Raw genomic sequence first — 58,998 nt, forward strand, 5'->3', positions numbered from 1 at the left:
CTTTCTGCCAAATATTTTTCTTTGTTTGATGTTCAAACAAAATCATTGTTTGACTTCATAGAGACTTAAAATTTGCTGCAGATTCCCAGCCTGCAGGGAACAATGTCAGACTTCAGAGGAGTCAGTGTTTAATCTTCGAAGGGATGCATTCAGCAGAAGAGTATTAGGGATTTTCTCATTCTTCATTAGAAAATGGTAAATTCTGGTAAATTGTTGATTGGACACATCAAGAAATTGGATTAGATATACAGACTCTTTGTTTCTTGTTGCTGCTTCAGCCATGCAAGGCATAACAAATTCATTGCCTTTTGACAGCTACATGGTGTCCTATACTTAACTGCTTTTCTGACCTGTCAGTGGTCTTTAGCTTTGCCTAGTCTATGGTTGAAATTAGTTGGCAAGTAACATGTGATGAACAAGCCGATACTGTGCCTTCCCTGTCAAACCGAACACCAATAGTGGCAACTTCCAGTGACTGTAACAGACATTTGCTGATGACCACTAACATTTGTATGCTTGCCTATATGGATATTCTTTAGTGTTGGTGCCCTAAACCAGAACAAAGGAAAAAGCATACTTTCTACCCATGGTAAGAAAGAACATGGCCTATTGTTTCTAAAATTGATGAAATGAGAGGGGAAGCCCTTCATTTTAAAACAGTTTTTTACAGACATGTTGTTAGTGCTAAAGATTGAATCAGAGTGCTGTTGGAATATGGAAGTATTGATTTGGTTTTTTCTTTGCAGCTTTGAACAGGCAAAATGGGTAATAAATGAATAAAATGAAGTTTAAATGCACCAGCAAATTCAATATAGCAAATCAAGTAACTCAATCCATACTGCATACTTGGAGAATTGCATTACAGCTATTGTTTCACTTTTGGACCACAGTGAAATAGTTTTTGAAAGATTCCCATTGTTTGTTAGGAGTTGCATTGTGCCCAGTTATGAGCTAAGAAATACTTAACTTCCTTTTTTCTTCAGATACCCCCACCCCAATTCTGTTGCCATAATCATTAAGAACTTCATTTGAATGAAGATTTCAATGGATCACTCTTATTAAAATCAATCCCAGAGATTATGCCTCCTTTGCAATGCTCCATGTATTTATTAATTCTACAACCAATACAGTTTTCTGTCCGTGTATGCAGGCTTTACTGGAAGTAGTGAATGACCTCTTTGAGGAACAGACTGACTTGGAGAAAATTGTCAAGAAAATTATGCATCGGGCCCAGACTCTGCTGAAGTGTGAACGGTGCTCAGTATTACTTCTGGAAGATATCGAATCACCAGTAAGTATGGCTGCACATTCTGTAGAAAGGCTAATATCTGAGTGATGGAGAAGCTGCTTTTATTGTGGTGAAACTGTTTCATATCATATGTAAGTACTGGACAGCAAGTATTCTTCCAGCACGTCATTCTTGCATTTAAGTTAGGTACAGGTTGAATCTTTGTCAACACCAGTGTTGTGGTTTAACTCCAGTAGGCAACTAAGCCCTTCACAGACACTCACTCATTTCCCTACCCCAGTGGGATGGCGAAGGGAATTGGAAGGGTAGAAGTGTGAAAACTCATGGGTTGAGATAAAGACAGTTCAGGGGTTGAGATAAAGACAGTTTAATGGGGAAAGCAAAAGCTGTGTACACAAGCAAAGCAAAATAAAGAATCCATATGCTACCTCCAATTGACAGGCAGGTGTTCTGTCACTTCCAGGAAAATGAGCCTTCGTCATATGTAACGATTACTTGGGAAGACAAATGCCGTTACTCTGAAAGTGCTCCCATTTCTCCTCCTTCCCCCAGCTTTTATTGCTGAGCATGATGTCATATGGTATGGGATATCCCTTTGGTCAGCTGGGATCAGCTGTCCCAGCTGTGTCCCTTCCCAATCTATTGTGTACTGCTCAATCTACTCACTGGGGTGACAGAGTGAGAAACAGAGAAGGCCTTGACACATCCCAGTGTTACCAACACTGTTTTCATCACAAATCTGAAACATGTTATCATACAAGCTACTATGAAGAAAATTAACTCTATCTCAGCCAAAAGCAGTATAGCTACTTTTTCAAATGGAAACTGAAAGGTACGTTTGTGATTCCTTCTGGTCATTTGAAGGCATTTAATGGGATTTCTGTAAGTTGCTGATCTAACTGATCTAACTATTGGTAGTGTGATACAGCTGATACACTGTGATTCTCAGTTGTCTGTGTGATGGACTTAGTGCCTACTACAGAGAGGCTAGGGCAACTTAACTGAGAAGCAAGGTGCTGTTATGGGAAAAATGACCTGATTTGTTATGAAATATTTATTTGCTCAGTTAATTTCTTTCATGGTATAGCCACTAGAAGGAAAGAAAATTCCTGTCTTGTAGCTTCCTTTACATTTACCTGGAATTTATGACCTTGCTAACATTTTCAGGCTAATGACTTATCAGATGAGTGGTGCTTGCAAGCAGTTTCAGAACCAGAAACAGTTGCATCATCAACCAAATCTTCAATGCTCGTTTTTAGAACTAACCTTTCCTGCATACATTCCAGTAAATAATTATCAGATGTCTTAGTTGGTATTTCTACAGTGTCCACACTTTTCCATCTGTTATTGTTGTTTAACTGTAGCAAACTGAAATACTTATGTAGTTTCTATTCTAGTATGTAACATGTTACGTCTTAGTCAAACTACTCATCTCTCAGAAATAACAGATAAGAATAAACTCATCGAGACTTTGCTAACTGATGATCCTGTGTATTCAGCAGCTCAGTGGGCTTTACAGCAATCTGATCAATGTCTTCACAGTAGTCAGCTTCTGAACCTGTCTCACAAATGGTTTTTTGTGAAATTCAGTGTTTTAATGTGGAAGAACAGCAAGCCAGTAAGGCCTGAACCTTTACTACTATACTTTAATACAAGTAACTCTTTAATACTTTGCAAAATAAATAATGAGAACCATCCTCAGTTCCTAAATAATGAAAATGCTGTGGAAAGATAAGTCCTCTTGTTATTTTGACCTAGTAATTTCTCCCTGAGGTAACAGGAAATCCATTGGAAAAGAGACATTTGCATACAAATGTCTAGACAGTCATGTACCTCTTCTTGTGACAGGAAGAAGCTTTTGCATTGAGCAGGTGAAGTGAAAATACGACTTTCAGCATTACTGCAGTATGTTTGGTTTTTGCAACTGCTGTCCACTTGACCAAGGAATAATTATTTCATTGCAGAGCTCTGTCAAGTTGAACAGATGGATGGAAGCTATATGAAAGTATTTGTCAAGAGTTGGATTTCACGCACAGTTTTGATATGAGCTTTCACTGGGACTTTGTAGTACTGCCATTCGTAGGGTATGACAGCCCCTTTAAAAATGTTTAACATTTTAATGACTATTGTTATTAGTAGTAAGATAAGTGACTGCTTTTATGTTGGTAGCTCCCTTCAGTGTTTCCAGGCTATTCAACACGAACTATCCTCCTTTCTACTGATTTGAGAAGCAGTTGAAAAATAAAAATGTTCCTTGTTATATCATTCTTTTTTCTATCCAAGTGTCTTTGGACTCACTGACTGTGTAATTGATTATTTGTTGCTGGGCTGCGACTTGTCTAAATGATTATCAGAGACAGAATCATAATTTTGTGTGTATGGCAGAAAAAAAACCATTATTTTCTTTTCTGGAGGAAAGACGATTCTCATTTCATTTAAACTATAGAAATTAAGTTCACTTAGTGGAGTATGCTGTGAATTACACTAACTTTCATAAAAACAGGATCAAGGTTTGTATTTAGTTTTAAATTCTATAACATAGAATATATATGTTTCTAGTTTATTTTCTCTTTCTAGACCCCCCACACTGATTTTAAAATTACAAGATACAGTTCTACTGCATTCTTATGAAATGCCACTGTGTTTCCAAGTATAATGTAATTTTTTTTTTTCACAGAACAGTACATTGTGTGTGTGGGCTGTGGGTGGTATTGTTCACTTCCTTTTTCTGCTATTGATACTATTTCTACCTTTGAGCACGGAGGGTTTTTTTTCTAAACCACAGGCAATGAGTTCTCATTCCTCTAGACCAAATTCTGAAATGTGGACAGCTAAGGTATTCAGTTAAGCTGGAACTTTTTCTAAACAGTCATAAATCTTAGGTTAATTTGGAGTAGGAGAATAACATCTTGCCACCCACTTGGTCATTTTTACAAGTGGCAAAACAGTTATTTCCTCAATTTCCCCCTGTTTTGGAGGGTTAACCTATGTCAAAATAGATCTCCATAGAGTAACTCAGTGTTAAGCCATGTCTAAAATATTGTCATTTGTACATTGCCTCAAAAGCTTTTACAATACAGAACCGAAGTGGAAGATGGGGACCCATACTAGCATTCAAAAATATTACCTGTGTTCTATGTCACATTAGCTGCTCTCAAAATGTTTCACTTGTGTGCTGCTGGCACATATGTTCAAGGAAAATTGGTTGCAATTAGTAGTGAAAATGGGTCTTTCTGTTTGTTTTCCTATATTAAAAAAGGTGCAATTTCGGTAAAGCTCCACAATTCATGTTCCAAAGCCCTTTGAAGGGAAGCATATACTGTTTCATAAAATAGTTGCATGAAAGAATCTAAAGATATAATTTGATTAGATATTGTTTGTTAGTGAACTGTTCATGGTGTGTATTTTGGACATGAATTCTCCATTGGGGGGAATACAGATTGAATTTTTATTCTAAGACCATTGGATAAAACCACAGTTTAAATATAGGAACATTACGTTACTAGTTTTTTACATATTCATCTTAATAACAATTTTAAGTTACTTTTTTTCGTGACAGGTTGTGAAATTTACAAAATCCTTCGAGTTGTTATCTCCAAAATGCAGTGCTGATACTGACAACAGGTTAGTGCTTATGTTTTCACATAGTTTTAAATTTGCTTGATCATAGTTTTATTTTCTTATGGAAACTTGGGTAGATTTGATGGAAGAGTGTGAGCCTACAATTTTTACTCAGACAAGACTCCTTGCTTCAAATGGAGACTTCCTTGTATAAATATACATCCTTATTTTTTTATATATATATATGTGTGTGTATATATATGTGATAACATTGTAGCAGTGTCTCAGAGAAGACACCAGAAAATAACTGATGACTTCTTATTTTTGAACTCATGGAGAACACACAAATGTTGTTTTCCATAGTTAATACTGAAGTAAAAATGACAAAATTATTTTAGATTGTTGATCTCTTACAAAATGCCTCCTTGCAGTTGTGTTGAAAGATTTCCAGTAAAAATTTATTTCTGCTCTTGTTGTCAAGTTGGAAAGCCTAAAAACCTCAGAGAACATGTATTTCTTAGAAATTGTGATCCTGTGAATAAATCTTGTTTGGGAGCTCAGTCAAAATATAAGTATATGTTTTGCTTAGTAGGATCTGTATTTAAACATTGATAAAGGGCTAATTGCAAGTAGTAATAGAAAGAACTTTTCGTCCATGTGGGGTTACTGCATGAATTCCTATAAGGTAATGCAACTGGTAACAGTCCACATAAAATGTCCTACATACCAAACGAGTGGATGAACATTCAGGGCTATTGTGAGAAACTTTCTCCTATCTGTCAGGCCCCAGCCTCAGTGATTATCATACACGTTTTATGCAAATCAATTTATACTGATTCTGAATTAGAATTTTCCATATCAAATGGCTGCCATAACAATAAACCTAGCCTTCTGTCCAGCTTGCTATCCATAGCTTAGCAAACTTGAAGATTACTTTGTGCTTTGCTATATTGAAGCCCTTTAGGCAGCTTTTAAAAGCATTTTTGGGTAATTTGCCTTCTTTCGTGCTTTATTTCTTCACCTCCAGTGTGGTAAGAAGCTACCACTTCATTAAGGTGAATGTACACACTGTACTCCAGATTATGACAGGTCATAATTCTTAATGCTTTTCATGGATTGATCTCACAGCATTACAAAAATAAGTAGTGTTATTTTTAAGATGTGCAAGCTGACAGCAGAGTCCAGGGCCACACAGAAAGATGGGTAGAAGCTAGATCTCTTCCATGTTCTACCCACTAGTTGAGAGGTGGGAATGGTGAGAGAAATGGAAAAGGAAAACAAGTGATAAAAAATAGGAAGGTTTAAATATGAATAAATAATCTGTTGATTCATCTGGGAATCACAAGTAACTGCATTTGACAGAGCTTCAGAGTAGCAGTTGGTCTTTCCTAGGTCAATTAAATGGGTGAAAATACATTCCTTTTGTTCAGGGACAGGAGTGTGAATCAAGGGATGTGGTGTTGCTTCCTGTTTTTCTCAAACTTGATCTGTAGCCAGATTAGTCAGAACAATTGAGTTGTGTCAAGATAACCAAGCTGGCTCATTTCTTGTTACCATAGTTATATTAGCATGTTATCAAAAAACAATTTGTAGTAGCCTGCTCTGCAGGTAGCCAAGTGAAAATTATTTCAACTTTAATCTGAGATATCAATAAACACATGCAACTTGGTAACTAGTCTTTATAAGATTGATAAAGATATACTTCTGTGCATATTTATATTAAGATTTATGGCTTTCTCTTTCATTTTTCATTGAGTGGAGAGTGAAAGTTGGTTTTACTAAGACCAAGGTTAGACTGGCAGGTATGATGTCACATTTGGATCTAGCACAGGCACAGCTTGAGTTACTGCCACTACAGTGGGAAAATAAAGGTTATTTAGGATACAGAACAATGCTGTGAGCCCTTGACATTTGAGCATTTTTCTAGTGTGTTTTGCCCTTTGCATTCTACATTCTGCAGCCATAACTGATGTAAAGTCATGAGACCTTTCATGTGGAAAAAAATGGCAGGATGAGTTTCTTCGTCATTACACCAATGAAGATAAATATTATTTCTTTGAAATTTTAGTGGAAATCCAAAGAGATTATAAACTGAGAACAGTTCTAGTTATAAGTTTTATCTGAAAGAGAGAGAAGCTCCAAGGACAATATAACTTTTCATGTCCTAGCATACTTTCTTACACAGTTCTAGAAGAAATTGTCTTTTGCCCTTCTTGCATCCAGCTAGTAGCAGCTCACCTGTTCAGTCTCTAAATATTATAATGAATACTGGTATCTTTTTTCTTTGCTGTTGGTTGTAGAGAAGTGTCTTGCAACACTTGCGTTTATCTGTTCAGTTTGCTATTTTCCAGCACATAGTATGATCAAGTTTGTTTATTATCCATAATGGCACATGGATGCTCTTGTTTTTGCCAGTTGTTTTGTTCTTGAAGTACAGGTTTGCCAGGTCTCCTCAATTTTCTCTCCCTTTGAAAAAAGATTACATAAATCTTAGAAGCCTTGTGGTTTCAGTTCTGATGTATTCTAGATGAAGATGAGCCCAAGGGAAGGTGCTGTGAGCTCTCTTTCCTGTACATAAGTCATCACCTTGGCAGGTTATGTAGCTGAAGTTACAGTTCTCTAACCTGAGTATCAGTGGCAGTGGAAAGGTCAGCTGCCTGAGCCCCAGAGTGTGGGTTGCATGGGAGAAAATACCTGTGCTCCTTCCCAGCTGGGCTGGTAAAAAGAAAGTGCTGAAATCCCTGCTACCACTCTTACACCACCACTGTTCCTGGGATGAGGTACACTTGCATATCACCCCATTCCCTGCAGTATTTTTATGCTTCTTAAGACATCTTTCTGCTCTTCTAGTCCTAGGAGCTGGAAGGGTTCATGTCACTGTTTAGAGAAGATTGAAGGTACCTGTGATTTTGGCTGTACCACTTTCCTACTATACTTTCTGCCATTCCTGTCAGAGGCTTTGGGGAAGATAGCAAGGCAAGCGGCTGCAGAAGGGGAGCCTGCAGCACTGCTCAGTGCTCTCAAGCTGGGTTTACTCTCCTGCCTGGCACGCAGAGCTTCTGCTAGTGCATGGGCAAGAAGGGAGACGGTGGCATGCAGCTGCCTGCATCAGTCCAGTAGGACTCGCTCATGGCTTTCCACAGTTTGGAGAAAATCATTGCTTGTGATTTTTAGAAAAGCTTCTGAGTGCTTGTTCTGAGCTGCTGAGGGTAGAGAGAGAGCCAGCTGACTGTGATTTGCGTGAGAATTAATCATTGATATTTATTCCTAGTGAAAGTTGAGTGCCTCTCTTCCAGAGTGTAGTTTTAAAGCACTTGCTAGGAATTGAGACAACATAGTAAAACATACTTTCAAAACTTCTTCCTAAATTATATCTTGTTTCTTTTACTTGAATTCATTTGCTGCTTAAAATGCTTGACAACCCTAATGCTGTCCTGATTTAAAGTGTCTTATGTTATAATGATAATATCCAGATTTTTAAGGTATGAACTGGGAGCTATGTATTTGATATTAGATCTTATCCTTAAAGATATTTTTGCTTCTCAAGTATTGATGTTCTGAAATAAATTTTAAATTATAAATGTGAGGGTTTTACTTAGCTCAAAAAAACATTATATTTATGTAAAGGTTCCTGTCAAAGTATACACATAACATTTATTACTGTCACTCAAAATTCTTATCCCAATTGGAAGTTGATACTTAGATTTATTTGTGTAAATCATTATTATTATTTTCTTTATCGTCTTTTAAGAATATTGAGTTTTCTTTTAAATGAGTGACTTAGTTGAATTAGACTCCAGAAAATCAATGCAGCCAACAAAAATCAATCCTTTCACTTTGAGTCTTTCAAGCATTTTACTGTGCATCCTTCTTTCATTCATGTGCATTACTTTGAAGCTTCAAGCTATTGTTGTCTTCTCTGTGGCTGCTCAGAGTCAGTTTTTTCTAAGTAATATTTCTCAGGTGTTGAAAATTGATCAATTTTCTTCTCAAAACTAAGACAACATGCATTCATTTATTCACACATGAATAGCTACACCTTGCCAATGTCAAAAACCTGTCTGCAATAAGTCAGTAAGAACTTTCGTGCTGATTAGATGAGGAATAAGGCAAGGACTTTAAGGTCTGTGTAGATATTGAGTTTTCTGGAGAAGCTGTGCTGGAGCATGGTGAGTTGAGCCCATAATTCTAGTGTCTTATGCTTATTTACTGACAGCTCTTTAGCCCCTCAGTAGTTGTGCCCCTTCAGCAGAAGCTCAGCCAGAAAAAAAAAAGGAAACCTTCCTGTATGTTTACTTGGATCCACCTACTGCCACACACTTATATTATTGATTTTAAGACTTATTTCATGATTTCTTCTTCAGCCATTCAGGTCTGGTATTTCAGACAAAAATTTAAAAAATGACATTTCCTGTGACAGGAAAATTATTGGAAGTATTAATTAAAAATACCCCAAATAATTAGACTAATATGAAAAATTAAAATCTTATAATTATTATACTTTCAGGTAGCTCTACATAAAATATTATTTAGAACTGGTTGCTTTTGATGAGCAGGCCTGTATCCCACAAACTTGGAACATAATCCCACTCTTGATTCATATGTAAATGCATTTCGTTATTAAATGCTGTATTTACTTTACTTGGGAGACCAATGCTATTTTCAATAGAAAGAATTGTGTAAAGGAGAGAATTTTTGATGTACCATTTCAATAAATACTGAATTATTTTTCCATAGATAATGCTTAGTAACCATTAATAACTGTGAATGGTTCTGCTGTTCCTGTGAATATACCTGTAAGACACTGGACTTGCAAGCAACATTGACTGTATTCTTTTCTTCCCTTACTATGCCTTTTGATAGTTTCAAAGACAGCATGGAGAAATCATCATCTTATTCCGACTGGCTAATAAATAATAGCATTGCTGAACTCGTAGCTTCCACAGGTCTCCCAGTGAATATCAGTGATGCCTATCAGGATCCTCGCTTTGATGCTGAAGTAAGAGATTTTTAGAAATGTAAATACACATCACATTTTTGGCATTGCAACTAATATAACACAATTTTATTGTTATATCCAAGTGGCTGTAAAACATGTGAATATTTATTTTGAATTATTTTTTCTATCCAGTATGTCCTTCTCCTGGTTTGCTAGTTTTGACATGGCTTTATACAGTAAACATGGGTCACTGAATTAGCGTATGACTTTAGGCAGTTACTTAATCTGTCCATGATTCTTTTTTTTTTCCATTTATAAATGATACCTTCCTCTATCAAGGGCTTTGATACTTATGGAAACTGATTTTTATTGCTGAATATCCCACTGTTGGTGTTCAGTGTTAGCAGCGCTATCATTGTTAGCTGTTGGGGTGACTGGGACTGTACACATATAGAGTGTAAACAGAATTGGTATCTAGACAGACAAATGTTGTTTGTGATCTAACTTAGCCAACTAACCTTTTAATTTGCACAAATGGAATATACACACTGGTTTAGTTATTTCTCCAAGATGCATGTCATTCCTCGTAAGTTGTTTGTGTGTCCTAAGGTATTCATTCCAGCTTCAGTTAGGAAGGTATAGATACAGATAAAAACATATACTTAACAGCTAAATAAATGTTGAGGCATACGGAAGGACAAATTCTTCACTGAATTCTATCCTGTGAAACAGTACTACTATAGGTGACTTGGCCAACAGTTGGGTGGCACGTTAATCAGTGGACAGCCTTGGTCAGCAAGCTTGCTAAAATATATTACTGCAATAAGCGTCCTTGGAACTGTTTCATGTTGAGAGTTCACTTGATTCCAGTTTTGTTCCTTTATCATCAGGGATTATCTCTCAAACCAGCAAAACTTTTCAAAACAAGAAAAATAAAGGGAGCCTGCTGCAAAAGTGTACAAGAAAACTGTGTTGATGCTAATTTGTTCAGAATTTTTTAAAGTACAATTGATGCCTGGGGTCTGTTTCTTGCCAAAGAGATATGCTAAAATAAAGTATGACAATCCTTGATATGTTTGCAGTTGTACTTTTAATATACCACATCCTGAATAATTCAGGAATCTCTTACTTGTTTCACACTTAGTCCTTTAAAGTTAGAGGCACTGCCCAATTTATATAGAGGAAAAGAAAACACTTAATACAAAGGGCAGTAATTATTTTCTGTTGGTGGGTTCCTATGAAAATTAAATTCTTAAATTCAGTTGTTACAATTAATTATTTCTACAGACAGTCAAGTGTAGTAAGAGGAACATATTATCCCTTATGACTTAGATAAAATCAAACTTACATTTGTAGTTATGAACAGATATTCTGTTCTCCGCTTCTATTAAAAACACTCTCTTTTTTCTCCTAGAACACTAATTGTCATTTTCAAATGTTGATGTTCAACTTTCAACTCATTCACAGAGAATTTAATGCCCAAATATTTTCATTGAGTTCATTTTAAGACACACATCTGAGGCTGTTGTTCCCCCACTTCCATGGATTTTAGGTGGCACTCCAGGCTGGTTTCAGTGATGAGTTCTGAGTATGTACAAATAAGCAGTACTCTAGTTAAAACCTGAGTTATCTTTTGCTAGCTAGGAGATCATAGTGATTCCATCCTGCCTCCAGTATGTGAATTATTGCTGGTCTTTTACTTCTATTACAGATTGCCTGTAGCATTGGCAGTTTTAGTAAGAGAACATCTCTGGGTCTCCTGTGAGTGGGCTCATTCCACTCCCTTACTGTAATCTCTTTCGGAAAAATATTTTCTTTTCTTCAGATTTTGCAGCAATGACCCTAAAGAATAAAGCTTATTAACTGTAAAAAAAGAATGAATCGGTGTCACTTATAATAAATTGCAAAGTTTTATACTATATTAGATAGAAAACAATAAATGACACAGAAACTTATCTTCAGAACTACAGGATCAATTAAACCTACATAGAAAATCTCGAATCTTGGTTTTGACCTCATCCTTCCGTTTCTTCCTAGCTTCCACTTCTGCACAATTCCCTACTTATTCTTGCCTTTCTTCTGAAAATGTGTATTTCCTGTAAGCCTCCTTTTATAGCTGCTTTGCTAAATCTAATTTCAATTTGACAATTGGGAAGAGTATTTCTAAGGCACACTTGTTCAATGGAGGTTGTCTCTACTGATCCACCAGTGTAAGTAATACAGGAATTATCTGGGCATTGCCTCAATTGCAGTTTGTTTTTAATTCCAAATCAAAGTCAAATATCTAAGTTTTCTGTGGCAAAGATGGTGACGTTTGTGTTTTCTTTGGCAAGTTTTAGAATAACCCTTATGACTTTTGGTTGATCTTGCTGTGAATGAGCTTTCAGAAGAATCTTTTTCTGAGTGAGAGCTGATCCATATGGAATGACACTTGCTAAATGTAGATATATTCCTTGATATTTCTATTACTAGAATGTAAAAGGCTGCAAATGGTGCCTACTGCTAATGGAGGCTCTCCTTTCTATATTTTAGGCTGACCAAATTTCTGGCTTTCACATAAGGTCTGTTCTGTGTGTTCCTATATGGAATAGCAACCACCAAATAATTGGTAAGGCCTTCCTCATAGCTGCAGCATTTTTGTGCTAATGTAAATTTAGTTCTGTCTTTTTAATTCTATGTTCCATTTTCTTCTTTTTCCCAGCTGAATATTGTTAAGAAGTCACAGTACCTAGGATGCATGCTAAGTATCCAAGAAGGGATGTTTTGACTTGGATACTGTATGGACTTTTTCAGTTTTCCCATTGTGTCATTGTTAAGTTATGTGTTGTATTGAAACTTGAAGACTAATGAGACGAAAATGGAAATTCTAATAATGTTAGTGAAAAATGTTTGATATACTTTGATACTTTTCTTGGGTCTCCCTTTTTTGTACACAACTCAGGCAACTGTTTCTGCAGTCAAGGAAAGTGGTCATTTCCCTCTTTAATGATAAGCCTTCCCCAACTGCGTAGTTTATCAGAGAGGCTGTGGCAGCTGTCAGAGCTGCCTGTGGCAGTGGTGTGTGGTGGATCAGGACGTGAGAGGGTTTTATTGTTTATTTGATAGGATGCTTCCCAGCTATGATACACCTGCAGTTGGCCCCATGTTACTACCTGCTTTTGGCACAAAAAAGGAGTGCCATTTGTAAATAACAGTGCCAGATTACTCTGTTAACTTTCCACGGAAGAATTCAAGTCAAAATGACAGCAATTTAAACTGGCAGGGCAAGACTTACATCCCTGTGCCTTGTGGCTGTCAGTGAGAGCTGAGATCAGTAGCGCATTGCTGAAGGCACTCAGTGCTATGCAGGATCAGGATCTTTGAGCTTATTCAGCAAAGATGATGTGGGAATTGAGTTTTTAAAAATATGACTCATTGTTTGTTGTGAGGTGCGTATTACCTTAAAGTAGGAAGAAACTGAACCCTTGACTGCTGATAGCTCTTACAGTATTTTTCTAAGGACATACTGTAGCTAAATGAAATAGAAATTATTTGTTGCAGTAGAACTCACTATTAGTTCAGCTAGAGCCAAAAGCTTTGAACACTTTTTCAAGTGGTTTAAGGAAATTAATTTTTTTTCACTGCTTCAGTAAATTCATGGACTAGTCATGAGGAAAAGAAGGACTTACATACCTAGGTGATCTTAAACCAACTAAGATTTTAGGAATGAAGGTACTGATTTAGCAAATACATCAGTAACTCCAAATTGCTAGGACAACTTACATGATTGCTGTTAGCAAAGTGTTCAAGTTCTTTCCCAAAGCGGTCTTTAACCTTTTGTGAAAAGCATTGTGAGTAACTTTTTAGATTTGCAGAGTAAAGAATAACAGTTGATAATAATAAACTGAATCCTGGTATGAAAACAATCAGACTTTCACATGTCTATGTCTGTTCAATAATTTTCACAATAAATATTTGCAGTTTTGCTTTTCAGTTTGAAAGATGTATTTTAAATGTTACCAATGAATAAAATATTCTGCATTATGAATTAATGAAGATTATAATTCATATTAACTCTTTCTAAAGGGGTAGCTCAAGTGTTGAACAGGCTTGATGGGAAACCCTTTGACGATGCTGATCAGCGACTATTTGAAGTAAGAGGCATTCAATTTTATAGAAATAACATACTTTTTCAATAGGATTTGGTATTTCTGGGTAATGCTGTTTCAGGCTACTCTAGAGACAGAGGAAAAGTACGTTGTCTGTCTCTGTGGTTTGACATTAATTCTCAGAACTCCTCACTTAATAAGGTTGCATCCAAATTAAAACAACTTTCTTGCATCTGATCTTTCTCATGTTGTTGAGGCCAGTGACTTAGCTGCATTCTCAAGATAACCTGTCTAGGCATGGTTATTCCCAGTATTTTCATGCAATTCCTTTTCATGATTAAGCCAGTATTCGTCTTTGTTTTGTATTATAACTGACTTTCTTGTCTTTTTTCTGTTTTTAATTTTAGGCTTTTGTTATTTTCTGTGGCCTGGGCATCAACAACACAATTATGTACGATCAAGTGAAGAAATCCTGGGCAAAACAGTCTGTGGCTCTTGACGTATGTGTACATCTTAATGAAACCTTTTCTTGCTCATAAGTGTCACATGTGAAGAAACTTACTGCTTCTGAATTTATTGTAGTTACCATCATTTTCTATATCTGCCTTTCTGCACCCGAGTGTTGTCGTGTTAAGGTAATGCTGAAGGGAAACTTTCTTGGGGTATGCTTAGCTGTGGAGCTTGTGCACAGCTGACGTAATTTTGAACCTGGATATCTCATTTGATGCCTATGTTTTTTACGTTAGAAGGGGGGACAGTGATGATGGAGAATCTAGTTTCTTACAAGTGTAGGAGTTAATCTAGGCATTTTATATATTTTCTTATCCATCAGTGGCTGAAAATTCCTTAGAATTTGTTATTTTATTTAGCTTGTTTTTTCTAGTGTTGTAAAGTGTAAGTAAAACATACTGTGAACAGGGCAAAATTTGAAAAAAGTGATCATGGTCATAGGGTTTTTTGGTATCAAAAGCAACATCTGCTGAATCCTTGTCAGATATAAGCCTTGTTAGAATCAAGTCAAAGCAGGATGGCTGGCAGCTTAGTAAGAGCTCTGCTGTGGGTCAAGACCAATACATAATGCAAGGTCCTGGCATTCCAACACATCTCATATCTTTCTATAAAATACATATAGAGCAGCTAAATGGATGGAGAGCTTTCTCTTTTTTTGCCCATTGCCTTTGTAGGAATTTATCTTCCTGTTCTCCCCCAACCCCTTCATGAAGAATGAAATCTACCAGCTCCTGTAAAACAAACTCTAAAATGCAGAACATTTGAAAAAATTACGATTATTGAAACTTCTATAAGCTGATTCAACAATAATGCACTATTCTCTATTATATTCTGGAGATTTTAAACATAATCATATTAAAAATAATCTTGGTGAGAACAAAGCTTAGAGTTTTGAGGATAGCTTTACAAATGTACATTATTCCTACTAAAACAATAAAGAATGGTTTGAATGAAATTTAAGATCTTTTAAGAAGCATTATGCAAGACAGATTAATCTTAAAACATTCCTCTGATGAAAGGATAATGTTGCTAAGATTTCAGTGTTGGTTTAAATTTCACATGTGATAAGAGAAGAAAATGATCTAGCTGTCCCTGATGTGTGCACCCTTTAACTGTGTAACTCCTTTGAGTTTATACAATACCCAGTTAAAATAAGAACCACAAAAATAGTGTTGGCCTGATTGAGATATGAATTTCTCTCTATTAAAACAAAAATCAAACCAAACTGGATTGCTATGAAGATGACATCTTTTTTTTTCTTTGCTTTAGGGCTGGAGATATTTATCTGTGTACTGGGGATCTATCTTGTAAAGCACATAGACATGTTAAGGCTTTTTGAAGTCAATAGGACTGTGTTAGAAAACATTCTAAGCATAAGTGGGTTTTTTTATTATTCCTGTATACATATTCACTTAGGAGGAAAAGTTAAAAACTTTCCTTTTCAGGCCTCCTGCAAGATTCCTTATTCTTTACATATCATAGTCATGAATTAATATAAGCCCTCGTATGCCCCAGATATTTGTGCCATACGAAACCTTAGAATGAATACTTCTTCTGGCAAGAAAAACAAGCAGTGCACAATATCAGACTCAGATACACAGGGATGAAAGTTAACTTAGAAGTTTATTATTTACCAGTGAAATCAAGGAAATTTAAATTTCTTGGTTTAAAATACAGCTTCTTTCTTTGATCTAAAAAAGACTAATAGCCATACAGATTGAATGTAGATTATAGGTTTGATAAATGGCCACTCTGCTTCAGTGAAAAGTAGTTCTTTCTGTAAATGAGCAACAACTCGTGATAGTGTTTGTGTAAAGTGATTGAAGATACAGCAAAGTACTGAACAAAAGAATGGTATATGCTGAAGGACTGTGAATCCATTTTTCAGTAATAGAATACTTTATTAGTATTTATATATGTGGCTAGATGGCAATGAATGGCATTTGAAAATGACATTGATATCAGATATAAAATAAATCAATTTGATATATACTATAATAAGAGTCTTATCTAGATATACAGATACTGGTTTTCATACAGAATTCTCATAAGATTGACTAATAAACAGAAGACCAAAATGTAAACAAATAATGGGGAAAGATTGACAGTAGGATGCCATATGGTTCAAAACTAGGCTAAATACCATTTTATATATTAAGGATGCAAAATTTGCAAATTATTAAAAGATGAGAATAATTAACATTAAGGAAGACTGTAAAAATCTAGAGGGATATAATGAATGCAGATAAAGAAGAACCTCAATGAGAATTTTGGCATTGTGTAATCTGCCATTGCAGAAGACATAATTTTACTAATTTTAGATTTCTGAGAGAATCTACAATGTAGTTGGACAGAAAAATGGGTACTATTTGAGGAAGGACATAATGTATAGTTACAGAAAGTAAAACGTGGAACAGAACAAGTGAATTGGTGTTTGTTATTTATTCTTTTACAGTGCAGGAATGATTTCCTGTTACTGTAAAAGATGACACCCCTAAAACTGATATGCGTAAATACATCTTTGGACTTAGTGCCACAAGGTATTGCAAGCCAAGGGCATTTGAGGTAGAGTTTAGGTATTTGTATGAGTAAGAGACATTCATAGATAAAAACAATTTCAAAATGAGAAATCTATATCAAAGCTTTAGCACATAAGCAGACCAGGCGTTGCTGTGTGGTGAGGAGGATCTCTCCTTGCTAGGAGTGCTCTGACTCTGCGAGCTCCCTCATGGACCAGCACCTCGTCCCATGCACAGTCAGACCTTGGTGGGTCCAGCATACAGGATGGCTTTTGCACCTTCTGGAGTGCTTGTTCAATGTTAGTATTGTCACATGAGAATATAAAGTATTCCATGTAAATGTATGCATACATATAGGTAATAAGAGGACGTGTGCAGTACTTTGTGTATTTTATTTGATGCGTTCATCTCCAGAATGGTATTGAAGAAAATGTCAGGAATAGCATAGAGGTGCTAATTTGCATGCAGTGATGTGCCACTAGCAAGGGCATTAAAACTTTACAGTATAGCAAAAGGCATTATTCAAAGTCTATAAATCTACTGTTATTTTTACATTAAATTCTGTCTCTTAATTGTAGAACTCCAGGAGAACAATGTAGGAATTCTTATAATCTTAAATTACTTACTGTCCATGTTTCCCTGTAAAATTCCCTGCAACATAAATGCCAAATGTTTACCTGATAACCTGCAATTAATTGTTATATGCTGACATTCAGAACTGAATTACCATCCATAAATATTAATTAAATGGTTTAAATATCATTGATTAGACTGCAGTACGGTGCCCTATTATTTCTACTTGTCAAATGTTTTTTAATCTTTTGTTCTGGGACAGGTGTTATCTTATCACGCAACATGTTCGAAGGCAGAAGTTGATAAATTTAAGGTAAGGATTTAAGTTTTTAGTTATTACTGAAAATATAACAGTAAACTAAAACGGGTGTAGATTATCTGAGAGAAAAGGTTTACATCAAACCAGGGAATCATAATTAACAATGGTTTATGAAGGATGTATTACATGTTAGGCTGTTAGGCAGGGAAAGTGAAAAAAACCTTTCAAAGGAAAAAGAGCTGCAGTGATGGGTGCACAGTGGCAAAATACCGTTGTCCCAGCACCAGCTGCTGGAACTGCCGGTCAGCATGGGTTTGGTGGCCTCCTCAGTAAGAACCACCATAGGGAAGTCGTACCACAGTGGTGACTGAGGAAGAGACTAGAGAAAATGAGAAGAACTTGAGACTTTACATGCTTATAGTGTGGAAACTGTCCTGTATTTACTAAAAAACCAAAGCATTCAGTATCAAGATCGTGCATAGGCTCAGAAGAGTGGATGCAAAGATAAGAAATCCTCTTCTAACTTCTGTAAGTGACCTGGGCAGAACTGTGAAGCAATGTGTGCTGAACATACCATTGCTAGGGACCAATAATTATGTGTTCCCACTGCATCCTGCCTTGCCAAGGGATAGAGAGTAGGGGAAACTGTGACCTTTCTCTTATACCACTGTCAACACTCCAGCTTTTGTGATAGGCTTTGTTTGTCCTTTTCTGCTTGAGGAGACACTAGGGAAACTTGGTAGCACTGCACTTGGCTATGAGGAGACAGTGTTGTAGAGCGTTCCTCAAAGGTGTTTGGAAGGCGCTCATGGTGGGTATCAGTGTTGATCTCCTGTACACAAAGTACATCAGAGATTGGCAAGGTCTGGGAAGGAGATCTGGACTTTTGTGACCCTGTACTGCTGGTGTTCCCTGCTTTGGCTCCTTGGCACCCGTCTGGCTGAAAAATGGCTGTTTGGTTATTTTGACACTTGGCTGACTGGCTGCCTGCAACCTGATCGTTGCACCATAGGTATGGTTGTGGTGGAATGGGGAAGCCATGGGTGACTTAGCAGAACTGATACTAATGAGTTATGTGGGCTGAGGAACAGCAGCTATTGCTAGTTAGTTAATTAGTTTGTTCATTATTGTCCAAATGATGGCTATGCCTTAGAACTCTTGATACCTGGTGATAAGAGTGTAATATTCTCCCTCCATTGTAGTTATTGGTGCAGTTGCCCACTCTTTTGTAAGCTGAAGATTAGATTACTGAGCTGTTGCTGGAATGAAACATGCTTGAAGATCATTCCTACACTGCAGTCAGCAGAAAATACTTGTGTGCTTAATAAGTTGTATTTTATGTTTGGCAAAAAGAACGTTGACACTGTGAGAGAGAGGGGAAAGAAAGGGATAAAGGACCATAATTTTTTTGTGTGTCTATTTTAGTTTACCTTAGAATAAGCACCTGTAATATAGCTTCCATGACTGTCAGGATTCAACCGATATCTTTCTATGGACCGGAGGGCCATACTTCTTGGTTGCTGTCAGCCATTGAAAGAGAATTCTCCATCATGGTCTGTGTAATTGAAATAAAAGCCTGCTATGTTACTCTTTGGACTTGGATACTAGTATGATAAGGAGCTATTCTACTTGTTTTCCCAGGTGTTTTCATTAATAGATTTGCCAGTCTCCAAGTAAGGAATGTCTTGTTATTCATTTACCTTGAAGGCATGTAACTAGCCATTTAATGATTAATGATAAGGTAAAGGGAAATGAAAAGCATTTATTCATTAATAACCCCGATAGGTACATTTTTATAAAGAACATAGATGACAAAATGAGGAATATAACCAAGCTATGCTTAAACTAAGCTGAGATATTTTTTCAGAAAAATTTTCCCTTTCCTATATCCAATTGTCTTGTGTTCAATTCCTGACAAAATGAGTGCCAGGTGGTCCTTATTAATGCTTTACACCACTGGTTGTAAACAAAACAACAAAAACCCGGAGACGACCAGTGTGTCTTGTGGGCCTTCGACAGAGAGCTCATCCCCAGAGAGGGCCATCCAACTGTGGGATGAAATTGCTCCCGTCTCCCCCATTGCAGAGCTCTGGCAGCCGCTCTCCCTGCCGAGGACTCCTGGGGCATCCTACCCTGAAATCATTGCTCTTTTCTCTGTTTGTTATATTGTTATATTTTGTATAAGCCTTTTGTTATATATTAGGGTCATCTTCTAGACTTGACTGGCTAATAAACAATTCCTTCCTCTGGGGGTGTTTGGGGCTAAAACTGTCCCGTGTCCCTTTGGTGATTTATTGGCAGATGTCAGAAGAAATGTCTGTTAGAATTTACCTGATGTTCTGGTTCAGTCAGAACAGTAACAAACACACATGACAGAAACATCTAAATGAGAGTAATGCCAGTAGTTGCTACTGGCTCTTGACTGACACAGGACCTAACAGTAATTAATGACTTTGGAGTGACAATACATTTGAGTTGACTTTCCAACATATTATCCCAAACATACTGTAACTGGACCCCCGCAGCTTGGAAATAATTACATATTCTTCCTCCTAATTCAAGCTGTTTATTTCCATCTTTGTCATCTTATTTCTTTATAGTCTTAATAAAATGCTTTTCCATTAATTTTTATTTGCCTAAGATTTCAATAATATTCTGATACAAAGTGAAAAATTGCAAGTGTACTTGAAGTTTATTTTTCCTCTGGCTTTTAACAGTGAATTAATTTTATTGGATTACAGAAAGCCTAGCAAGACTAGTTAAAGTTTATTTTTTACTTGAAATTCTGTCAATAATTTTACCATTATTGGATGAATTCATAAATATACAAATTCACAAATATACCTGGTATCTTCCTCAGAGTTAAACATGATCACTATGAGCAGGTTCTGTAAAATAAATAATATTTCTATTGCTACAAATCCTGTCTAAGAATTAATGAAACAACAACAAAAAAAACCCTCCTTAATGAGAAACCCTTAAGAAATAAAATACCTTTCTCCAGATGCTAGGATGGGAAAAAGTGCAGAGCACCACTGGTTGTGGAACTGGAAAATACAGAGGGAATTTCACAGTATGGAACAATGAAATGTGAGAGTATGATAATGGTGCATTTCATGCAATTGCTCTATTCCATACCCGATTTCTACAATTGTCTAAAAACAAAGCAGCAACATAGATTCACATTGAATGGGTTTTTTTGCACATTTTTTGAAGGTATTCCACTTCTACTGTTACTAGAATATAGCTTTCACTCATAACAATGAGAAAGCCAAGTTTAAAAATGCTTATATGATTAGAAATTATTCTATTAATAAATGGATGGGTTTTTTTCTCAGAAGAGAATCCAATTACGTGATTCATCACTATAAAAATTCGTGTCAGCAGTCCTTTTCATTTATTTGCATTAAAGCTTTTGGGATTCATTAGCACTTACACTAGCAGGCAGATGTTTCTCAGGAGGCCAGTGCCAGCAGGACTGGGGTGTGAGGCTCAGACACAGTGTAGGCTGGTGCAGCTCTGCTGACCTGGATGGAGCCCTCCAGGTAGACAAAAGTGGAACTGCAGAGATCTAGATTCAGAGCCTGAGCAAATCCCTTCGTCTCTGTAGGTGATAATCTGGCCCAAGGGAAGGCAATGGGAGGTTTGCCATCGATTTCAGCAGATGCTGTTTTCAGCTTTGTTTGGCATTTGTAAAATTGCATAGTAATGCTCCCTCTGCCACCTTCCATCTATTTATTCATGGCAGTCAGTCTTTTGTATTGCATTTTCTGATAGAACAAGATCTCTGAAAAAAGTTAAGATTTAAGGCCCAGTCCTCTCTTTATGCCATTTTAAAATGTAGGTTAAGTGAAAACTTGAGTTCTCATGCAGTGTAAAATGGGTCCTTTTTCCTGAAAACAAGTAGGTTTTTAAATGAGGAAAAACATACGGAAGCTTACTTGATAGAGTTTCAATAACAGGCAACTGAGTCAGAATTAATTATTAATCAGAATTAATTGTGGGGTATCTACCATTACTGCTGGATTTGGGATATGCACTGTACTGCCAGGCTCTAAGAAAGAGGATGTGAGTTTTGTGAATGATTTATAGGATTAAAACAAGAGCAACAAAAACATAATTTATAGTAAGTATTGCACATAGACTCTCTGTTGCCAGCTTATTTTACATTTATTCACTACTAAATGTTTTTCAACTTTGATTTTTTTTTCAGATTTAGATTATGATGGCTTCCCCCCAAAAAAAGTCATTTAAATCTGATACACTGCTAAGTTCATATAAACTGCATAATATTTTTTAGGTTTTCTGACTTGTGCCTAATTCCTGCGATAGGTAGATTTCTGATACCATTGCTCTAGATATAGGGGGGAAAATTAAACTTTAATTGTCCTGGGCATTTGCAAGTAAAACAAAAAAAATTCACCTTGAGTACAAACATTTCTTGCACATCTGAGAATGTCTGTCTGCAGTCTTGAGCCTGATTTCTCACAATGCTTTTCCTCACTTGCATCTGTGTAACTACACTAAATTCAAACCTAATTTTGGCAGGATAAACTAAAGTAATGCATCAACAGATCATATCCGTATCAACATTAATTTTCTTTTTTTTAATAAGTTAGAAATAGGTATGACTAAAAACTGTGGCAACTCAGTTCTCTCTTGTACTTTAGACTTAAAAGACAATTCCTTTATTTCCATTGTGTACTAGCACTAGTGTTTAGCTATAAGCATTTGTACTGTTGGAATAGAAAAATGTAAGACTAGTGAAGTCTGATTAATCTAAGATTGATGCTATCCTATAGCATTGTCCTGTAGTGCCAGGTTTCTTCTCATTGAAATGCAGGCTCTCCAAACCTAAAAATAGTTGTCTTTTAGACAAATAGAGAAAGCTAAGATACATGAGTAAAGAATGCAGAATTCTGTCCATGACAGGGTATTTATAGCAAGAGTTACTGACTTCTGAGACAGCAATGAGCAAGTCCTGTGACTTAGCAAGCAGTCCCACAAACACACATCACCTTTAAATTTAATATAGTTTCCAAAGAGAATATGTAAACACTGTCCTATTATGGGTAATATACAAGAAGCTATTTTTAAAAAGCTAACCTAATTGTGCAGCTGTGAGTGGTATAAGCCAGATCAATATTTAATGACTATGATGCATTATTTATAGCCCTGTGAGAGATTCCCTTTTTTAGGTCAAACAGCACACAGGAGAGCTACACAACAGAAAATAATGTATCACCTGCTTTACAGAATCTTCGATTCAAAATGTAGCATGAATAACAATTCCTGTATTTCTCAATTCCATAGCCTGAGGTATGACTAGTTAAGACCTGCCTCCACATAGGGAGGCTTTTGTGTCTCTCTTAAAAACACATTTAACTAAATAATGATGGAAAGAGTTGAACCAACAAAGGAAACAACTTTTGGGGCTGCTACTGTGTATGACAATGTAAACAATTGAATCTATGAAAGATAATGGATTTAAGTGAATTTGATACTTGGAAGCGTGTTACATGTGTGATATAAAATGAATTTGTTATTCTTGTCTTATGCTGTTACAATTTTATACCCACTCTTAAATGCATAACAGTGGGCAGCACAATGAAAAATTGAATTTTATGTATTTTATCTCCAATCTCTGTAAGGATTGTGAAAGCATTCCTAGGCTATGTTATTCTCTGCTGTGACACCATCTTTCAATTTAGAAATATTTTAGTTACTTTTGTGTTCTGGTAATTAAATAATTTGTAGTGGTTTTATAATAATTACTTTATAGTCTTCCTCAGTAATTATACTTCGGAAAGGCAAGCTGACCCTTGTGTGTTGGACCACTTCTGAAATATTGCTATTTAAATATGTATAGATGGAAGATGAGGGGTTTATGCATTGATGACCCTGCTGTTTCAATCTGGTAACATGGGTTTACCAAGGACCAAAGGTGTGTAATCACACTGCAAAGTCGGTATTGCAAGCCATGGTCCCGGCCATGCATATGGTGAAACGCATACAGTTCTTTAGAGACCTACAATTCCATGTAAGTGCATGAAGTTATTCTCATGCTTAAGTATTTTTCAGATTGTCCTCCAAGACTAGTCACACAGAGTCTTGGACTTCTCTTTGGCTGTCACTGGCGGATCTGCGCTGGCATCGAACTTTTCCCCAACGCTATGCCAGCTGCTCAAGTTCCAGTGAGAGGAGTGACAACAGGGCAAAAAATAAGGAGAAACCTTGAGGCTAAACAGGGCTTAAGCATTAACATTGACCTGTGTTCCCTTTTTCCCTTTTGAGAAATGTGCATATTCACAAGATGTAAAACACAGTTTATTTTCTCTCCTTTTCCATATGCACTGCCCACATAAGACCTAAAGCATAGTCTTAAGAGTTTCATAATTCATGAAACTTGAGGTCTTTATAGTATTACATTATTTCATGCTTCTACGTGTGTCTATGTCTTCAGTTGTCATGGAAACAAGAAGTCAGGAACACATTGCATACACTGAAAATTATTAAAAATAATAATGATTAAAAGTAAAATACTAGGGTTTTTATATGAGTTCCTGAAATATGAGGCTGTCATCTGTTGACATCAGGCTAATGCTCTGTAGTTCAAAGATATATAAAACTAAAAAATTTTTTTACATTTCAGTGGAGAGAGGGAATGGCATGGAGAAGAGGAGCAGGGGGAAAGATTGATTGTGGTCTTTTCTCATACAATGTTTAGGTTTAGGGTCATCAAATGAAATTATCAGGGTACAGATTTATCCTGACTAAAGATCTCTCTTCAGCAAACACATGGTTAAACTCTGTGACCTATCACTGTAGATGTTAAAAATCATGAATTAAAAGAAGTAAAAGGCAAATGAGGACTGTTGTACGAAGATAGTCATCTCTAGCTCAGGAAATCTCCAAAGTGCAGCTCACCGAAACTGAGAGAAGTGTACCAAGGATGTATGTTTTCTGAGTTCAAATAGTCTTGCCTGTTCTTGGTCGCTCTCAAAGCTAAGGTACAAGGCTTAGAAGGACCTGTGGTCTGACACAGTACAACTATTCTTATATTATTAATCAGTGCCTTCCAACAGCACTGCTCAGAAAAAAAAAATAGGAAACTACATTCTTTGCATCACTTTTTGTCACCCATAAAAGAGACCGTGCCTTATATGTTTAAAATGAAATGTGCTTTGACTTGATCATTACTGTCATCAATCTCAGAAATTGCAGATACCTGGGTTTGAAAACTCCCAAGTTTGCTGAATTGTTTGTTTTAGTATGAGCTGTTTCTTTTCTTTTCTCAACCACCTGCCCCTGGAAGCACTTCTGGATTGTCCTGCTAAGCTATTCTTCAGCTCCTTGTCTCAGTGCCAGGACCTGTGACTCTCAGGTGCACTTGTCCTAATACAATAGCCTTTCTCATACAGTTATTGTTATCACCATGAAACCTGTTCCAGAGTGATAGATTATATACAAAATAAGGCATATAAAACAGCAATATGACAGTTTGGGGGAAAAAAGTGAGATTTTTTTGCTTTAATTTTTTCCATGAGGCATTTTCAGAAATAAAATGGGATGACTTCCATATGTCAGAGGCATGAGAGGCACTTGTTTATGAATTACTTTTGGAGCTGTCCTACTAGACTAGTGTCATACTATAGTGTCTACCCTAATTCTAGGGATAATAGAATGGGAATTCCAAATTTGCTTTTGAAAATTTAAATATTCAGTTTTATTGAAATTTCAGCATTTGAATTTACTGGCTTTGTAGTTGATCAAGATGAGATTAAATTGTTGCAAAAGGTCACTGAAAGGATTCCTCATGTATTTCTGAAGTTACCACATTAATTATTTCCAGGTGAAAACACGGAGCTCCCAGAGTAAGATGTTCCCTTCCCTCCAGGGCAGATGAAATACAAATTTTCTAGGATGTTGAGGAGGGAGGGTTTACAATGAGTAATTTAGCCTGGTGAGGCTCAGGCACTGAGCTGCTGTCTGAGAGGGCCAGCCCTCTTTGTTGGCTATAAAGGGAGGTTAGAGCAATCATGAGGAGTAAGTACATCCACCCTGTCTGCCCACCTCCAAATATTTGTAGTCTAACTGGGCAGGTTCCTTGCCCTTGTGTTGTCCTATCATCTGCGCAGGGCATGGCACTTCTTCATGTTTTGGTTTCCCATCTTCAAAGAGGGGACAGAAATATTGAAAATATCTCTGTGAAAGATTTCAACATTTTTGCCTTCTGACTGCAAGAGATTTGTATGATGCAACTGTGTTGTGTTTGTATGATAAGCCTGCAGGGAGATAAGTAAATCCTGTTCTAAAAAAACTTTCTCTTGAGGAAAAGCTACATATGATTTGAGAGACTTAAGGCAAAAGAAAGAAACCTGTGGCCTGGAAGCTAGATAAAGCCCACAATTCAATCATGTATCCGTGCCTAGACAATTTTTTCCGTTCATTTATGAGTTTAGCACGGGTCATTAAATGAATTTTTAAAAGGGATAGGCTGCTTTCAGCAAGGAATAGATTCTGGTCTGTGGATTACATCAGGGCAAGAGCATATTGCAGATGTCAATAAGGAACTTCCTGTGGAATTTTTTTAATATGCAAAAGCAAAATGTATTTATTCTTCAGTGTTTGTGCTATACAGAATAATCTCTGAATACAATTACACTGTAGGTTAAGAAGAAGAGACCTTAAGGGTTAGGATTAAAAAAATGTGAAAAATCAACATTGATATTTGAACTGCAGAGTAAAGACACACACAGTAAGTAGAAATATTAAATAATAAATGACTACTTCTAGCTATGAAGTAGCTGACCTTAGTCCAGAGCTTAAATCTCCTTGTTAAAGACCTTAACAAGCAATAAACTTCAATCACTGAAAATCACAGAAAATTAAAATTATGTGCATGGTCAAAACTAGTCTTTGTACTACTTTTTATAAAAAAAAACTCCTTCTGTAAAGCTGAAATAGATTTCAATTGATTTAGATAATCTAAGAATTTCTGCTGTACTCTAATATTCTTTTACAGTACTGGAAAAACAGTCAAAGTAGTTTAAAATATTACTGACTTACTGCCTTTAATAGCAGCTGTTTTTCACTTTCTTAGTAATTGTACACACTAATACAGTGGTACTTCCACAACAGAAATTTTCAGCAGAGGAGTAATAAAACAGTTATGGTTATTAATTTACCCATACTAAAAAAAGTGTGCTACTTCTTTGCTGCTCTCAAATACTGGATTTTGTTATTTACATGGGAAGTTTTGTATTTCTTGCATCTGTTTTCACATCCAAAAACACAATTAGCCCAGGACTTGAGAATGCTTAGAAAAACAAATTGGAAATAGCAATTGTTGGGGAGATAGCATTGCTCACAAGTGAAGGTGAAATTATTTATTATCCAACAGAGCTGTTGTCTGTCCTTCAATCTGATCGGTTGCTATACTTCACAAGAATCTCTTGTCAACTAGAAAGCGTAGAGGAATAAATACAGTTCAACATTGCTACACCATTTAGCCAATACCCATGCAAAAAGTGATAAGGCATAGTATACATTTAAAATATCATGCAAGCCTGAGGAATATCTGATGAATGATTTAAAAAAAAAAATCAACACTTGTCAAATGATAAAGTAGTATGCTTCAGTCAGTGACAGACTTGGGAATTTATATTTGGAAAGGTTTTCAAACAGGAAGAAAAATCTATCTAGCAAAGACTTGTACCATTAGGTAGGCCAGAATAATTTAAAAAATTGGGGTACTTCAGCGAATGATGGTACTTGAGGAGCTCTTCACTGTGGGTTTATCATGGTTCTTTCACCATCAATAAGGAACAAATTATTCCCCACACAGTTGAAAGACATCCCTGGGACTAGCCCTGTATGTGACAGCTCACTGTTCCGAGACCTGCATTCCCCGACTGACCCAGTAAGACCATTGTGCTGTTTGTTTTAACTCATGGAAGAAAGAATTCTTCAAAGCAATTCAGAAAAATGGCATAATATATCACATTTTAAATTATTCATTATTTATCTGTGCTTGGATTCCTTTTAGTAGTAGACTGAGTTTGAACTGAGAATTTTCTGGTTAAAAAGTCAGGTTGCTTTTCACCAAACTTCATTTGGATAGAAATTTTCTAATTAAGATTATCAGTTAATTTTAAAGTTAAACTAGTTAATTAGTAGTTGTACTGATTTTAAAACGAGGAAAAAAAAAATCTATTGTTTTCCCTAGCATTTACCCTATAAAAGGAAAAAATACATTTCTTTGTTTCTGCCTCTATACAGTGTTCTGGCTGCAAACAGTTGTTTGTCATAAATGTTTACTGGTATTTGATTTTAAATTATTAATGGCAATATTTCTATATGCTTTTTTACAAAATATTTTACAAAAGGAAACATAAATGTCCTCCAAAGGAACAAGGCACTGTCCTTTAAAGGCTTTTGACATTGCCAACGAGCTCATATTAGAGCTAGAACCTTTTATAATTAAAACCCAGGAAATGAGGAATAGAAACTAGAGGAGCAATGTTTTTCTGAGATGAATCTGTTTGGCCACTGGGTGCCATCCTTGCTCCACTTCAAGGCTGATCGCCTAGCAGCATTTCTGTTAAGCTGTGAAATCCTGAAAAAGGTAATACCAGTGCAATTTCACACCGTTGTAATGTTTGTGTGTGTGCATGTAGCAGAATATGCTAGCAGCAGAGGCAGCGTGTCCTCCTTGCACAAGTCACCAAGAGACTCGGGAGAAATATCCTCACGGTTTCAGCCATGTTACATCCACAGTCTCATATCCAGCAATTTATTTCTTTCCATTCCTCCATCAGCTGGTAAGAGTGAGGCTGTGCTGAAAGACCTGTTCCCACAAGCAAGTGTATGAGTGACTGTGCCCCTGTGCAGTATTAACTTAAACTCTGGGATTATTTGAAGGAAAAAACTATATGGATGCACACTTGTTTCCTAGATCAGTTCATATTTGGGGTGTATGGGCTTGTGTCATCCACGAAAAACTATATCTAGCATATATTATATAAAAAATATTTGCAATTACAACCTTCTACAAGTTACTAATTACACTGTTTTGTTGTCTGCCTGGGGGGCGATTCCTCTATTGTTTTAGCGTCAGAAGTCTCATTTTAATCTGGGTAAAATCCCAGGCAGAGTAAATGTACTTTACTGACATAATTTCTCTGTTAGAGTTTTGTGGTTTTAGTCTTTCAAATTTAAAGTGTAAAATGTATGAGAAATAGACTCTAGCACTTCTCTTCCTTTCTGCAACTGTATGGAAAATGTGCAGATTGTACCCCAGGCAAAAACAGGAAACTGAATTTTTTATGAGGCCGTTTCTGTGAAGTGTTTTGTCATCTTGTGCTTTGCAGAAAGCTACACCCAGCTCTGAACACACACAAAAAAGCTGAGAACATCAGATACCAGTGCTCTCCAGTGCCTTTGTGATCCCCCTGCACATACAGCATCCTGTTTGGTGAGCTTAAACTAACCCTGTGTTCTGTGCTGCCGTGTAGCAGCGTGTGTTTTGTTCCAGGCATACAACAAGCTTATGGGCACACAAAAAATCCCACCCCAAAGCAACAAAAACCAATTTCTATTCGTGGCCTTCGTAAACTCTACTGTTAAACTGATTCCAGGTATCCACTTATGTTATCTATGTTTTCCCTGAAGGTGACCTGTTGCTGTGGGTGGTGGTAAGGAAAGGTTGTAAGTGGCATAATCAAAGCAACACCATGGCAAGTGGTGGCAAGACCTGATGTGTGAGTAGTGCCTGCCCCAGGGTCTCATGGCAGCGATGTGGGGAAGACCTCAGTGAGCTGGGTGTTGTGTTGTAGCACAGCAGTGCGGCCCCAGTAGGGTCCTGTATCCAGCTCCTTGCCTGGCTCATTTCTCACTTGTCTGCACATTAACTGCCTCTCTGTTTGAGTCTACAGTGGCTGAGGTATTTGTGCACCCCACAGGTTTGTACCAGGCATGGGCAATCCTCAGTGTTCCTAAAATGGAGTCACACAGATAGACCTCTTCACTGAGATTCATACCTCCTCTCCTGATGCTGTGGCCCCTCTGCAGCACTGTCTAAGCATAGGATAAAATGTTACATTTAAAACATTAATTTGGCAGATGCAAGGTGTCTAGGAGAAAAGGAACAGTTATAGCAGTCAAATATCATAAGGTATTTTCATAGGGGCCAGTTAACATGTATTATATGACCTTCATTAAGAGCCTCATGAATGACAAGAAACAAGTACTTATGGCTATGTTGCAGCCTTTCGTCTCAAAGTACTGATAGATGAAAGCAACTTTTGTTTAAAGAAAATCTGTAGGTAGTAAGAAAAGAGCTAAATAAATATAAGATTTAAGAGCCCATTATTTGTTTTTGTTGAAAGAGCAGGATCTGTACCTTTTTTTGGTCAAAAGATGTGACGATGAGGCTGCGAGTTTGAGGTGAACTAGAGCTCTGTGCTGCTGTGCGGGTTGGGTGCTCAGGCTTTCTCTGCTGGTGTGCTTTGTGGGATGAAGGGTGCTGTGCAGGACATATGTTCTGCTACGGGGAGAGGAGTTGGGCTCTGTGTTCATGGTCTGCCCTGCAGAAGCCTTGCACAGGATAACCCTCTTGACTTGTTAAACGGTGGCAGGATGAAGCTCTGGTTTTTTGGAGAATACTCTTTTGGGCAGTCCTGAGTGTTCCTAGGGAACGATTCATGGATTCAGGATAGGATGGGTGGATTTATTTTAAACTTGTAGTCAGAACTCGATGAAAACTAAGGAGAAAAAGACAAAGATAAAATGTATTTTAAGGATAATCACTGCAATGTTCTCTGTAGCTTTTCTGTAAACGTATGCTGTAAGTTTGAAGGTGTTTTCAGTACTGTTTATTGTCTGCCTGGCAATATCCTGCTATAGGTGTCACTCTAGCCACCTGAAATAGGACTTTCTCCCCGATGGAGCAGTAGCCTACTCATATATTTGCATAACTTTCACCACCAGCCACAGTACTGCCAGTCTGATTTCTCACAGGTGCTCCGACAGACAATCTGGTGGGCAGCAGGACCCCCTCCACGTGCCACTGCTGTGCCCTCCTGCAGCCCGGCCACGGCCCCGCAGGGGCACCTGGTCCTGCAGGTGGGCTTGGGCACAGTGAGGTCTGCTGGAGTACGCCGGGACGGAAGAAACCGTGTGATACCAGCGTATATGCCATTGTGGTGCTCGTGGGTGTTTTGAGGTTTTATTATTTCTTCTTTTTTCTTTTCTTTTTGTCTGTTCTTGGCAGTGCCTTAACTTCTTTCTCTCTCACATGATCTCTCGCACCATGTGTCCACCTGAGAATTGCAGGGCACAATTTGGGCTGTTTGCCACCAAAAGAGCCAGTTCCTCCCTTTGCCTTCACATCATGTCTTCTGTGAGAAGAACCCTGACCCTGTTCCTTCCACCCTTCATCAGGTTTTTCCTTTTATGAGTCTTCAAGGAAGCAGCTGGAGCCCTCCCCTCCCCTTCCTAGGCAGTCGTGTGGAGAAGACTACCTTGTATCCCTCTTCACTCACCCTCCTAAATTTATAGGCATGAGGGGGTCAGTTCGCATTACCCATTCCACTCTTCATGGGAGCAACAAAGCTGATGCTCTGCCTACCAAATCCAAATAAGGCTCTTGTGGGAAATGGCAGCCTGCATGCCTGACACTTTTGTATCATGGAGAAATACTTGCCCTAGGTTTGCTGCTTGTTTTGTTTTAAATTCTGGGACAGAGACTGAATAGACCCTTTTGTATGAGCTTCTCATCTGCACCAATGGTCATAAAAAGTCGACAGTTGCTAGCCTGTAGTATGTGACACACTGGTTATTTCCTAATCACCATAAGCCAAAAGGACGTGAACACTCCCCTGCGCGCCTCGGGAGATCATTGTGTCGAATGTGCATGCCCTGTAAAACTCCAGTGCTAGGCTGCTGTGGTTATGGACTTTGGCCTTAAGAATAATAGATGCTCAGACCGTTAATTGCTTTTATTTTATGTCTCTGTTCTTTTAAAATAGAAATTTCTTGTTCCTTTTATAGGCTGCCATATATTTTGTTTCTGTGTACTAGGAAACAACTTTAACATCGAGGATTGATTTTTAGAAACATAAATAATGTATTTTGTGTCTTTTCTATTACAGTTTGTAACAAAATTTTAAATGTAATATTTTTATCTCTGAAATTTATTATTCCTTTTGATAGGTCCCAGTTTCAGAAAGTGGCGTGTTCAGACAGGAATGATTGACTGGTCAGAAATGTTCAAAATAGTTTCAGCTTTTTAGCTGTAATTCTGGGTTTACCTTTGGAAATAGCATGTGTAATGCTATAATGACACATCTTCCCTTGCCCTTTTAAAAATAAAATTATAAGAAGACAAATCCTTTCTTCAGGCACATATAGCTTTACACCAAATACTATATTTTTGTCCTAAGGCCACAGTGCATAATAAAAAAAATTCCTAAATATTGCTTAACGGCTACTTTTCTTGTTCTAATAGAACAAGCAGAATAAATAGCTTGCTTAATGTCATGAAGTTTCTCTTTTAATTAAAGCAAATACCAATATTCATACTAAGCAGTAGTTATGTCTGGTAAATGGGCAAACCAAATACAACTTTTTGAAACAAGACTAAATGCAACTTTTTGTTCCACATTTCATGTCTAAGTTACATGTTATGCTGTTAATTTGCCAGTTGAGGATGAAGCAGTATGCACCACGTATATGTGCTTCAGCTGCAGATTTTGAAGCTGGATGCAAGAGCAGCATTATTCTTGGTTTACAGATGTAAAACTTCGACTAAAACAATGAATGACCTTTTCCAGCAAGGGGCTCAGAGACCTACTGTGGGACTTTGGGCAGAGTTTGGGCATTTGATTTCACAATTGCAACCCTCTGTTTACCTGCTGGGTTACTCTGAAGAGGTTTAAAATATGTAAATTGTGTTCCAGGGGCTGTTGATGTCTTTTACATCTGAACAGTTGTTGGATAAAACATTCACAGGCTGGTACACAGAAACAGGGTCTGGTAGATTTGACAGTGGCAAAGCATGTTTATGTGGCAGTGTGAGGTCTCGTGATCTCATGTTTTCCTCCAGCTGCCTTCGGATGACTCCAAAGCTCCACTCCTATCTCATTCAGTTTCCAGTTATGGTTATTTGAATATCCCTTCGTACAGTGACCTCATTCAGAGAATTGGAATTTGGTGAAAGTTGTTGAAGGGCAAATAAAGTTGGGGTTTATTCAATGAATAAATCCATGATTCTGGATGATTTCACTTGTGAAGGCAGCAGCAATGCTGCTGTGATAATCACATTAAACAAATCATTAGATTAAAAAATCCAGAGGAGAATACACATGCACACTTCAAGTCTCTTCCACACCCACTCCCCTTTACTGTAAATAATATGAAATTACCTTTAAATGCCACTGTCCTGCTTCTGCTGTAGTTGGTCACTGGAAAAGAGGTGCTAACTCAGCATTGTGAAGGGCAGAGAGACACCATCCACAGCCTGCAGTAACAGATGGAGGCCTTTGAAAGCCAGGTTGCTCTGGGCATTAAAATGTCCCTGAGCTGAAACATTTGATTCTTTCTCCTTTGGAGAGAGTAAGAAGCGTGTCAGACTGCACCATAACAGGTTTTGGTCTTCCATGGCTACGAAGAAGTGCAAAATTTGTCCACTACTGCTAATAACTGACTATAAAGATACCTTTTAAAAGATGCCTGAAGCTATAAATATAAGCAAGTATTTTAGAGGCCTTTATACATGAAAAGAACCCTTTACAAATAAAATTCTTTGCTATCAGAAAATACTGCTTCTGATATGGCTTGATAGAAGATGAAGTGAGAGAGAAAGAAAGCATCGCATTTAAATATTCTCCACTTCGATGCTTTCTGTGCAGGTTTTGATGATCATCCTTTAAGGCTTTTCAGTTCCTAATCTTCTGAGAGAGATTCTAGGTGAAGATATACTTGAAAGGGTAGTCTTACTTTTTTGTGTATGTCATGTTGTCTGAAGCTCAAGTTTCACTGTAGGGTATAAATGAGATCAGATCCTGACCCACTATTGAGATAGTACAGGGACTCCTGGCTCAAGCAGTGCCTCTGGGAGTTGAGAGATACACCATGTTGTTTTGTCATTCTTTTGCTACACTGGGACATGTATTTCATGGGATATCTTTATATGTGTTACATACATATAACGAGTCTCTTGTTACTTTTTTTTCCATCAGTCTGGCAGTACTTTCTGGTGAGGAAACCTTGCTAAGCATTCCACATGGGCTATATAAAAAGTAGACTATATTCAGTAGTGGAAGTTGTTACAGAATAGTTCTGATATCGCATGGGAAAGAACCTGAGCATACCAAATGGCAGAACGTGCTATTTTTTTTTTTTAACAAAGCCATACTAATACACTTATCAGTAGGTTTCAAAATGCTTTCCTTGCATGATAAATACTGATGTCTCATCCACAGAGGTAGTAAAACTGAAGTACAGAGGGTTTAAGCTGACACAGCAAAGTAGGATTTCAGTCCAGTGTTTTCTATGTTTAGCTGGACTGCTTCCATCGTAGTGAATTTTGGTAGTTTTACAAGGAGAAAGGATGCTTTCTGAAGAACTTGCCAGTTTCCTTACATCTGATTTTATCACATTATCAAATATGGATATAGAAGATCACAAAGAATATGCTATTAGATGACTTAGTGCAAAATCATTTAGCAAGCCTTCCCCAACTACCTGTGGAATGATAATTTTGTCCCGTGTTCTTAGTATCAAATGAGATCAAAAACTGTGTTTTCATATAACGTGAAATGCTGAATGAAGTTATTGCGATCAGACCCTTGAGCTGCAGGTATCTTCTGTTTGTGAAACTCCTTAAGCTGCCTCTTAGTGTGTGCCAATTTGTAGGAAATAAGGACGGAATAAGAGGGTTATGGCAAGATGGGATAAAAATGTAATCAACACCTTGAACTTGCCCTCTCCACCACTGACCCAGACTGTCTTATAGCCAAATTCTGCTATAGGATATTATTAAATATCTAAATTGTTATTTCATATTTGTTCCTGACATGATAGAGTTTTTTCCCTAAAGGAATTATCTTCCTCTGACCATTTTTTGTGCTGGCAGCATATGACCTGTCTGCTGGTCTCCACTGGCAGTACATCTGACAAGCTGGAATGAGAAGACTTTAGCTTAGTATAGCTTTCACAGACTGAAAACTAGACTTCTGACTCAGACAGGAAGTTTGGTTTGTAAAACTGTGTGGGTCATTAGGGAAATCCATAAAGGTTCTTCCCTGTTTGGAACGACTGATAATGTGTTTCCAGGTCCTAAAACAGCAAAACACCTATCATGAACATACAGCAGCTATCACACCTACAAGTTATTCAGGACCTCCAAGGGATCATTCTTGTACTATTTATAACTATAAACTGACTTAAAGTTAATTTGTAAGAGGGCATTTAATGGTATGCTTTGCATATGTTTTCTCAATAGCAGTATTGGCCATCATGAAGGTACTAATGTGGTATATGACAGAAAATGGAGGTAGGATTAAAAGGAAAACAATTTGCAGTAGCATTAACTGAACTAATGTAAAACCTGTCTCATTCAGGAAATATGTGCAGTACGAGCAGCAGAAGTCTCCTCTCTTGCTTGTGTTGATTGATTGTGATCATTTCGTTCAGTCCTTACAGCGAGAATGTTGTAAAATGCTCTTGTCTATATGTGTGTACATGTTATACTGCGTTTTTCTGACATACATTTACACATGAACATATACTGCCTAGAAGAAAAAACAAGTATGAATGCTTATCTTTATTGTTATCTAGTTGCGTGCTAGAAACCATTTTATATAGCGTATGTTTTACACACACTTCTAAAACCATGAAATAGTTGTCTTCAGCAGTACTAAGGTGTAAGCATCAAATAGTCGCTTTTATTTCAAGTATTTAGCCTTACAAAGTTTCCATAAAACTTTGACTCCTAAAGTTTTCCTTCTTACGTTTTGTTCATCCACGGCAGCCCAAAGGCTTATTAATACCGAACCAGAAACATTATATTTCTATTCCCATGGGCTGTCTTTTATAGTGGCCAGAATTGGGACTTTATTGTCAGTAGAAGCCGCTTTGGTGTTCCATGTATTTGGAAGTACGATGGTTGTTAATGATATATGGCCCTTTGGCGATGGCTGATGAAAGGCAAGGCTCAATCAGTCACTCATCTCCTAGCTGTTCGCATATCCCAAGTAGACTGTGAAGCAATTTACATGATAGCAAAGAGCAATGAGGAAGGGAGAATCTGTCTCCAATCCTGAACCGAGTACAAAGGTGCTTTTCCTCTTTCCTGTATCTGTCCCACCCCATCCCACGCACATCTGAGTATTGGAGTAGCCACAGACCTTGTCTTTATGCTCTCATTCAGGGGCATGACATCCTCTTTTTCAAGCTGCCTACCAGTGGTGACAGTTTCCCAGTCTGGTAATTGCCAAGTTCGTACTTTATTGGGCAAGACCAGTTGCCTTCGATGTGTTAAGCCTGACTTGTGTTCATGGTTCCTTTCAAGACAAATTTTTGCTTTAGTATCCAGAGGGTATAGAGACGTGACCAGTGGAGACACATCCGGCTTTAATTTACCATAAGCTCACAGAAGAGTCGTGTGAATTTTTCTCAAGGATGAAAAGCGTTGAAATTACTTGGTCTGCAGGGTAAAAAGACTTCAGAGTATAATGTTCGTAATTGTTTTTAAAAAGGGGAAATTCAACTTCAAAATGTTCAAAAGGAAGCAGGCCTTTTAAGTGATTGTAAATCCCTGGGGTGCTTTAAAAAATAATTTCACTGTAACTTGAATTTTAATTGCCTGCCCCTTCCTCTTATTGTCATGGTACTTTCATCCCCTCTGTTTTCCTGGAAGAGAGTGTTGTTATTGCTGTTTATTTTAAGAAATCCAGTGGAATTTGTCCTGCAGTGCAGCAAAATGTTAGGGATGGATATATTTTAATATTCTATATTATGAATATTTTTATATCTTTGTAATTAAAAAAATGAAGTTTTAATGACTGCTCTCCTATAAACCCTGGACTGCTGCATTTCCAGCACAAGAAGTTGAGGACAACAATGCCAGGTGCAGCCAGAATATTGCTGCAGCCCCACCAACATATCATTTTTTTAACATTATTCAAATTAGTCTCAACACTCATAATTCTGATGTTTCCTTTATTGCTGTTGTAAAGCAAATGGTTCTTTTATACAAATGTTATCTCCTGGCTATTAATTCAGCAGTTATTTTGGATTATGGCACTCCTGTTAAATTCAGGAATGTAAAAACCTCATAAATATTTAAAAGTTTCAGACTGACATGGGAAGAAATTGTTTTTGACTTGCTTTGTTAATATTCTGTTGTTCAGTTTGTAATAGATTTGGAATATATTGTTATTTCTCCACTGTTCGACAAAGGGAAAAACAATTGTAGTTGAGCAACTGCTTCAAGTGTTCTCCCTTGAATTGTAACAGGCTGGTAAAAGGAAAATATCTGTTTTCCTTTAAGAGGACGAAAAATGTGAAAATTTTAATCAGAGCCCACTTCAAAGTTAATGAAAATACAGCAGTAGGTTTGTAAAGATAGTTTCAATAAAACAATTTCAAATAGGTCTACTTACAATCAAGTGCTTCTCTTTCAGTATCTTTGTTATTTAAACTTCTCTCTAAGGAACAAATGAGTAAGATGGACGAATGTTTCTTTCCTCAGAGACATTTTATAGGGAGTGCATTTACTATGCACTGAGCATATTCATAGTCTAAATATTAGCATGCAAATTGAGGATCCCCCAAAGCTCTGAAGAATAACTGAATGATAAAACAAGTCACAATTTTTGTAAGACGACTGAAGATCTGGACAGCATAATCTCTGGGCCAGCATTGCTGTTTCACATCTAACTGTATTTTCTTTCTTTCTTTACCTCAGAAGTAAATACATAGCTTTTCAGCCAAATCTTACAGGGTGATAAGATGTAACTCCTGTTGGGGTCTTATAGAAGCATTTCAAATGTTTCGGTAATTATTCAAAAGAAGATGCTGAATTGATTCAACTTAGATAAGTACGCTAGCAGACAAAGTTAAGTATGCAGTTAACAGAGCTTACATCTCTGCCTGCGTGCTTGCCCCAGAGGTTCTTCAGCTGTGTCCTGGGATGACCTTTGACTTGATGGGTTTACTGTATTTCCTATGTCAGTTAACCTCACTGGCATAATGCCTGACTTTTTGTGGTATTGGCATGCTTTACTGGGTGCTGAACTGAAAAGACTTTTATTCTAGCTAGCAAATACGTTAACACTGCAATGTTAATACTATGTTATGGCAGGTTTACACCATCTTCTCTTACACGGTGTAGCTGAACTAGCTTAATCTCTGCATAAAGTAATTATCAAGTTTGCACTTTCCCTTTGACCAGAAAAAACTTTTTACCTGTCAGTAACTTGTAGTTAGGGTGCAATATTTCAAAACACAAGTTTTCAAAAAGGAAACCATAAGGTGGTCACATAGAAGCTGTAACTGTGAAGGTGAACTTACAGTTGCATGAACAAATTGGTGTTTTATGCAAGTGAGTAGCTGGATGTGCCACGCCAGCTGAGTCCATGCGATTTTAACTAATTCAGCACGGTCCAGTTCATGGCCTGTGGGCTGGATCCAGCCGCTTCGTGAGGTTTCTACCTGACCCATCACCTTCTCACTGCGGGAGGCGGGGAGCAGATGCTCCTTTAGCAGATGCAGCCTCTTCCACATGCCCTCTAGGGAGATGAGTGGCAAATCCGAAGGGGCATAAGGAAGGGCAGACAAGGCCCTGAGGGTCCTCAGCACCTCTGCCTGGCTCCGGCAAGTGCTGCCGCTGCGCCAGCCACAGCACATCTGTGTGTGCAACGGTGTGCATCAGCCGGTCCTGCACACTCATTCTTATGTTCTTGAGTGCATGAAAAGCTCGTTCCTTTATCACAAACAGAACAAAAGTCTGCTGTTACATGGACAAAGCAAAACGTAAGGCTTTTGCTGTTGTTTATGAACTTACTACATAATCAGCATGTTGAAAATTATTTTTATTTTACTTTGAAAAGTACTTCTGCTAGGCAATTCTTGTATTACTCTTTTTGTTCTATGAATGTGTAACGAACAGCATAAAGCAAAGGGCACTTGTATGCTTATGAATGTAAAGACATTTGGATGAAGAAATTCTGCAGAGCAGTATATTTACTTTGCATTTCTGAATGGTAGAAATTAAAATTCCCAGCTGCTGGATGTCCAGATGTTTCTTGCATTATGGCATTGTAATTTGCATTGGAATATACTGTGTTACTGCAGTAGCTGTAAAGTGGTCAGCTCTCGCAGTCTAAATGCTATATGCTGGCTCCAGTTGGGGTGGTGAGCGTATTTCCTGCTCATACCAGGTTCTTCTCTTTCCCAGTGTTTCCCCACTCTCTTAGCTTGACACGTCTGTATTTCTCAGATGAACACTTTTATTGCTCAGCATTCAAATCAAGCAGGGGATATATTGGCAGGTCAGAACTGATGTATGGATGGTTTCTTGTAAGAGTGACACAGAAAAAACACCCCAAGTTTTGAATCAGAAGTTTCCCTTTCCCTTTGGCATTTTCAGGCAGCAAACATCCCTCTGGTGTCAGAGCTTGGCATTGATGATATCCATTTTGATGACTTCTCGCTTGATGTGGATGCCATGATTACTGCAGCCCTGCGGATGTTCATGGAACTTGGAATGGTTCAGAAATTTAAAATTGACTACGAGGTAACCATCTGCGCTGCAGAGATATCTGCTGCTTTTGTCTTGGCACTGCTCAGTCCATTTGTACACGTTTAGTGGCCCTGATACAATTTGTACTTTTCATTTCAGACGCTGTGTAGGTGGCTTTTGACAGTTAGGAAGAATTATCGAATGGTTTTGTATCACAACTGGAGGCATGCTTTCAACGTCTGCCAGCTAATGTTTGCCATGTTAACTGTAAGTATCCAGCCACAGACATAATCCCGTAAGAGCTTTTACTGCCACGTTGCCTTACCTGTCTAAACATTTTCCAACGTTTTATTTCTTTTCTAGTTATTAAGATACTCATTCATTTCCAAGTTACTCAATTTAAGGCGGGGTGTATTTGGCAAAACCTTATAGTGTTTTAGTGGCAATGATATCACAGGCATATTGAAGTGACTGAAAACAGGTGGCAGTCTTGGAGTGAGCTTGTTATTGTGGATCTTGATCTTACAAAAATGCTTTTCTTTTGGAACTCTTTGATTTGACATTTATTTCAGACTCTTAAATTGGGAAGTGCAAAACCAAGGAAGATTAGAATGCCAGAAGTATTTTTTATGTTGATATTTATTACCTTCTTATCTAGCTTCATCTAAATAGTTGTAGAAGGTATTGCGTTAAAACATTTTAAGGTTATCTTCCAACATAGTGATCTAAGCGAATCTTGTATCTCCATCGGACACTGTAACACTTCTGGGTTTTATTAACGTGCATCTCCATCAGGACCTGTAACTCCTTTCAGCATACAAGTAAATTCTGTTGAAAATACCTCTGCTCTTACTCGCTCGCTCTCCCTACCCCACAGCAACCTCCCTGCATGAAATAATCCATGTTTGGCTAGTGGATTCTTGTAAATGTATCAATAAAAAGCTTGGTGGTCCTGGATGTTTAATGTTCTGGTTAATACAGCAAAAGAGAAGCATCACGTCTGTATGCACGCAACACTTCACACTGTACTTTACATTTTGGGTTTGCCTTATCTCCAGATAAAAATAAGAATTCAAGTTTTTCCATTTCTAATTCATGTTCAGTTTTAATGGCCAGTGTCATCTATTGTGAACCTTGAAGTGGCCATATTAATAACATTTGTGCAAGTATTTCTTTATCTGGGATATCATGTGCTTGTCCCTTAATTTTTAATCACTGAACGTTTATGTTTTCGTTGCTGGCTGGTCTCTGCAGCGTGGTTAGCGTTTGGACCCTGTCCATAGGGGGGGGACTCTGCAGCCTGTGCCATTCAGAGCACACGCCAGCACCGTGTTACGTGGGCTTGAGACAGTCGGCGGCCTGTGTCCTGCTCACAGGGCACAGCTGTCTTGTGCGTGGGTTCCCAGCTGTCCTCCTCCGTTTGGCATTGTCTCTGTGGCAGAATTTTGTGTGTCGGGTGAGGAAAAAAAGTGTATGACGTTCCCTAGGAAGTAGATGTTGGTCCATCCCAGCTATGTGGGTTTGTTTCTGTAAGTATTTACGGAGGCGTAGCAAAGTTGTCCTGCACACCATGAGACAGAGGAAATGGAGATGTTCAATAAGAGAAAGGCCACCTCTTCTTCTGGGCGTGAGGCTGTTCAGCTGAGCAGAATTAACGTAGTTTCAGCAGGCACTTTCTGATGATCACTAATGAAATCTTGCGGTCATGTGTGGGCATCGGTCGTTTTTAAAGTTTTGAAAACTTGACGTGCTTTTTTTTTTTCTCTTCAGTTTCCTCTTCAGAGGAAAAGCTCTTTACTCTGAGGGGTAAGGGCAAAGTCGGGCAGCACCGTTCAGCTGGGAGTTAATTAATTCCTTCCAAGCGCTGCCAGGGGGTGGGGAGCCCTCCGACCTCAGCCGTGAGGACCTCTAGGTGGAGCTCCGAGGCCGGGCTTTGGGCAGGCTGGGCTTTCGGTGGGAAGCGCTGTCTCCCACCAGGCATCTCCATCTCAGGTAGTGGCCACTGCGTTGGCAGCCAGCAGGGAGAAAGCAGATCACTGCTGCTTCAACGGCCGCCAGCGAGCCTGCGAGGGCTCAACCATGAACTGCTTTGACCGTGGTTCTCAAAGCATAATTTCAGGATCCTTTTAGCAGTCAACACAGGGATGCAACTGTCTGTGGGAGGTGATCCGTGATTTTCAAGCCAAGCTCATTTCATTGCCCACGCTCCTTGTCATAAACCCGACCAGCAGTTCCATGTGCAGGAGGGCTTGGATGCCTGTGCCCACAGCACTGGACTCACCGCGCGTCCCACCCTGCTTCGCTGTGGCTCTGGCTGAGAATTGATTAATTTCAGGTGTATGATCTGCTTGGGTTGCTCTCCCGTTCAGACAGAAAGACTGATCTTGTGAAAAAAGACACAGAAGAGAGAGTCGAGAGATTAGTAATAGCAGAAGGCTTGCTCTTACTGCATTTGTCTTGGGGGAACAGTCTGAGTTAGTATGTGTCTCGTTTTTTCACTTGCAAAAAGGGGAAAATTCTTTGACCATCAGAGAGGAGCTCTGATGGTCAAAAAGGCACTGCTTTGTGCAGTTATTGCACCCTATTCCTGATTTCTCCATGTCAGTCAGCAATATTGACTGCACCACAAATATAAACCAATAGGTCTATTTCAGGGCATTTTCAGGTAGACTTACCTTAGCGTAGTAATGTCTAATGTGTAATGCGGTAGCCTCTGCCAGCCCGACTGTGCTTCCACTGAATGCAGAAGGAAAATTCAGCTGGATTGAACAAGCCAAACGACAGAAATTCAACAAAGCTTAACCCAGTTGTTTCACTCCTGGGTCAGCCTTCTGCATATCTAAGGTATGTTCCTGTATATCTAAGTATGTATTTTCTCTCTCCTGTTAGACACCAAACAATTATAAGCCCAGTCCTGTGAGTCATACTTCTGTATTTCAGACTCGCCCAAATATTCTGAAGACAAGCACTGAAGCAAGACTGCTCCTGCAAGTTAAGGATGTCACATGAGTAAACCGCAGGATCGAGCCCAGGCTTCATTATCAATGCTTTTGCCTAACACAGTTCACATTGATACTTATTTCAAAAATGAACAAGTAAGCAATACAAAATTAAAATCCCATCTGGTGTGCTAATAACAAAACATATAAATGTGGGCCAAGGTATAATGAATGCAATTCATTTCCTCCCGTGAAAGAATGACCTCCATAACTCACTGGAGACTCTGCCACTCATGAGTTATGGGTCATTCCTTTCCCAGTGAAAATAAATTTTGCTGCACTGTCGTCTATAGCCATGTATTTTTTTCTCTCTGTATAAATTCAAAAAATGGGGAAATGTAATCCTCTATTTTCTTGCATTATGTTCAAAGCAGATATCCCCTTACCGTAACATTGTTTTAAATCAAATGTTTCTAAATAAGTGAGATATGCTATATTTCTCTCATATACTCAATTACAAGACTTTTGATTAAATAAAATGTTGCATTTATTTTTGAGATATTGCTACTGTTAATAAATTCCTTAATCATCTTTCCTGCATTTGCAATACAGGTTGAATCCTTGAGTTTAATCAAAGCTTGTGTTATGCGAAAGAATATTTATTACAGCATCCATTTTATATTATAAAACTTCTATTTTAAGTTCTTTTAACTTAGCCATGAATGATTCTCTCTAGATTGAAATTTGACATGTGGCATGTTGTCAGTTACAAACCTGGTTTTTAATCCCTTTTTTAAAAAATAGACCTTGATTATTATTTGTTATTTAAGAGCAACGTTTAAAAAAAAAAGAAGAGAAGACACGAAGACACTATTTTTAGAGAATTTCCTCTGCCTGGATAGCTGTTAGTGAAACTAAAAAAAGCAGTGCCACTAGAAGTCAGGAGAATCTCTTTCACAATATTCAAGTTACTCTCTACACCACTAGATTCTACACGAAAGGAATCTTTTTTCCTCATATTTGATCATCTTTTCTGATACGTAAACTTTGAGCACAATTATAAAGCTTTTGTAGCAATTCCTGCACTTCCTCAATTCCACTGAAATGCATTCCTGAGCACCTGGGGGAGTTTGGCTCCCTGTACTGCCTAAATATTAACTGCGACCACATTTCAGACTATGAAAACAGAGACTATTTGGATTTGAATGTGCATTTATTTAAGTAGAATTTGTGGTCTTCAGGGTGAATAGCAGAGTTTTCACATAGTATTGCAGCAATTGACTGGCATTTCTGAGTGGGCTCAGATAAGGACATCAAGTCTCACTGGTGTTCACTGTCTTTGTATCACTTAACCCTCTTCTTGCCACCGGGTGAAACCATGCCCCATTGAAAATCAATGGAATTCAGGGTTTCTTACACACTGTTAGTGTTCAGCCTTGGTTTGGTCCTCCAATATAAATGTCTTTTATATTCCTTTTATATAATTTCCTTTCATACTAACTAGATCGTGTGGTTAATTGAGGAGTGTCGTTGGAGACTGGCACTGTGGAGAGGCAAGGGTTATGATTTTCCACCTCAGACAGTCATTTTTGCAGGTAATATGCCCTTAGGCCTCTGAAGAGTTGAAGAACCAGCTTGTTTCTGCCATGGGTAAGTTGCATAGCACCAAAGAGGTGGTGTCCCACACAACCTCCAGCACCTCCTCCAGACAGGATCTGTTCAGGATGCTTGAGGTTAGCAATGACAGTAGTGTTTCTTCTCTGACATGAGGCAGTTCAGGCAGGAAAACTGCTATGGCAAGTATCCATGTGGATAAGTATAGTGGCAAAAAATTGTTTCTAGGATCAGCTCCCCCATTCAGATGGGCGCATCTGGTCTGAGCTGTTTGTGGGGATTTTCAGTACATCAGTTTTCAAAATTCTCTCACAAATTCAAGTGGGCATCTGCAGCAGAAATATGCCATTTGAGACGTTTCCTCTTTAAATCATGCTGCTTCGTTTCATGTGTCCCAGATAACAAATCTCTTAATAGTTCATAACAGTTCCATAGAGTACATTTTAGCTGGCTTCTTTTATAGGTCTTTTGATTTAACATCTTGGCTATCTCTGAGAGGAAGGATTGACTAAGATGATCACCTCAGGATTGAAGAAATCTGTCTAAATACTTCTCTGAACACTAATTTCAAAATGGAATCAATTTTGTATTTCTCTGATATGAAATTCCAGTTCCTGTCTTAGTGTGTAGTTATTGGTGTTTGTTTTCAGCTCTTTTTGCCTTTAGTGCCTTCTGGGTAGTGGAGAAATGGCATGGTAGAAATGCAACAGAGATAATAACAGATCACTCCAAGGACGTTATCTATTCTGCTAACTATCTAATATACAGTAGGGAATATAATATGACAATAAAGCATTTATCTTCTCCTTACTGAAATGTTCATGGTGTCAAAACGATGTTGACTGTTGCTTGATGGACTAACATTACTTATCCCTTTTGCTACTGATAGTTACAGCTGCTATTTTTTTTCTGCTCTCAGACTGCAGGATTTCAGGAAATTCTAACTGAAATTGAAATTTTGGCTTTGATTGTGGGATGCTTATGTCATGACCTTGACCACAGGGGAACCAACAATGCCTTCCAAGCCAAGTAAGTTTTCTAATTCTTATTACTTTAATTTGTTTTTCTTCCACAAAAGAGCAAAAGGTGACCAGGATAAAGAACAAAGCATTAATTTCAGGCCTTCGAGGCAAAGGCCAAGTATTCTTACTCTTGTATATAGTGAAGGACTATCCATCTTTATAATTTTCTGTTCTTTTGGGTGTCCTTTGTATCAGGCTGCTGAACTGACACCGCATATTGAAACATGGTGCCAAAACTTGATGTTCTTTTCAGGCTTAGGTATTATTGATTCTGGTATTCAACCCAGGAAACACTGAAACTGTGTTATCTGGGTTGTTCTTGCTGGCTGGAATGCATGACATAAAAATCTTGTTCAACTATTAAGAAGAGAAGAAAATAGGTAAAACTGAAATAATGCTTTCACAAGAACTTTCACACCAGTATAGGCAAGCATACATAAAGTAAGTCCTAGCTTATGAAGTATGAAACCGTTGCCATTGTCCGTGCTGGAGCTCTGATGCATATCGTCTGCAGCTGAGTAGTTGCCTCACCACATACCCATCAGCTGTGGAGCTCACAGGATCCCTGGTCTGTAGAAATGCCTCCTCCCTGGCCTGCCCCACATGCCAGAGCACACAGAGCCTGTTCAGAGACATGCTGCACTGGGCAGGGGTGGGCTGGCCACCCACTGCAATGGTCAGTACCCACCAGAACATGACGCTGGATCTCAAAGGCAGATTCTTACATCACCTATGTGAAATCTTGCACTCTCGACTGTTTTCAGTTCTAAAAATGAATTTTATTTTCTTCAAAGTGCTTAGGACCTGATTCAGCAGCCCTGACTTGCATATATTTTTTCTGTCCAGGCTGTTGCCCTCAGACACAGTGAGGTAGAAGCAGGTTTGTGGAAGGTTTGAGGGTACTTCTTACTGTAGTGGTAAGGGAACTCCCTTGACTAAGGTCAAATTCTTTACAAAGTCTGTGTTCCCTGAGAACAGTGGGGGGACAACAGGAAACGTCCCCTGACAACATCTTGGCCAAGCTGTGAAATAAAGCTGTCAGATACAGAGACTCCTTCAAATCCCATGTTGTTTTCTCAACTCTGCAGGTCCTCTGCAGTCAGAATATGAGACCCTGAGGCTCTCTTGTCCTGCAGATCCCAGCATGCATTTGCAGCTTTGTCTGTTCTGCATTACTGCTAATCTTCCAGCGTGACGGGGAAGTGGTCAAATGGTTGTCCAAAGATATTTGAAAGACAGGGTGATGTTGTATTAGCCTGTTTTGTTCTACCTTTTGCAGAAATACTCTGCTGCAAAGTGTGCATGCACAGGCTGCTGCACTTCTGGGGACGAGTTGCCTCAGTGAACATCACTCAAACTGATGTTTCTGATACTCACTAAGCTGCCATTTCCTGAGCTATTGGTGTTGCTGTACCGTCTCAATGAAATGACAACACTGGATCTTCAGTTACCATAGCAAGGAAAATCAATTGCAGTGCTCAAAAGACAGAGCTCATGGTGCAAAGGTTACCAAGCACTGCTGGATGCGTTTTTGCAGCTGAGTCTTGAAGAGAATCAAAAAAGACGAGACAAATGGGAAGGAAGCTCAGCTGATTGATGTTTATGTTCCCAGTTTACAAAAACAAGACCCAAGATTTACATTCTGACCATTTTAGGCTCTGATTAAGTTAACCAATTCTCCACTGTAATATTGCCCAACATCTCTTGTGCAGAGGGATGGCTGAGTTAAAGGTAGAGGTTTCACCATTAGTCTGCTATCACTTATACTTGTTGTTTGACAACAGAATACAAAGAGGAGGCTACCATTTTACGGCTCCATAAAGAAATTGCTGAAGACATTTAACAAAAGACAAACATTATCATACATGTATAAAACAACCCTGAAAAGAGAAGCTGTAGTTTTCATAACAGCAGCTATGATTTATTCCTCTAACCTGACATAAATTTAAGCATCACGTTTTCCTATTTTATCTTCAGTGTTCAATACTGCTGCTCTGTGTGATGAAAGTTCAAGAGGTATATGATGGAGGCAATATCACAGTTGTCTGAAATTGCTCTGTTATATATCTCAACACCACATTCTCCTAGGGGTGATGTTTCCTGGACATCCTTCTCTCTCATATAGCTCCTTCTGATAATTAAATATCAGTATGGTGCCATTTTATAGTATGTGCTCTTAGGAGACTCTTTCTTTGTCTCTGGCATAATCTCTTATTCTCATTTCTTTGGAAAGAAAACCCATCTTGTCGCTTTAGGCTGGGTCCCAGAAGTGAAGGAACAGTGAACTATTCTGACAATCCAGTCTCGCACTCTGCACTTCCCAACAATTTGCAATTTTATAATTGTATTCTGTACATTTTTGTTCTTTAAACTTAGAAAACCCAGCTGGTCTGTGCATTTTGAAGCTAATTTTGGTTTAGATAATAAACATTATGAGAAAATACATTCTAAAGACACGCTAAACTTTACTTTTATATTCACTGCTCTTACTTGTGGCTTTTTGTTCACCTTAGTATTTTTTACGTGCATGATTTTACATACAGACAGAACCTCACTGCATTTGCAGTTGTTTTTTTGTTGTTGTCTTTTTTTTTTTTAAAGAGTTTGTAATCAGTCATTGTGTTTATATCTATTAAGAATTAAAACCAAAAAGTAGTAGCAGGACAGCTGGTCCTAGCTCAAGGACATTACTGTTTGTCTTTGCTGCACAGTGCTGCGCCTATGCTGTTGCATCACTGAGACACTTTGAAAGCTGCATTACAAAATTTCATGTAGTTCCAGGAAAATCTTTAGACAGCTGATGATATTTAGCAAAGTCTGGAACATAAATGCCTTGTATCTGGCTTTAAGTTAGTATTTTGATCTTGTCAACTGTCTTAAGTGTGGTTACTGAGGCAAAGAGGGAGAGTGTGGCTATGTGCTTTCGTTACTAAATTGTCTCTGAAACCTGCTTCGTAAGCAGATGAGCAGTATTTGTTGACTCCCCATGTTCTGTTTCAGGAGCGGATCAGCCTTAGCTCAGCTCTACGGCACCTCTGCTACCTTGGAGCACCACCATTTCAATCATGCTGTCATGATTCTCCAAAGTGAGGTACAAAAGCATTGCTATTAATCTCAGTGTAAGCTGTTGGGCAGTTTCAGCCAGAGAAAGGAAATACCACACATAGTACCTTTTTAATGCCCTCTCCTTGAGGAATTATTTATTGGTTACCACAAAGGTCACAACTAGCACAAAATTAAACAACTACAAATGCTGATCATAGAGCTCAGAGATTATATTTGTCTCAATCGGCTAGGGGCAAGGAGAACATATCCTAATCATATTGACAGTTTTTCTTAGTCTTCTTACGTGTATCCTGTGTAGTGGTTTATAGGTAGGCGAGAACAAGCTCTTGCCTTTCCCCACAGGTGATGTATTCAGAGTAGCACAGTCATCCTTTACTAGACCAATTTAATTTCTTCGACAGTCTTTCTGTAATCAGTATTTTTATGATGGTTTTGCATAATTTTACTAAATGAGGTGGTTTTAAAAAATTAATATCAGTAATATCATGCTGTCCAAAGTACACTAGTTGCTTTGCAGATACATACAAAGACATAGTTCTTACCTAGAATTTCTTATGCGTAACAGTATGCAGCATGCGCTACCCCAGAGATGTAGTAAGTGAGAAAAGTGGAAGGATGGACACACAATCCTTACAAAACAATGGATGTATTTTCTTCATTTACACAGATAGGTGGTTACAAAATGCATTCAGTATATATAAAACCAAAAATGTTCAAGCAACTCAATTGGAGACCATATGCTGATCTGCCGCAACTTTTGAAGAGCATCTGGGAATGTCCTCTGATCACAAATGGGAACAGGGTGATGGTTTTACCTCTGTGTACAGTGCCACAGAGATTAGTCATGGGACTGTGGCTTTACTGTTCAGTTTCTTCACACTATATTAAAAAAGTAGACATAGGAAAGGAGAGCACCAGCATGAGATTTAAACCGTTCAATCTGCTTAGCCTAGCCTAGCTTATCTAAAAGGTGAAAAGGTGATACTAGGAATTAAATGGCTCCTTATGCTACCAGGGAAAGGTGTAAGAAAAAGCAGCATTTGAAAGTTAAACAGACTGGTTCAGCATAGGAAAAAAGGAAAGGTTTTGGGGGTTTTTTGTTGGTTTTTTTTCTAGACCAATGAGACTGTTAGGCCTCTGGAACAAGTTTTCCTGGGAAACAGTGATTTCTCTAATTCCTGAAATCTTCATCATGACTGAATATCTCTCTGAAGACAGGCTCAAGACATGGACAACTCTGAAAGTTTATAGCTCATGTCACTCTAGATGCTTTTCTTTATCTTTTCCATCTTAAAAATAAAGAAATTTATGAAAACATACTTTTTTCCTTGGAAAATCTACTCCAGCTTCTTTCAGAGATGTAAAATATTACTTGAAATGCAAGTCCTCGCCTTTGATCATTCAGGCAGTTTCTTCTTCAGGTCCTCATTTCTAGACCAGAAAATTAATCCTGTGGGATTTTTATCCAACAGATGCTATTTGCTAATGGAATACAACACTCCTTAGTTTGGAATAAATGCAGATTTGGATCCTCCAATCTACTTAAAGATACACCAACTTTCACTGGCTGAGCACTTGGTCTCCTCTCTCAAATCAGCTGAAATTAGATTATATCCTGTCCACTGATGTTGATATTCTCGTCTCTCTTTGCTATCTAGAAGGAAAAACAGTATTTTGTATTACTTCTTTAGATTTTTATCATGTAGGACAAAGGAGCTACTTATCCTTTACTTTGACATGCTAACCTCAGTATAAGTGATCTTGAGCTTTGTAGTGATGTGGTTTTATACACCATGAAACAGGTCAGAAAGGCAACGGATATCATAGACAACTTGGTAAATAATCCCTGTTGTAAGAGCTGCTATTTTCCTGATACATTTTGCTTTATTTTCTTCTGAGTACTTTGGTTTTAAAATTGGTTTTCATAAATAAGCTTTAGATTCTCAAATCCTTCTCAATATTTAGCTGAAAAGAAATTATAATTTCATTGTCACAGAGAAGACCATTTTTTATGCATGGCAAAGTGTTTTTTCAGTCCACCAGTTAGCTGATCTATCAAAAAATACCATCTCTACCTCCAGACCATATCTTGTTTATGTCCTCAGACCATCATGGTTATAGCAATCCTGTTGCAGGAAGATTGTTGGGTTTAAGGGCATTTTAATATTCCTAAGCAGCAGATGGCAGTGCATACTGAATGTGTGCATTACAGTGCTAAACACCACCAAAATAAGGCTCTGTTTAGCAAGAACATCATTATTTCTATAGGTGATCAGGAAAAAAAAAAGTGTAGTACTTTTATTTATATTAATTTAATTATATGTGACTAATGTCACAAAGACCATTTCTTAAGCTTGCATTTAGAATTTTCCATTAATTTTGTTTCTTTCAGCTTATTTTCTCTAGGATTTCATAGAGGATTACGGGTTCTCTGTCCCTCTTAGTTTTCAGAAATTCAGTTACAAAAGAACTTTCCTGCTCTCAAACAGCAATATTAAATAATTTGTTTCCTTTCATTCTAGCCATAGAACACCTTTCAAATTCTTAATCCATCATCCCTTAAAAAGTAGCCTACTGGGCCTACAAAGGGTGTTCAAACCACATAAAGTTGCAGTTCTTTAGCCTGCATAGGCAATGCTTGTATACGCTGTAAGACAGCACAGTAATGGGCAGAGTGAGCAAAAGCGCTGTTTTGAAGGAAATCCTGATTTAGTGTCTTTGCTCTAAGAGCAGTTTGTGTGCCTGCAAGCAGCAGCACAGATAAATCTATTAGGAGCACAACTCAAAAGCTGCAACACAGAGCTTCCCAAAACATTTAATAAGAGGAAAGACTGAGATGTATCCATAGTTTTTCCCATAAACTGAGTCTATGCAGAGCCAGAGCCAAGAGTAAATCTTTCCTCAAGAGGCTATAATTTCAGCAGAGTTTAGAAAAACATACCAGGTACTTGATTACAATCGTCAACTCTTCCATCCCAATGTAATCTCAGCAGTATTAACATTATTATTTTGTCGTAGTTTTGCCATGAATCAGAAAAGGCCTCTGTTACAGGGAAACAGTAGACTTGAGAGTTAGGAAACCTTTTAAAAACCTGTATTGATTGCTAGCCTTTTACCTCTTTTATCTCTTTCATTACAGGGTCACAACATCTTTGCTAACTTGTCCTCTAAGGACTACAGTGACCTTATGCAGCTTCTAAAGCAATCGATATTGGCAACAGACCTCACTCTGTATTTTGAGTAAGTATTGGCATTTCTTGGATTTGACAAATGAAAATTCGAAGAACTTACTCTAATGACCTATTAAATACCAGAAAGGATATATAATATGAGAAATTAGTGTTTAGCTGTGATTGAAGAGATTTAGTCTAATACTTAGTATATCTTAGACTAATAGAAATATCTCAAGTGTCCAAGTAAGTTTTGCTTTAATGTGTAACATGTCTGTATCAACAAAAGGCAAGTGAAATCCTGGGCTTACACTTCAAAGCAATCCCAGGAATCAGTTTCAGTTCAGTCTCGTAATTCTTCTGTCCCTTCTGTGACCAAGTTTCCAGAAAACTTCAGGCAAAGCCTTTACGCTGAAATTGTTCAGCTATCTATATCAACATTGTATCTTTAACTGTTAATTGTAAAAATACTGACTGGGATGCTGCAATGTTTGCTTTGTCTTTTTTTTCCCTCAGTATTTGGTTACTGTGCCAAGGGCTGTTTCTAAACAGCACTGGCAGTAGACAGGCTGGTATTCTTTGTTTCCTGCAAGTCTGTTCTCAGAAAAGTTGTATTAAGAAAGAGTTTTAGTGAATAGTTTTATTACAAGTAACTTCTAAACATTAGTCTATGAAGAAATTTCTGCTTGCTGACATGAAAATCCTGAGCAGGACAAATAAACCCTTTTAAGCGTACTGGTTTTGAAGCTGCCCGTTAGGATTCCTTATTGTCTGGGGGGCTGGCATGACAGGGGAATCTGCTGACAGCTTTAAGTGAGATACAAGGACCACAGGGATGTGTCAGTACGAGTTCTCCTGTCTCACCGCAAATAACAAGTGCTGCAGAAATGTTTTGTGCTGTCGAGGAAGAGATGAGTGGCAGGAGCTGAGAGGGCAGCTGCCCTGGCACAGCCCCACATGCTCTCCCAGGCTGAGATCCTGCAGACCTTGGAAGAGTCAGAGAGGGCCACAGCAGTGCCTTAGGAGGGAATGCAGTCCAGACCCAGACGTGATGGACCTCTCTTCCCTGGCTGCCTTAGGTTCAAAAACTACATGATCAAGTTGTCTTTCTGGTTTTAATACAGAGAAGTAATGTCCAAAAAGGGACATCAGCTGAATTTCAAGATTATTCTTCCTTGCTTGCATAATTGATTTTTATGTGCTACATGAATCAGAAAACTTTTAGCAAATGATGCCTCTTTAATAAGAAGTCTGCAAAGAAATTATCTTTTCCTCTTGTGTTGTTATGATTCATTAATCAGGTAGTTGTTTTCCTACTTTTCTTCCAAAAATGCCTGAAAATCACTGTCTGGAAACGTTGATGATTTATACTTTTTAAAGCTACCCTATGTGAACAGGTGTTTCCACACAAGTATGTAACTTGTTTTTTCAGTTTGCTATGTCTTCAGTATTTTTGTAGAGAAGGAAATTCTCATGTCACTCTTCTTAGAATGCCTAAACGTAATGATCACGAAGTCCAGCTAACAAAACAGCAACAAAACTCCAGGCAGAGCAAGGCTTTATGACCTTCTCAAGACACTACTACTTTTCTACAAACAAACAAAAAGTTGACTTTCAGTGAAAGATCAGGCGTAAAATATACTTGATTTTAGTAGATAATTCTAGATAATGATGCTTGTAGATAATACAACAAGCAAAAGCATGGAACTAAAATTAAGTTTATGGAAATTCACTCAAATGATGTCTTGAGCCACTGGGCTGTAGAGAACTGGATCTGCTCTATACAGCAGGACAACTTTCCCTTCCAGGCAAAACACAATCAGAGCCAATGTTACTCAAAGACATTGCAGAATTGTTATCATTCTGTTTATTTCTGAAATCCTGGCATGTTATGTGCAAACCTCCTCATTTTGGATACCACGCATAAGCAATGAGTAGGAAACACTAAATTGTTTCCTTTCCTCAAGTTGACTCCTTCCCACACTAGAAATTCTCTGCTGAGTTGGACTACTACTTCTGCATCTATTTAAATGGATTTCAAAGAAAATTCGTATTTTAAAGTTTTCAGCTTAACATAAGGCCTTGAGACTCACATTTTCACGTACTGTTTATGGTTCTCTATATTTTAAATTTGAATGTTTGAGGTTTCTGGGATGTCATTGTCCTGATCTTTCAGCTTTAAACATTCTTGCCTGGGTTTTGTGCAGTAACATATGAATTGCCCAGAATATCCAATACTTCAAAATGAAATCATTACCAAATTTTACTTGTTAGACTGAGCACTGAAATACAGGATGCAAAAATCCACTGCATGCACTCTTAATAGAGTATGTAGTTGTTGATGATCTGCTCAGGATTAGGCTGGTTTAAGGTTAATGTGCCAACTACTCTTGTCCATTAAAATTTTCATCCTTGCAATACTTATTTGCAGTGGGACCATGATGCTATGACTTTGTGTGAAAGAACTGAATTCTGTTTTCTGCATGTGTGACTTTGCATTGTCCCAGCAAATTTTGTAACGTGAAACTCTTTTATATCTTATTTCGTTAAACATAAAAGATTAGATATCTTCACGTAGTCCTTGTATCTCCCTGTTCTAGTTGCTGTCATGAAATCCATTATAGAAAGGCCCTATGGTATGAGTGACTGGTCATACAATGCATGACAGTAAGGGACCAGAATAATGCAGTAAGTCCCACGTAAGATTCTGTCCATTGATCAAGGGCAATATTCCTGGAAGTGTGCATCTGCTTGTGTGTAAAACAGGAACTGGCTGCCATCAAGACTGTGCTTTCAATAACCACTGTTCAAAATTTCAGTCTAGCTGAAGTAAATGTGGAAAATACAAGACTTTGCAAACTCTCTTCTGTTGGGGAATCTAACCACATTTCCACTTGACAAAGAGATAGCACAGTCTCCTATGAGATGCGGCACTGGAGTGTCACTCAGAACATAGATATTTGCTTTCCAGCTTTGATGCTAATATGTTGTGTCACTCTGGGCAAGTTGCTCCATATTTTTGTACCTCAATTTCCAATATATCTGGGGCAGGATCTATTTCATATTACAGTCACACTGGGTGCAATAAGCTTGGAGTCTCAGTGCCATAAAAAATTACAGACTACGATGAGTCAGAATTTTGGTACTTAAAGGCACCAAACAAGCATGTCCTGGCTCATGTTTTGTCTATCTTTGAGGACATAGGCAAGATATTCCAGAAGACAAAGCATGAGACCAAGTAGGGAGACCTAGTTTCCAGTTAATAAGAACTACTAACTCAAGGCATCTGCAGCTTCTGTGTCTCACTGTTCTGTTCTGTGTGCTGGAAATAACAGGAATTGCACATCTCTGAAAAACCCTTCAGGGTATAGAAGTAAAAACCATTTTGCAAGGACAAGTAAAGAGAAGTGTGTATGTATTTCAGGGCTATTTCTATTGTCTGTCTGTCCACTGCTATAGTTGAATATTTCATGCTTCCATGGAAGACTGAATATTTCGGCACCATTTATTTCCTTATCTGCGGAGACTATAAATACAATATTGCTTTTACTAGGCAACTCTGACATTGATAACAGACATTTATAGAACACGTTCAGAAATTAGTATGTTTCGCTTAAATGGACTGTCAGTGTAACGACTTTAACAATAATACATGAGGTACAATGATTTCGTACCATCCAGATAGCTGTGTTTCTATTGCAGTGCTGCCCTGGAAGTGTCTTGTTTCCTTCTCTGACAATCTGTTTTGTTGCAGGAGAAGGACCGAGTTTTTTGAACTTGTCAGTAAAGGTGGTTATGATTGGAATATAAAAAAACACCGAGAAATATTTCGGTGAGCACTATTTCTTGCTTTCTGGTTATTTCAAAGTGTAGCCGTATTTGTTTAAGGAATTTCATGTATCACAGAGTGAATGCTTAGAGTAACAAGAGAAGGTTGCTTGTTTTAAAAATGCGACCTATGGTATGATTTCTAAACCTTACCAAACAGCAAGGTATAATCAGTGTGACCTCACCTTCTCCATTCCTGTTTCTGCCTTCACATTCCGTCATGTTTTCTTCCCTTTCTCCCAGCCTCACCACTTACCACTCAGCCCTTCCGCTCTTTCTCCAGAAAGCAGCAGTATTCTGCCTCAGGACACAACGATCTTTCTTGTCCATTTCCCCATTCCCTCCTCCTCTCAGCTGTTTTCTTTCACTGGCCATGCTTCTCTCTGCTCTTCTAGTCTGTACCTGGGAGTTTGCAGATACACGGTACTCTTCTAGCCCTCAGGAATGAGCTGAGCATGCATCCTATTGACAACCTCAGACATTGTGGGTAGTTTGAGTACACCACACTTTTGACACAATAAAATGTGTGCATTTGCATACGCATGCCTGATTATGTCTCATTTTATCTGAAATTCCATTAAAATTCTGTTTCCTTTTGGTCTTTTCACCAAAATATTGGCCATTTTCTATTTTCCATATCATTTCACCCAATCCTAATTTTAGATTCAGGCAATATATTCAGTGCTTCATTTTCAGTGCCCTTGTTCTTCATTTAAACTTTCTTAGACTTTTATCTGCATCATGTACTGTACATAAACGCTTTCTACAGCTGAGTGGTTTCTTCCTCCTAATGCATATAAAACATCGTTGTAGCTAGGTATTAAACTACAGTGGAACAGTATAGGTCATAGTAAATCTTAAATTTTTATTGTAGATGAGCAGTAGAAACTGCTTAAACAGTGTCTGGATGCCTCTTGTGATTATAGGTTCTCTTGCTACAGCAGTCACTTACAAATAGGCATATAAATTAATCCAGTTTGCAGGTGTTATTATGTAATAATACCCTTACTTATATCATGTGAAGCACATGCTTTCTAGTATATTACAGGTATTAATGTAAGTAGTGTTAGAAGTACTGCAAAATTAGCAGCTACTCCCTTGCAATATCATTTCTTTTCTAGTGTGCAATGCACAATACCAAAATTCATCATCTGATGACCCGCAACACATTAGGCTTCTTAGGCACAATTGTGATGTAAAAGCCATGCTGATGGCTGAGGTTTCAAACATGTCATTCTTTTCAGGAGGAAAAGAAGGTGCCAGGGCTGACATTTTATATATGTATTATTTATTTATGCATCCAGAGCAGAGTTGTTTAGAAATCCAACAAAGGTTGATTCAGCTTGTATTGTTCATTTCTGTTTTTCAGATCAATGCTAATGACAGCCTGTGACCTTGGAGCTGTGACCAAACCGTGGGAGATTTCAAGACAGGCAAGTCATGATTAATAGCAGGGCTGGGAGGAGGCGGGACTGGTGGGACAATATTCCCAGGGCCCTGGCTTACAAAGGACCAAAACTGGAATCAATTTACAGCGGTATTAATGCTGTAAAAAAATAGCAGGGGGTTTCTGCAAGAAATGGTTTACTGCATAATCTTTCCATGTACACATGCTGGTGAGCAGCATGTAGGTACCTGAAGAGAGCTGGCTTTACAACCTCCCCTCTTATTAACCTTTTAAATCCATATCAAAAAATGGATGGATTAAACAAAAAAAGCATTAGCCACATGCAGCTGCGCTTACTTGTTTTGTCCCAAAGTTTTCCTTGGCAGTGGCAGAATCTTCCCTAAATCAAAAATACCAGCAGATGATCTGCAAACTTTGATTAACATAAAATCTTCAGTATATATGATAAGAGAAATGTGTTCATTTTCTCAACACCAGTGGAAGAAACTGCAAGTGTAGTATAGAGCATTTTTTATCATCCTATACTTAGAAACAAACAAATAAAAATTCAGGCTTCTGCTGCTGAGTAGGCTCTTTAAAAATATACGTAAAACTTTGGTCCAGCATTGGCAAATAATTACAACGTGAGAAAGCTACTTGTCCCAAAAGTCTTGTCGTTTACCACATGTTCTTCCCTCTTCTAGGCATCTTTCCTTACTCAGTATCCATCCTTAATATTTCCTGTATCTATACTAATAATTCTCTGTCCTTTACTGAGGTCCAGAACAAGCTAGTGGAAGGCACCTTGTGTAGGGCTTTGGAGGAATACACAGCATCAAGAAAAGAATAGGAAATACACCAGTGCAGCTGAGTGTGGTTAAGCACCTGGTGGGAGTTTGATTGGCTTAATGGCAAAGTGATAGTTAAAAAGATGGAGTGAAAAACAGGAGCTAGACCAGAGAACTAGTGAGGCAGGAGCAGCCAGATGGAGAAGGACAAGGAAGTAACAGAAGCTGAAAGGGACCTATGAAAGTTACATGCAGATTAACTCAGTTAAAAAGCATTTCTGTGGTGAGGGCTTCAGCTCAGCTTGCAGTTTTGGCAGATGAGTAGATGAGTCTTTTTTGCTTTTATAAGCAGACTATGACCATAGTCCTCCTAAGGCTGTTACTCTACTTGGCCAGAATATGGTCACCTCGCGTGGAAATCAGGGAAGTTTCTTGTATCCTGCAGTGGGGAAATGAGACACAAGGCTTTTCAGTGCCACCTAGCCACAGCTCCGGTGTGTGCAATCGCTCCTCATTTTTCCCCTTTAGTCCAGTTAGCTTCTCCATTTTCTTTGACAGCCAAAATGTCAGGTAGGATCTGTTTTCCATGTCGTCAATCTTTGTGCTGTAGTGCTGAATTAGTGCTGAAGTCTCTGGCAAACTGGTTTTTTATCCTTGTCACTTTTGAGGTCTGTGGGTGAAAATTCCCCTGCAGCCTAGTGTACAAGTTTACTTTATATTGGAAAACCCAGTCTGAGATTGATTGAAACATTATGTGGTTATCAGAGACACTAGTAAGTCCACAGACGGAAAACAGGAAATAGTTGGACCTCAACTGTGCCAAAAGGAAAAAACCATGAAAAGTGAGGGAGAAAGAGATTGAAATATATTAATCAAAGGGAATAAAGGCTACATGTAAGAAAGCAAAATTCAGGAGGAGAAGATAGAAACAGACAGAGAAAGGGACACAAGGAAGATCAGAATAGCAGTGAGAGACAGGGGTGAGACTACGTCTTGATTATTTTTATACAATACACTTGGCAAACCCTTAATTGCTGCTAAGTTGTTAAATTATTCCTCTATGTGGAGTATTGATCCAGAATTTTATTAGTGCGCTGGGATTACATACATTATAAAGTTCCCAACTGTGTGATAGCCTGGCTCAAGATTTAAGAGTGCTTTATAACATCACTTCACCTACTTCCAATTTACTTTGGTACTCCTTATTTCAACTCAGGGTTAGGATTTGTGAATGTTAGCTACCATGCAGTTGCTAGAGCAAGAAATTTTCAGATTTTATGAAGTGCAGGTTCTCTGCTTGGTTCACCCTCTTGTCCCCTGGCATTATGAAAACATTTCCTAGCTTGAAGATACTTGAAAACAATAAGCAGGCATGACAGGAGCTTTAGGAACTGAATGCCATCTTCATTAAATTAGTTTCCTTTTTTTGCATCTCAAATGTCACCTTCAACCCCCACACATGACAGGAGTACAGTATGTAAAGGCTACTATACCAGGCTTGCTCACTCACTGTTTGAGTTCCTAAAATTTCTGTTGTTTCTATAACTAATTTTGGTTTTAAATCTTACGTTCTTCTGAGAAGCACAAACCTCTGCACTGAATAGAACATCTTCATTCAAAAAACTCAGAAAGACATATTCAAACTTCCAACCCACCAGTTCTTGATTTTGATTGAATATAATAATCACAATCTGAGTTCATATTTAGATCTTCAGATAGAATCATAGAATCATTATGG

General features: G+C 38.0%; 1 protein-coding gene across 1 annotated transcript; it reads left to right on the forward strand.

Annotated features, from left to right (window-relative positions):
• Positions 1-1,150: 1,150 nt before the first annotated feature.
• Positions 1,151-56,518, forward strand: PDE11A (phosphodiesterase 11A; the record flags this gene model as incomplete). The annotated part of the gene is made up of 14 exons (XM_009697795.1): positions 1,151-1,291; positions 4,809-4,873; positions 9,674-9,809; positions 12,282-12,357; positions 13,815-13,882; positions 14,245-14,337; positions 17,702-17,752; positions 39,354-39,500; positions 39,606-39,713; positions 44,919-45,028; positions 48,022-48,112; positions 51,227-51,327; positions 55,012-55,089; positions 56,455-56,518. Coding segments are annotated over 14 exons (1,329 nt in total), but the record flags the coding sequence as incomplete, so codon positions are not given.
• Positions 56,519-58,998: the final 2,480 nt, after the last annotated feature.

The sequence above is a fragment of the Cariama cristata genome, unplaced genomic scaffold (genome assembly GCF_000690535.1).
Source record: "Cariama cristata isolate BGI_N322 unplaced genomic scaffold, ASM69053v1 scaffold12503, whole genome shotgun sequence".
Taxonomy (NCBI): Eukaryota; Metazoa; Chordata; class Aves; order Cariamiformes; family Cariamidae; genus Cariama; species Cariama cristata.